Genomic DNA, 71,100 nt, shown 5'->3' with positions numbered 1-71,100 from the left:
GTGGCTCGGATGTGGCTCACCCCTAGGTTCAATCTCCAGTACTAAATAAATATATAGATAGATAAATAAATAAATGTTAAGAACTACAAAAGGGGGCTGGGGCTGTAGTCAGAGGCAGAGCATTTGCCTATGTGAGGCACTGTGAGGCACTGGGTTCGATCCTTAGCACCACATAAAAAAATAAATAAATAAAATAAAGCCATTCTATTCATACATAACTACAAAAAAAATTAGAATAAAAAAGAACCCCAAAGGCAGCTGGGCAAAGGAGTGCACACCTATAATCCCAGCAACTTGGGAGGCTGAGGTGGGAGGATTGCAAGTTCAAAGCCAACCTCAACAAGTTAGCAAGGCCCTTAGCAACTTAGTGAGAGCCTGTCTCAAAATATAAAGGGCTGGGGATGTGGCTCAGTGTTTAAACACTCCTGGGTTCAATCCCTGGTACTAAAACAAAGAACCTAAAAGGCATGATTTTGATCTTCATTTCAAATTCTAGGGCTATTGGCCCTGGTCTGAACTTATCAGTAGTTCTATCATAGTCCAACCTTTCCACATTGCCAGCCTTCCCACAGCTAATGACATTTCCTATTATCACAGTTTTCATGCATCTAATGTAATAAAAGACATCTGACTCTCATTATTGCTAGAACCAACCTGGGCCTGTGAGTAAGGAGACTGTTTCCTCTGCAGGTGTTCTCTTGACCTTGTGCCAACACTCATTCTCTGCCTTACAAAACTCACTTCTCATGGGACCTTTCACTTGTGCTGATCCATGTCTTCGCCAGCATCAGGTCCAGTTTTTTTTTGTTTTGTTTTTTTTTTTAAGTTGTGGGCGAACAATACCTTTATTTTGTTTGTTTGTTTTTCGGTGGTCCTGAGGATTGTTCAATCCTCAGGCTCTGCCACTGAGCCACCCCAGCCCACATCCAGTTTCTTTAGTCTGTCACTTATTCAAGGAATATGCACTGAGTGCCCCCCAGGTGTGTGGCACTGTGCTAGGAAGGGGCTCAGGCAGCAAATCTGATGTGTGTTGTCTATGCCCTCCCTTTCCTCCTAGTGGGTCTGATGGACATCAGTGAGTTAGTCAAATAATTCTTTGTGATTATAGTTAAGTGCTAAAGGCCGATTTATCAGGGCCTGAATCCATACAACTGGGAATCTAACCTTGTATTAGGGTCAAGGAGAGCTTTCTTAGGAAAGAAACATTTAACCTTACACTTGAGGTGTAAGTTGGAGTTAACTAGGCAAAGAGGAGGGAGAACAGTAAAGCAGACAGTGGGACCAGCCAACCCACAGGTGAGTGAGAAGGCAAGAGAGCTGTCATACACAGTGATGGAGAAAGAGACTTCAGGAAGAGGCCAGCCACAGAGGCTAGGTCCAGAGCCTTAAGGATTTTTTTTAGTTGTCGATGGAACCTTAAGGACTTTATAGGTCATGCTACACTATTGGTCTTCACCCCAAGATTAACAAGATCTGTCAAAAGGTTTGAATAAGTGTATGTGACATGATTGGATTTCCATTTAAATAGATCACTAGAGAAAGAGGAATGGATTTCAGTGGCAGAGTGTGTTTAGCATGTACAGGGCTCTGGATTCAGTCCCTGGGACCACACACACATATACAAATGGCTTTGGCGAAAGCATGACAAATGGACCACAGTAGAAATGAATAGTATACTTCAGCTTTTGCTGGAATAACACTGGATTACAAACTACCTCAAAACTTGGTGGTTGCTTTTTACTTAACAGAGAACTGCCTAGCTTCAGGCTGCAGGTTGGCCATGACTCTGTTGTACTGGACTGGATCAGCAGGGTTTAGTTGGAACTAAGTTTGCTCCACCTGTCTCCTCTCCTTGGACCAGAGGTTGCCCAGGCCTGTTCTGCATGAGGAATGGCAAAGAGCAAGAGCACCAAGCCCAACTGAAAAGCATTTGGAAGGCCCCTCCAGGAGTCACGCCCACAAGTAGTCCATTGGCCTAATCGGCCAAAACCCTGGTCAAGAAAGCAAACTCCACCCCAGGGAGAAAAGTGTGAAGAAATATTTTCTGAGTAATAGTCCAATATATTCAAATAGCTATGATCAAGTCATTTTCCATTCTAATGGAAACTAAGTAAATGGTTGACTGTTACTTTTCTCATCCTAAGATACTGTGGTTTAGCACCAAAACAATCTGCTTAAATTTCCTAAAGCCTTTAATGTTTTTGGTACAACACTGGTATATCATCAGCTTAGAATTAAATTGATAACTTAAGAAACAGCCAAAGATCACTAAGCTCAGGTTTTTTGTTGAACCTGCAGATGATGAAGTATGTGTTATGATTTCTAGATGACTAGAAGCACTTGCTGTAACAATAATGATATTACAAGTTTTCAGAAACAGACTATTCCCCTTTTGCACTTCCATGTAAACATTCCGTGAGTCTCCTTCTGTTGGGCTGGCTCTTCCCTGCCTGGAGTGTTCAGCTCACTCTTCTGCCAGTTATGCCAAGGCTCCCAATTCTGGAATGGGCTCCCAAGGCAGAAGAAGAAGGGCATAGTACATGTCCCTTGGTGACGGATGGCTCTGGTTTGCTGCTATATACGCTCATCAATTTTTAGATGTCATTAAAGGACAAAAGAAAAATGCCTGCCTTTTCCCAAAGTCCTGGTTTCTCATTTATATTCCTGGCCTTGGCTTTACCTTGGGTCTGTCCTTTGCTTCCATTCTTGTAGTTAGACATGCATTCCCAGTAAGAGTCCTGGTCTTTTCTAAGAAGCTAATCTTGCCAGGGGTATCCATATTTTTACGGGGTAAGGCTGAGGAGGGAGTTCATGTAACTTGGGAGCCTCTCTGGGGAGTAAAAGTGAATTATTTTTAGTTGAATTGAAGTGGAGGCAATTCACTTAAAGAATCCAAAGGCTTTAGCAATATCTTAAATTGACTTTAATGAGTAGTTAGACCGAAATAGCTACAGGCTCCAGGGGGTAGAGCAAACCTATTGAGGGCCTCTCCTGGGAGATAAAAAGGGCTCACACAGCTTGCACATGAAGTGGAGCAGCTTCCTCATGCCCCTAGCACAGCACTCAGTGTGGGAGCATTTCTGCTCATCTGACTAATTGGTGGCTAAATAGAGATAGAATAGAAAGGGACACTTATTTCACTAATAAGCAGAAAAGCTTTCTTAGGAAAGAGGACAGGCTCACAGAGGAGACAGGGAGTCCTCAAGCAAGCATACAGGTGACACATAGGACTTTTTAACTTTGAGCAGGCAGTTTCCATTTGATTTCTTTTCAGAATAGGAGACACATACAAGCAGCAAACTAAAGGGGTTGCAGGGTCTGGTAAACATAAAAGGACTAGTTTTAATTTGCTTTACATTTCTGTTGCCAGTGACACCCTGCTGAGACAGTCTAGTGTTAACACACGAGTTCCCACACACCCAATATCGTTCTTTCCTCAGGAAGTCTTGGGCTATTATACGATCTCTTTAGACCATTTTATATCATTGAAAAGAAATAATTTCTTCAAAAAAAGTAACTCATCTCACCTCACCTCCAGGAAAGAAAAAGGCAGGTGCAACAGAATGGTGGGTTTTTAACTATATTAGGTGTTCCTAAGTTACTTTTTATGATTCATCATTTCCCGTTACTTCAAATATCTTGATTATGAACATATGAACTTCCTTAAGTCAATCCAAATGCATTGCTTCCTCTTTTATTCTTTCATTCACTGAGTACTTTTTTCCTTTTTGGTAACCATACTGGGCATTGAACCCAGGGACCCTCTACCACTGAGCTAAATCCCCAGCCCTTTTTATTTTTCATTTTGAGACAGAGTCTCACAAAGTTGCCCAGGCTGGCTTCAAAATTGTGATCCTCCTGCCTCAGCCTCCCAAATAGCTGCAATTGAAAGGTTAATAAAACAGGTACTTGTCATTCTGTTTTTCTGTATGCTCAACAAAACACTGTTAAAATCTTAAGAAACTGTCTGCTAATCTTGTTCCCAGAATGTGCTGTCCCCAACTGCCGAACTGTTTGCTAATCTTGTTCCCAGAATGTGCTGTCCCCAACTGTCAAACTGCAAAATGTAACTTCTCTCCCTGCCCTCTCCAAGAAAAGTATATAAGCTCTGCATAAGCTGTTCTCAGGGCTCTTTGTTCTCTCTTTTTTTCTTTGCTCTGTTCAAGTGAGCTCTGAGCCCCAGCATGCTGGTCAATAAACCCTTTGCCGTTGCATGAGATAGTCTCTTGGTGGTCTCTTCCTCCGACACTCGCCTGACCTTTACATTTTGGAGGTTCCACCGAGATCCGGCAGCGGCAGATGAGGGATCCCCAACGGGCTCCTCTCGGGGTAACTAAGGTGCCTTATCTTCTTCCTCCTCTTTTTTCCCTCCTCCTTTTTCTCCTGCTTGTTTTTCCTTTGCGATTGCTCAAAGTTTGGTTTCTAATCTCTAAAAAAGAGCGTGAACTCTCAATGCTTTTCTGGTTTTTCGGTTTGGGTTAACAGGATGGCTGCCAAAAAAAAAAACATGAGCTCCCCCTGGTGATAATAGACAGAGGTATCCAAAAACCACGGGTCACGTCCTTCAAGGGACGCCTTGAAGGACTCTAAGAGGGACGGAAACGCCCTCATCTGGTAGAGAAACAAAAACGCCCTCAGAGGGACGAAAGCACCCTCATCTGATAGAGGGACAAAAGTACCCTCATCTGGTATATTCTGCTGCCAACCCATCTAGTCTTGCCGGCAATTCTTTCTCTCAGGTTGAATTCACTATCTGTTTTTAATCTTTGCCTCTAAATTTATGTTACACATTTACTTATGTGTCTATGTTTATGTCACTCGTTTGTATTGTCCCTGTCTTTGTTCAAATAACTTTCATTATGGGACAGAGCCATTTCACGCCTCTGTCCCTAACTCTTAATCATTGGACTGAAATCCACTTAAGGGCTCAAAATCTTTCTTTTTCAGTAAAACGCCGGACCTGGCAGACTCTCTGTGCCTCAAAATAACCCACCTTTGGAATCAAATAGCCCCCAGAAGGATCTTTCTACTCCCCACTAATTTGAAGAATCAAAAATATTGTCTTTGTCTTTCAGCTAGGGCCACATAGCCATCCAGATCAACAGCCGTATATCTTAACAGAACCTCTGTGAATCTCCTCCTCCATAGGTAAAACCTTTCCTTGTTCCTGTCCCCGCTCCTACTCCTTCCCCCACGATTCTATCTCTCAAACCCTCTGCTCCTCCTCCTCCACCCTCTATTCTCCCTAAGTCTCAAAATTTGACTCTACTGAACTCTCCTCTCCCCCTCCTTATCCCCTGCCTTTGTTCCCCAACCCCCAACACCCTCTAAGTGATTCCCCTGCTGCTGACTCGGCCTCTCCACCTACTTGGGATAACTGCCAACAACTCCTAAGGACTCTCTTCATGACAGAAAAAAAAAAAAATCCTCCTAGAAGCTAAAAAAAAATATCCTCGGACCAGATAAGCAACCAACATAACTTCCCAACATAATCAAAGCCGACTTCCCCTTAAACCGACGCAACTGGAACCCCAACACCTTTAAAAATAAGGAACATCTGTCCACTTATCGCCAGGCTCTAATAGCGGGTCTCTGAGCAACCGCTAAACAGCCAACTAATTTAGCCAAGATAAGAAAGATTATTCAAAGGTCTGATAAATCTCCCTCTATATTTCTAAAAAAAATTATAAAAATATATAAAAGATATACTCCTTTCGATCCTCAGGCAGAGGATCAAAAAACATCTGTCACAATGGCCTTTATTAGGCAAGCTGCCCTAGATATTAAAAGAAAGTTACAACGCTTAGATGAACTACAAGATATAACTTTGAGAGATTTAGTCAGAGAAGCCGAGAAGGTATACTATAAGAGAGAAACTGAGGAAAAGAAGGAACAAAGGAGGGAGAAAGAAAGGGAGCAAAGGGAGGATGAGAGAAACAAAAGACAAACTGAGGCATTAACTAAAGTTCTGGTCACAACAACAAATAAGCCAAAAGTTAAAAAACAGGGAGACAGAAAGGGATACCTGGGCCCACATCAAAAACCACCTCTGGCCTCAGTTCAATATGCCTACTGTAGAGAAAAAGGACACTGGGCCAAAGAATGCCCTAGAAAGAAACAGCCATGCCAGCCAACCATTCTAACTCCGGAGGATGACTAGGAAAGTCGGTGAGGGGACCCCAGTAAACTTTAAAATAGATACAGGGGCAATATACTCAGCCCTTAAGGCCCCATTGGGCCCTCTATCAACTAAAAGGTCTCTAATTCAAGGGGCTAACAGCAATAAATATCGGGCTTAGACAACTAAGAGGACCATGGACCTGGGAAAAGGAAAAGTCCATCGCTCCTTCCTAATGATCCCAGAATGCCCAGCCCCATTGATGGGCAGAGATCTACTCACCAAACTCCGGGCCAAAATAACTTTTTAACCCTAAAGGCCCCCAAATGAAATTTCTAAATCCTTCAGTAAAAACTCCTATAATCATAACTTTAACTATATCAATAAAAGATAAACATCAACTCTTCACAGCCCCCAAGACTAATCAAACAGGCAAGCTATCCCAAAAATGGTTAACAAATTGCCCAAATGCCTAGGCAGAAACTGCCAAATTAAGCCTAACCGTAAAACAACCTCCAATAATGATAAAATTAAAAACCTCAGCCTCTCCAATTAATATTAAGCAATATCCTCTAAACAAAAAAACTAAAGATAAAATAAGGCCCCATATTCAAAAATATCTGGCCTTAAAGATCCTAAGGCCCTGTCAATCGGCCTAGAACACTCCCCTGCTACCAATAAAAAAGCCAGAAACCAGGGACTATCGCCCCATACAAGACCTAAGAGAGATCAACAACAGAGTGCAGGACATTCACCCCACAGTACCTAATCCGTACAATTTACTCAACACTCTGAACCCTAAACAAAAATGATATACTGTTCTAAACTTAAAAGATACTTTCTTTTGCTTGCCTCTACATAAAAATAGTTACTGTTTGCTTTTAAATAAGTAAACCCAAAAACCAAAACAACTGGTCAACTAACTTAGACCAAACTCCCACAGGGGTTCAAAAACTCCCCCACTCTCTTTGATGAAGCCCTCCACAGAGATCTCAACAACTTCAGAACTATGCACCCCAAAGTCACCCTACTTCAATATGTGGATAACCTACTACTGGCAGCAGACACCAAGAAAAACTGTGAATCTAAGACCCAAACACTATTATCCGAGCTTGCTCAACTCAGATATAAAGCTTCTGTCAAAAAGGCCCAAATTTACCAGCAAGAAGTAATCTTCCTAGGCTATTCCCTTAGGGGCAGTAAACGATGGCTCAGTGAGCCCAAAAAACAAACCGTTGTGCAGATATCACCCCCATCTAATAGGAGACATCTCAGAGAGTTTCTTGGGACTGCTGGCTTTTGCAGATTATAGATACCTGGGTTTACATCCTTAGCTGCTCCTTTATACCCATTGTTGAAGAAAAATGCCCAATTCCAATGGAACCCTGAGCACCAACAAACTTTTAATAACATCAAAAAAACACTACTATCTGCTCCAGCCTTAGCACTCCCAGATGTAAAAAAACCCTTTACTCTCTACATTGAGGAAAGGAAAGGAATAGCACAGGGAGTGCTCACTCAGATCTAGGACGCTGGAAAAGGCCTATAACCCACTTATCTAAAAAACTGGACCCAATGACTAACGAATGGTCCCATTACCTAAAAACTATAACAAAAACGGCCCTACTAATCAAGGATGCTGATAAGTTAACGTTAAAACAAAAACTAACCATTATAGCCCCTCATACCCTAGAGAACATCATCCGCCAGCCACCAGACAGATGGCTATAAAATTCTAAGATAACACACTATCAAAGTCTGCTGCTCAACAAAGACAGAATAACGCTGAGACCCCCGACCCCACTTAACCCGGCTACACTACTACCTAAACAATCATCAGGACCCATCACTCGTGACTGTCAACATATACTGGCAGAAGAAACCAGTATACAACAGGATTTAAAGGATCAGCCACTGCCCCACCCTGAAATCATATGGTTCACTAATGGCAGCAACTTCCTCCAGAGATTTTCAGGATGGATTGAATCCATTTTCAGGATGGATTGAAGCCTTCCCCACCAAAAAAAAAAAAAAAAAAACGACACAAATAATGGTCAAAAAGATCCTAAAAGATATTTTTCCAAGATATGGCCTGCCTAAGGTAATAGGGTCTGATAATAGACCTACGTTCATGGCCCAAATAAGTCAGGGGTTAGCCAGGACCCTGGGGATTAATTGAAAGTTACATTGTGCTTATAGACCCCAGAACTCAAGACAGGTAAAAAAAATAAATAAAAAATAAATAAATAAAACCATTAAAAAAACCTTAACAAAATTAAGCTTAGAGACCGACATAAAAGACTGGACTATGCTCCTGCCTTATGCACTGTTTCATACAAAAAATACTCCCTCTATTTCTTTATGTAACCTCACCCCCTATAAAATTCTCTATGATGCCCTTCCTCCAGTAAGGGACCTAACCCCAACTCTAAGACCTAACGATTCCTTTCACACCCCCTTGCTTGACAGACTTAAAACTCTTAAAAAAACTCAGCGATACCTATGAAAACAACTAGCCACTGCCTACCAACCTGGGGACAAAGAAACTCCACACCAATATCAAATAAAAAACTTTGTCTATGTAAGACGACATTAGGTGTCATCCCTAAAACCCCACATTTAAAGTCCCTCACAGGCTTTTTAGAATTCTCACTCCCATCTTCCCCTCTGCTCTACCTATTCTACTACCCAAGTTTTTGTTACTAAAAGAATCCCAAAACCCTTTCCCATTATTCTTTCACATCCCTCCTTCCTCATTCTCAGATCCACGGAGCTACTCTCAACCCCACCTTCCCCGTCTTCCCCCTCTATATCAAGCCCACAAAAAAGTCTTAACTGACCTTTTCCAAAAGTTTTCACCATGGCCAACTTTAGGACTTTCAGCAAAAGTCCCTACAAAAAAATTCAATATAGATAAATTTCCTCTTTTGATATTACCCTGTTCTACTTGGGCACTAACTAAAAAAAAAATCAACACTCCTAAGCTAGACACCCCCTTACTAGTTTTTCACAAAATATATAAACAAGTCCTCTGATCTTAAACTGGGGCTTCACAGAAATGACTATATTTCTAAAATAAAAAAGTTACCAACTGAACTCCATAGTAACAACTGGCAGGGAAGAAAAAGCTCTCCCCCTCCCAGATGTCCTTAAAAAGTTGCCCAGAACAACAACAACAAAAAAAAACAGAAACAAAAACTACTTTCTATAAACTTCTGCAGACTGTAAACTTCTGAGCCCCTTCCCTTATATGTTGGGTACAAAATTCTAAAACTACCTAAACTTGGGGTTCAAAAAATTAATTAATTACAACAAAAACAATGCCCTCTAAATCCGGTTGCAACCAAATAGGACTGTTTCCCTATCTTAGGTGCTATCTTAGGTACCTTGCCTTGTCCGTCCCTACAACAATATAATTCTATATACTTAAACATTGTTTATATTTTCATAAAATGATCAACAGATGTAATTAATTATATAATGGTACAGATGTTTCCCAGAATGCTCTATCATGATGCAGGTTCATTTGAAGATCAAATAGGGGGGACATACAACTCGGTTCCGCCGGGAACTTATATCCCTCACTTTAACCATCCTATTAGGAATGGGAGTTACTTCAAGGGTGGGCACAAAAACCACTGTCCTGATCCATAAAACACAACAAATGACCCAATTAAAAACAATAATAAACCAAAACTTAAAGATATTTAAAACCTCCATCACAGCTTTGCAGGAATCTTTAACCTCTCTCTCTAAAGTTGTTTTACGGAACAGGCAAAAGTTAAACCTCCTCTTCATGAGGGAGGAGGGCCTTTGTGCTGCATTGAGGGAAAAGTGTTGTTTTTATGCCAACCATACTGGAGTGGTAAAAAAAAAATCTATGAGTAAACTAAGAAGACGCCTTGAAGAGCGTCAGCGGGAGAGAGAGGCCCAAAAAGGGTGGTATGAGTCTTGGTTCACACAGTCCCCCTGGTTAACTACGCTTTTATCAGCCCTGGCGGGTCCTTTAATAATTCTTATATTGTTACTAACTCTAGGACCCTGTTTACTTAACCGTCTAGTTTCCTTTCTCCAAGCCCAAATTGGACAAATCAAACTTATGGTAATCAGACAACAATATACTCCACTAGCAGACACAGAATGTGACACCCCCCAATGATCACTTTTATGATTAAAAGTAGCCAGAAAGAAAAAGTGAAAAATGAAAGGTTAATAAAACAGGTACTTATCACTCTGTTTTTCTATATACTCAACAAAACACTGTTAAAATCTTAAGAAACTGTCTGCTAATCTTGTTCCCAGAATGTGCTGTCCCCAACTGCCGAAATGTTTGCTAATCTTGTTCCCAGAATGTGCTGTCCCCAACTGTCAAACTGCAAAATGTAACTTCTCTCCCTGCCCTCTCCAAGAAAAGTATATAAGCTCTGCATAAGCTGTTCTCAGGGCTCTTTGCTCTCTCTCTCTTTGCTCTGTTCAAGTGAGCTCTGAGCCCCAGCATGTTGGTCAATAAACCCTTTGCCGTTGCATGAGATAGTCTCTTGGTGGTCTCTTCCTCCGACGCTCGCCTGACCTTTACACGATAACATGCCAGGCTTAAAATACATATTTAAATATTTTTAAAGATAGTATTTATTTTGCTTTCTCACAATTCTTCTCATTGCAGTTTTAAAGCAATTTACACATTTAATAACCATTCCTCACAAAATATCTACATGAATGTAGATATTTGAATGTTGACAAAGTAAGACAAAAACTAGGTATGAAAGAATATCGAAATCAGGAATAGAAATGGACTCTTCTAGAATGTAGCTGCGAATGTAGCTCAGTGGTAGAGCATTTACCTAATGTGTATGGCCCTGAGTTTAACCCCTCAGCACCCAAACATGCCTATGATCTCAGTGATTTAGGAAGTTGAGGCAGGATTCCAAGTTTGAGGCCAGCCTGGGCAATTTAATAAGACCCTGTCTCAAAATAAAGAAGTCTAGATATATAGCTCAGTGGTAAAGCACCCCTGGATTCAATCTTCAGTATGTGAAAAATAAAAAAATAAATAAATAAAATAATTAAAAGATTATTTAGATCAAATTATATGGATCAGGATTATGATCAAGTATAGTATTCTTTATAATATTTGTTTATTTTACAATATTTAGATGAACATTTTAAATGTTTCTAAGGATCCAGCTAAGAAACAACATTTTTAGATTTATATTCAATCTAGCTTTTATCAGTATAAACAAAATTTTACGGTTATATACCTGTAATTTATGGATGTATTAATGATACAAGTCTTATTAATGATATGAGTCTTATTTGTGGAAAAAAAAAAAAAAAAGGACCATGTCCAACATCCATTTTGGAAAAGTTAACAAAAAAGAACCAGGTAACCTGTGTCTGGCATATATATACCAGCATTCAGTAAATTGCTGATGAAAGATCCAATGACATCACAATCAGAGATTTCCCCAACTCCTATACAGTCACTGCTGCTATTTTTCTACAGTGAGCTGGGGATGTACCTCAGTGATACATCATGTGCCTATCTTGCTCAAGGCCCTGGGTTCAATGCCCAGCATGGCAGAATATTTTCTCAAACTATGTTTTCTTCTATTCAATTTTAACACCTATTCCCTTACAAGGGAGAAGCACAGTTTGTGTTTTCAAACTTGAAGGGCCTAGAGGATACAGTTTGTCCAGTGCTTTTCTTTATGTGTACTAGGGATTCAACACAGGGCCTCAAATGTGCTAGGCAAGTGCTTTACCAATGAGCTACATCCCTTGCCCTCTGATTATAACAGAATTAACCTGGCACAATGCACCTTCCACTCTGGCACAAATAACATGGTGGGAGGTCAGAAACACTTTGCTGGAACAAAGGGTGCCACTGGCCTGGTCAGATTCCCTAAAATGAGTCCTGCATAGACATAGTCCACATTTTTCTTTCTGAGAATGGTATATCTATCTGTACTTCTTTATATGGAATCTTGCTCTTGGTAGTTTCTGGCCCAGGAACAAACCACTGAAGCTTCTAGAAGACAGTTTGAAAAGAAATGCTGCAAGGCTGAGAAGCTAAGAGAGTTGACCTATGGACACCAAAAGTACAAATGCTCTTTTCATGAGTAACTATAAACAGAATGTTTAAATAAATAAGTTCTAAGCTATATAAAACAAACCAAGTATAATTTGCCAAGACTTAAAATAAACCTGATGTAAAATTTGAGATGTTATCAAAATTATTATTTTGTTGTTGTCATTTTTGGTACTGGGAATTTAATCCAGGGGCACTTTACCATTGAGCTACATCCCCAGCCCTTTTAATTTATTTCTTTTTTTAATATTTATTTTTTAGTTGTAGAAGACGCAATACCTTTATTTTATTTATTTTATGTGGTGCTGAGGATCGAACCCAGGGCCTTGCATGTGCTAGGCAAGTGCTCTACTTTTGAGCCACAACCCCAGCCCTGGACACAGTGTCTTTATTTTACATTTATGTGGTGCTAAGGATTGAACCCAGTGCCTTGTGCATGCTAGGCGAGCACTCTACCACTGAGCCTCCCAAATTGCTGGGGCTGGCCTATAACTTATGATCTTCCTGCCAGAGCCTCCCAAGTTGCTGAGATAACAGGTGTACACCACCACAGCCCATTTTTTTTTTTTTAAACATGAAACAGAAAAGCACCACAATTTCTAATATCAAGGCCCAACCATAGCTATAACAATCACAATCTAATCTGGGCCAAACATTTACTTCTACCTATATTTCCTCTTCAGTTCTTGTTGAAAGTAAATGCCTCAGTATTTATTGATGATGTTGGGGATTTTATTTATTCATTCATTCATGGTGCTGGGAATTTAATCCAGGGGTACTCTACCACTGGGTTACAATTCTCTTTATTTTATGAGACAGGGTCTTTCCCAGGGTGGCCTTGAACTTGTGATTTTGCTGCCTATTCCCTTACACATTTTAGAGTAAATAGACAATTAAGATAATGTGTGCTTTTAGCAGGGCTTGGTGGTGCACACCTCCCAGCAGCTCGGGAGGCTGAGACAGGAGGATGGTGAGTTCAAAGCCAGCCTCAGCAATGGTGAGGTGCTAACCAACTCAGTGAGACCCTGTCTTAAATAAAATACAAAAGAGGGGAAGTGGCTCAGTAGTTGAATGCCCCTGAGTTCAATCCCCAGTCCCCCCACCACCACCCAAAAAATTAATCTGTGCACTTAAATCATTAAAATTTAGATGCCTTAGTGATACTACAACTTCCAAAGAGATCTAAAAGGTAGCAAAAGGTGAAATTATGATTGTAGCACAGCTTCATCAGGTTTTTTATGAAAGTGCTCCAAAAACTCATGGTTATGGGGCAGAAGATCCGTGGTTGACACAATCTTAGAAGTAATGTAATCTGGTTTTTCAATATTATATTCACTCAAAAAAAAAAAAAAAAAAGATAGCACTTCATGCCTCTTTTAGAGTATTTTTTTTTTTCTCCTATGCTGTGGACTGAATCCAGGGCCTTGTACATGCTAGGCAAGTGCCATACCACTTAAGCCACATTCCCCAGCCCTGGTCATTTTTAGTTGTAGTCAAATAACGAGACTGTAAGTAGTTCTTTTCTCACAGGCAAACCATTAGAACACTTCCAAAAGATAGCTTCAAACCTCTACTTTGCTGCATTTCTTTGGAACAGCATGGGCTTTCCATCGTGAACTCTGAAAATGTTGCTGACCCCTTGTGTTCAAGGCCCTGACTGCAATGGTCTTTCTACTTTGCTGTGTGAGAAGGGAGGAAAACTTTAGAAGGCCACATTCTAGGGGGTTATCTAAAAGAGACATATTTTTAACTTGCTTTTTGTGACTTGGTGAAATATTAAATACTAGTTTCTCCATTTTCTAAAATCTTTTTACTTCCAGGGCTAGACAGAATGGAAAATTACATCTTGCAGCTTGTTCACTGGGGTCTGTGGGAATGCTGACAGTTTTAATTTACATACTAATGTTGGAAAACATTCCGAAAGGCAAAGCACTCTTTGGTTTTAGGAATGAACAGAGTAAGGAAAAAAAAAAAAAAAAAACATGGACAGAAAAGTAGTTGAAAGGTTCTAAGCGAAATAGTTTGGATTTATTTGTTCTGTAATAAATTCAAGTTATCCATCCTTCACTGTAGTGAGATGCCATTTCAATGGTAGAGCTGCAGTCTTTTCTTTTGCTAAAGATGACCTTTCTTTGGCTGAATGTCTTCAACAGAAGGTCTAACAATCCATTTGTCCCAACTCCAACTCTTTCCTGGGAACAACTCCTTCATCCCTCAGTTTCTTCCTGAAAAACCATCCACCTAGAATACCTATTCACCACTCAAGAGGATAAAATAAAACACTCATTTGGTTGGTGGCTTGCTCATTGGAACTTATTTCTGCTTCAGCTGTAGTTCTTTGAGAAATACAGGAATTTTTGCTAAAATATTAGCCCAACCAAAGAATGTTGAAAAATTAGCTGCCTTAGTGATACTACAACTTCCAAAGAGATCTAAAAAGTAGCAAAATGTGAATAGGAAACATAGTTTACAAGTCATTTAATAATTGTAAATACAGATTTTCAACTTAATATTTGATATTCTGAATATCAAAATTGTGAAACAAAATCTGGTTTTTTTTTTGTTTTGTTTTTTTAAAAGAGAGAGTGGGAGAGAGAGAGAGAGAGAATTTTTTAATATTTATTTTTTAGTTCTCGGCGGACACAACATCTTTGTTTGTATGTGGTGCTGAGGATCGAACTCGGGCCGCACGCACACCAGGTGAGCGCGCTACCGCTTGAGCCACATCCCCAGCCCCTGTCATATGGCTCTTGGAAGAGCTTTTTTTTTTTTTAATTTTTATATTTTTGGTGCTGGGGATCAAACCCAGGGCCTTGTACATGCAAGGCAAGCACTCTACCAACTGAGCTATATCCCCAGCCCCTCTTGGAAGAGCTTTTAAATGGTAGATTAACTCCAGAACTTTTTTTTTTCTTATTAAGAGAGGGGAATGCACAGTAATCCTATGAGGTAGGTCTTATCCCATTGAACAGAAAAGAAAGTGAGACTCAAAAAATGAAGTAACCAACAGAAGGTTATACAGCCATGATTGTGTCAGTGTCTTGCTGACATTGAAAACCTGGCCTCCTGTAAAGGAAGATGATTTTAAATTGAATTCACTAATGTGATTAATGACAAACTATTTCACTGATGTTGGTTATAAAGGTTTAAGGGGAACTAAGATTAAGGACCCCAGATTCACGAGAGTTTCTCTCAAATGCAAAATATTCCTTATTTTCCTAGTTTATTAGGGGGAAGGTACAGGGAAGAATCTTGCTACCACTTAAAAAACAATCAACATAGTAATTCCATTCCTAGGTCTATACCCAAAGGAACTGAAAACAGGTATTCAAACAAATAACTGTACACAGATGTTCATAGCAGCACTATTCACAACAGCTAAAAAAGTGAAAACAACCCAACCCAGGTATTCATAGATACATAAATAAACAAAATGTGGTACTCAGCCACAAAAAGAAATAAAATACATGCTCCATGTGGATTAATCTTGAAAATACACTAAGTAAAAGAAGCCAGACACACCAAAAGGTCACTTATATGATTCTATTTACGTGGAATACGCAGTTTGAGATAAAACCCTAGAGCAGAGAGCAGGCTAATGGTTGCTGCAGGGCCGGGAGGAGATGGGATGGAGGACATCTGCTTGCTATGTTGAAGGTCTCCTTTGGGGGTGATAAAAATGCTTCCGAACTAGAGAATGGTGGTGGCCGTACAAGACTGCAAACATGTCAATTGCCACTGAACTGGACATTATCAAATGATGGAGTTGTGGCACATGCCTGTAATCCCAGCAACTCAGGAGGCTGAGGCAGGAGAATCACATGTTCAAAGACAGCTTCAGCAACTTGGTGAGGCAAGCAATTTAGCAAGACCCTGTCATCTCAAAATAAAAAAATAAAAAGAGCTCGGGATGTTACTCAGTGATAAGTGCCCCTGGGTTCAATCCTTAGTACAAAAAAAAAAAAAAGGTGCCTTTTATGTTATACAAATTTCACCTCCATTTAAAAAGCACAGAAAAAAGAAATGATAATCAAAAAGTTCTAGATGAATAGCCAGAAATTTTTCTTAATTTGTCACAATTTCATTGAATTTTTGATGGTCATAAACTAGTATATATATATAAAAAAAAAACAACACATTAGCCAGGCATGGTGATACATGCCTATAGTTCCAGCTACTCAGGAGGCTGATGCAGGATCACTGAAGCACAGGAGTTCAAGATTACAGAGACCCTGTCTCAAAAACAACAAAAATCATTAAAAGTTTCAAATAAGGCATCAATGTAGCTGAGGTCCTTTAATATGTTCAGTTGGCAAAGCACCTAGTAGAGTTTACAGTATACAAGAAGTGTTAAAAATGCTTTTAATTTGTATAAAGTGCAAAGAAACACTACTGAGTAACATATGAAAACATATAAAATGGCCAAAGCTAACGTACATGCACAGGGACACAGCTATATATTTGCTACTGCCTAGACTCAAGACACCCAGGAGAGAAGCTTGCTTTTCCTCCTAACTTATTTTGTGTCTCTCCAAAAACTGAAGAGTTGATAGTAGCTTACTGTTGCCACCCTCTGAGTTTGGCAAGAGGTTATACACAGGGAGAGTTTATAGCTGCCATTTCCTATTGCTTCCCTAGTGACACAGCACGGGAGGTTAAGTTACTTCAGGAGCCTCTCAACAGGGCTCCCATTGTTCTGAGTTTGAAATTCAGGGATACAATGGGCCCCATTCATGCTGAGCTGAGCTCTCAGGCTGGGGAACTGCAAGGCTGGGGATCGGGATCCTTAATGCCCAGCTAACTTTGGGTTGGGACATAGAGTTTTCATAGACACTGACTTGCATCAACCCAAGTCAATTATTTTTTAATTAAAAAACAGTACAGAATAAAGAAATAAAACTCATGGGTGATAAACTGGGAGTCAGGACACTTAAGTCTTATCCCCAGTCTTTAATGTGACTTTCAACAAATCACTTGGCTCTTACTGTTTCAATTTCCTAGTTTCTAAAATGAAAATGGATTTCTAAGATCACTTAGACTCTGAATTCTATGAATATATATGAAGTCTAGTGATGTTGCAATGTTCATTCTAAAGATAAGTTATGAACAGAAAAGAATCATTAGCTCATATCTTCCCACTCACTATAAGCACTTAAAAATAAGGACCCTTAAAAAAAATAAGAAATTCATTTTCTGTTCTTTCTTAAACAGACAAATCATAATGAATAAAGTTCAGTGGGTCCCAATGTCCCAACAAGTTCAGGGTCATTCAAGCAGGGAGCCCTATACAAAGTAGAATGATGAAGAGTATAAACAGAAGCCATAGTATGTTTCCATGTCACCAGTTCTTGGGATATTAATGCATTTTGAGACTCTCTTTTTTTGCAATGACTCAAAATCCTCAGAAGAAAAAACACTATTTACAGTAAGAATGTGATCAATGTCAGAAGCTTCCAAACTGTCATTTTTTTGCTTTTTCAACCTCAAAACTTGCTAGGGCAAGAACTTTGTCTCCAGAGCCTAAAGACAAAGACACATAATAAAAAGATTATTTCAAATTCATTTACAATTTCAGATAAAAAGCAAAAAATTATCACACAGATATTGAAAGAAAAAAATAGAATTAGCTTTCATTATCAATTCATTAACCCCTATACTGCCATTCCTATTTCCTTCTCTGCATAAACAATCCAGCCACAAAGAATGGATTCTTGGCTATAAATCCTTATAAGCTTCTAGATATGAAACAGAATATGTAACATTTTAGCATACTTTTAGTTACATCTAGCTCATGATTATTTTAAAACATTAGACTACAAAGCTGTATGTAAGGGTGCACACCTATAGAGCACCCAGGAGGCTGAGACAGGAGGATTGCTTGAACCCAAGAATTTAAGACCAGCCTGGGTAACACAGCAAGACCTAATTTCCAAAAAACTAAAACAAAAAAAATCTTATTTTTAAAAATTAGAGTTTATTTCCCAGTAAAACACTGGGAAATAAAACCAATACAAAGGATTTGTAAAGAAGACAACTCTGGTGTCACTCTAAACTCAAGAAAAGGTCATGTTGTCTCAACTCTGCTCTCTGTCAGTCTGGAATAGTATATGTGTCCAGTTTTCAGGAATATGAGAACAAGGGCCTGGGGGTGTAGCTCAGGGGTAGAGTGTATGCTTAGCATGCAAGAGGACGTGGGTTCAGTCCCTGAGAAAGGAAGGGAAACAAAAGCACTCACCAAGGTCAGTGGAGACTTTCTCAAACTGGCTGAGTATGGCCCCTGCATTTGCTGATAAGAAGGCCTCATCATCTGTAGTCAGCTAAACAAAATGAAACAAAGCCCAGTGGAGTAGGAGCAAATGTTATGAGCAGGTTCTAAGAACCACAGTTAAGAATGTCTAAGGTCCACAAACTAGATCACAGGCCAAGAATTTCTGTAATAAATACTTAACATTTCTCTTTATACCTAATAAATAAAATGAAATACTGGTACCTTCTCTCCAAGTTTTCTGAGAGCTGTTAGTATCTCTACTTTCTGTTGAGTGTACAGGTCTCTCTCCAGCTTTCCTACCATCAGATCTCTATCCATCTATAATGAGTGAATGCAAGGCAAATAAGTGAAAAACATTCTGCGCACAAAATCTAGCTTTTCAGGTGTACTTCTTTAAAAAAAAAAACAAAAAAACACAACTCTTTAGTTCATTAATATTATAAAGAACTATAGAAACAATCCAAGGCAAACATGATGAAATGCTTTTATGGAGTTTTAATAAGCTTTAACAGTAATCATAACTACTGTCTTAGTTATCAATCCTATTGAAGGTTAGCAGTAAGTCAACAGCTTCCTTTGGAGAAGAGCTATCCTTTAAGAAATTCCTTATGTTACACATAACCTCACTATCAAATACACTAATAGCATGTACCACATATACACTGATACTTTTCTAAGTGCTTTTATTTTTTTAATTTTTTTACTTAAATTTTATTTTTACAGTGCTGAGGATAAATCTGTATTTTGATCTGGATCATGGTTCCATGGTAGAGCGATTGCCTAGCATGTATGAGACACTGGGTTCAATTCTTAGTACAAATTTTTCAATTCTTAAATAAATTTTTAATTTGTTTTAGTTGTCGATGGACCTTTATTTTATTTATATGTAATACCAAAGGTTCTACTATTGAACTACTGGCCTGACCCCCTCCCCCTTTTTTTCCTTTTTTTTTTTTTTTTGGATATAATGTCTCACTAAATTGCCCAGGCTGGCCTCAAACTTGAGATCCTCCTGTCTCAGCCTCCCTAGTAGCTGGGATTATAGCATGTATCACACTATTGGCTGTTCCCTGTCCTATTTTTGAAAAATTTATTTACGTATTTATTTAGGTACTAGGGATAGAATTCAAGGACTTACACATGCTAGGCAAGCACTCTACCATTGAGCTACACTCCCAATCCTTATGTTTTTGGTTTTTTTTTTTTTGAAACAGGATCTCTTATGTTGTTCAGGCTGTCCACAAATTCCTGAGCTCAAGTGACCCTCTTGCTTCAGCCTCCTAAATAGCATGGCTTATAGATATATGCCATTGTGTCAGGATTCTAAATGCTGTCACATATAGTATTTCATTAAATCCATAACAATCACAAGAGGTAGGCACTATCTTCACTTTTTTACAGACAGGGAAACTAAAGTACTAAATGAAATAATCTGGCATAGGTCACATACCCTAGTATGTGAGGCAGGGATTTAAATTCAGCCAAACTGATCCAAATCCTGTTTTATCACTGCTAAAGAATTACCCATATTTGCAAATAATTTGTTAGCCCTTTATATCCAAGTCCATAAACAGACATCTGGATGTTATCAGGTTTTCAAAGATGCCTGAAATTCTTAGATAGCACAGCACTGAATGTGCATGGAAGCAATGCTGTTAATGAATTCTCAGTGGGATTTCAAGTTAGAAAACCAGAAGCAAACGGTAAAACATTAAAGGAGGAGTAAGAAGTCGGAGGAATTTAAACTGCTATAAACTTGAAAAATCTGCATTATCAACCATAATTGTTCAAGGTACTAATTTTGTCAAAAAATTGTCAATGATGGCTCTAAAATCAACTGTAGACTATTACAATGAGCAAATTCTCAGACTAGGAAAAAAGTAGTGATGGGATCAATTTAAAGAAACTTTACCTCTGCTAATCTTGTCCGAAGCTGACCTGGTTGTTTCTTTGCAAACAATCTGATGACCTCTGGAGTTTTAAAGGCCTGGCTGATAGCTGCCTGAATAGCCTAAAAACACAGGAAGGCAAAAAACAAGAAAAATATTACAATGAATCAGATTTGCAATATTTTTTTTTTTTTTTGTATACTGGGGCTTGAACCCAAGGGCACTTAACCACTGAGCCACATTCCTCACTCATTTTTTAATTTTGAGACAGAGTCTTGCTAAGTTACTTAGGCCTTCCTAAATTGCTGAGGCTGGCCTTGAACTTAGGCTCCTCCTGCCTCAGCCTCCTAACCAACTAAGCATGCAGGAGTGAGCCACCATGCCCAGCCTAACTGATAGATTTTTATTAATATGTCTTTGTTCATCAAACACTATTACAAAATCAGTTTTCATTTGCTATTTCTATGCATGTCAGTGGTGCCAGATACATAGCTAGGTGAAGATCTGAAAGGATATGCTGTTTTATGCATTAAGTAGAAAATCATGGAGAAGTTACCCATCCAAAAAGTATACATTTTCTATCTGAAATATATTTATTTACCAGGAAAAAACAAACAAGCGTAAGTTATGCTCACCAGCTGCATTCCACTCAGTTCATCTACCAGAGTCATATTTCCAGACATGATCTTCTTCAGTGAATCATTGAATTCACTTAGTTGCTCCAGAGTTTCCTTTTTGGTTTCTTCATATTCATCTGTATCAAGTTCTTCTCTGAAGTACAGTGAAAATCATAATGCAGAAAAATAACAAAGTTCCAAGTGAAAAAAGCAATCTTAGTACTTGTATACTAGAGGAAAGCTAAAGGGAATATCAAAATGCTAATGATTGGGGCTGGGGTTGTGGCTCGGTGGTAGAGTGCTAACCTTGTGTGTACAGAACGCTGGGTTTGATCCTCAGCACCACATAAAAATAAAATAAAGGTATTGTGTCCAACTACAACTAAAAAAACAAAAAAAAATTAAAAAACACTGATGATTACTGATATGAATGTGTCTAGACAGCTGTAAGGGTAATTTCTTACAATCTGATTATTTTGATAATGATTTTTTTTTCTTTTTCTTTTTGGTGTTGGAGTTAGAACCCAGGGCCAACAGCATGCATTCTACCACTGAGCTACACCCCCAACCCCTAAACATTTTTCATTTACCAAAATAGGACACACTTAACAAACTACACACCACCTTCCCTGTAGGCAATCAATGGTATCACTTGAACAAAGTCAAGCCTTAGTTTATCTATAATGCTTTGGGTAATTATAGTACCTACCTAATAAGGTTGCTATGAGGTATTAAATGAGATAAGCAAAGTGCTGGCATATATAGTAACAGGTACCAGATAGTTTTGTTTTGTGGTACTGGAAATTAAACCAGGGGGTGCTCTACCACTCAACTATAGCCCCAGCCCCAGTCCCAGCCTTGCCACTTTTAAAAAATTTTCATGCAGGGTCTCACTAAGTTGCTGACATTGACCTCAAACTTGTGATCCACCTACCTCAGCCTGTGGGGTTGCTGGGATTACAGGCATGTGTCTCGGCACCTAACAAGTAGCTGTTGCTATCATCATCATTAATGGTAGTAAACATTTTGTGTATACTACACAATAATAGCAATGCAGTACTTGTCATCTTAGTAAGAAGTTATTTTAATTCACCAAGCAAGTCATTTATTATGGTTTTTTTTAAACAAGCAAAGTACAGATTTATTTTAAATTTGTTTTAGTTGCCGATGGACCTTTGTTTTATTTTTATATGTAGTACTAAGATTTGAACCCAGTGTCTCACACATGCTAGGCAAGCACTCTACCATGGAGTCATGACCCAAATCAAAGTACAGATTTATTGAAGGTGAAGGTGAGAGTACAGTGGAGTGGGTGTCAAGTGAGAAAGAGACCCAAGGCCCCAGTATCCGGAAATCAGTGTCATGTGCTGAGCTGTGATGCCTTCTCTTTCCTATATGGCTTATTAAATGTTTACTACAAGTAATAACAGCTCCTACTTATTAAACTTCCACATATTGAGCACCTACTCTGGGCTGAGCATTGTGTGGCCCCCCTTCATTTGTAATACCAACAACAACCTTGTAAGGCTGTCAAGAACTTTCTGGTTTTTTAGGGGGCTGGGGTTGTGGCTCAGAGGTAGAGCACTCTCCTAGAATGGGTGAGGCCCAGTTTCATATTTAGCATCTCATAAAAATAAATAAAATAAAGTTATTGTGTCCAACAACAATTAAAACATAAATATTAAAAAAAAAAAAAAGCTTTCTGTTTTTTATTAGTTTGCTTTTGGTACTGGGGACTGAATTCAGGGTCTTGAGAATGCTAAGCACCCACCCTACCACAGAGACATGCCCCCAGCCTAGTCTTGGTCCTTTGAGCAGTTAAGGCTGAAACCACCCACCAGGCAGGTCTATTTTAAATACTAAAGACAAGGTAAGTGTTACTATTTCCACTTCAAGGAGGTTAAATATTTTGCCCAAGTTCACATGCACTTAGTAATTACTTGAAAGACACCCACATCCTAGGCTTTATGACTCCAAGGCCTGCACTAAGTTTACTGCTACAACAAAGCACTGTGAAAAACACTACCGGGGAAACCAAAATCACACATGGGCCTGCATCCATGGAGCTTGTAATCTAACTGCAGAGAAAGGTCATTTTATAACATAACAACATACAATTATACTATTACCTGCATTCTTCCAGATCTTGTAATTGCTGCATTAGTCTATCCAACTGCTCTTCTAAATTCTGTTTTAATTTGCTTGTCTCCATCTTTCCTCTGGAAGCCATTTTATCCTCTATGTAGAAGAGTAAATCCACATCACAGTATATTTGGTTATTCGAAGAGATTCAACATACCAATGCAATTTGTTTACTTACTTATGGTACTTGGGATTGAACCCAGGGTTGCTTTCCCATTGAGCTATATCCTCCAGCCCTTTTTACTTTCTTATTTTAAGGCAGGGTCTTGTTAAGTTGCCCAGGCTGGCCTTAAACTAGTGATCCTCCTGTTTCAGCCTACAGTAGCTGGGATTACAGTCGTGCAGCAGAGCAGTTGTGATTTAAAATTAATTAATGCTACCTGAGGGATGGGGCTGTAGTGCAGTGAGAGTGCCTGCTTCAGTATTTGTGATGCCCTGGGTTTGATCCCCAGCACCCCCACCCACCTCTGAATCCTACTGAAATTTTGACAAATTACATTAAAATAAAAGATGAATATGGAAAAAAAACTGCATTCTTTTTTTGGGGGGTGGTGCTACTGGGGATTGAACTCAGAGGCACTCAACCATTGAGCCATATTCCTAGACCTATTTTATATTTTATTTAGAGACATGGTCTCACTGAGTTGCTTAGCACCTCACTGTTGCTGAGGCTAGCTTTGAATTTCTTGATCCTCTTGCACCTGGCAAAACCTGCATTCTTGAATTTGTGGTTTCCTGAATTTTTTTGTTTGTTCCTTTCTTTTTTTGTTGCTGGAGATTGAACTTAGCACCTTGTACATGTTAAGCAAGAACTCTATCACTGAGCTATGCCTTTGGCCCTTTGCTTTTTTCCTTTTTTGGGGGGGTGGGGGAAACTTTGAGTTTTTCTATCCAGAAACATATTGCTTCATTTACCTAGTTTTTCTTTCTTTTTTTTTTTTTCTTTTTAGTTATACATGGACACAATAGCTTTATTTATTATTTAAAATGTGGTGCTGAGGATCAAACCCATAGCCTCACACATGCTAGGCAAGCGCTCTACCACTGAGCCCCAGCCCCAGCCCCTAGTTTCTTTTTTTTTTTTAATCATAGTTTTTTTAAAAAGGTGTTGTTTTATTAAAATAGGCTTTGAGCATTGGCTATTCTTAGATATTTTGTATTTTTTGGTAACATTAGAAAGAATTTTTTTTTTTTTTGTAAATACTTTTTGTTGTTGCTGGTGATTCAACCCAAGGCCTCACACATGCTAAGCATGCATTCTACCACTGAATTATACTTCCAACTCCATATCTGATTGTTGATAATGTAGAGGAAAGCTATCAATTTTGGTGTGTTGATATTGTATCCAATAGCTATAGCATTTAAGTTTCCATTTATAAAATTAAACTTAATTCCTTTCAGGGAAAGTAATTATTTTGCTTAATATTAAGTGTAAGGACTCATCAAAAACTTAAATCCAAAATGCGGCATGGTGGTATATGCCTATAATTAACAGGGGTGCTGAGGTAAGAGGATCACGAGTTCAAGGCCAGCCTGAGCAATTCAGCGAGACCCTCAAAAACTTAGAAAGACCCTGTTTCAAAATAAAAAGAGCTGACTTTACCTATCAAGTGCTTGAGTAGTATTCATCCTCCAATTTACTCCCTTTCTCTCTCTTTTTTTTTTTAATATTTATTTATTTTTTTAGTTATCAGCAGATACAACATCTTTGTTGGTATGTGGTGCTGAGGATCGAACCCGGTCCGCACGCATGCCAGACGAGCGCACTACCGCTGGAGCCACATCCCCAGCCCTACTCCCTTTCTCTAATCTCCTAATTTTCATAAATTGCTTACAACAGGTCCAGTTTTCTGATTGAGAAATTTATTTTTAGGTGCTTGTTTCTTTTTTTTTTTTTTAAATATTTTTTAGTTGTGGTTGACACAATACCTTTATTTACTTATTTATTTTTTATTTGGTGCTGAGGACCGAACAACAGCACTCTATAGCTGAACTACAACCACAGCTCCATTAGGTGCTTATTTCTATAGCTCAATTACATTGATTTTTATTTGCATTCAGTTGCTTTTCCATTTTTAAATTATTTTAATTGATGACTTTTGTTCATTATATTTTTACAGAATGGCAAGTGGTATTATTTGTGGTGTCAATATGAAATTTAAAAAAATAAATTTAAATTGAAAGTCAAAAAAAAAAAAAATTAAAAGGGCTGGCAGGCAAGTTGGCATAGGCCTGTAATCTTAGCAACGTGGGAGCTTGAGGTAGGAGGATTGCAAGTAAGAGAGCAGCCTAAGTGATTTAGTAAGGCCCCAAGCAACTTAGAAGACCCTGTCTCAAAATAATAAGTTTAAGAAAAGGTTTGGGGATGTGGCTCAATCCCAGGTACCCAAAAATAAATAAATAAATAAATACATAGGGCTAAGGCTATACAGTTCAGTGGCAAAACAACCTGAGTTCAATCAACAATACCAAAACAAAATAAACAAAAAACTTAAATCCTTAATTTATTATAGCATTTAAAATGTTCCTATAACTTGGCATGTGAATATCTAGTGGAAAGGATTTTTAATCTCATATTCAAAATATAATGTAATCAATGACAATCTAGTCTCACTTCCCATTTATTTAGTGGTATGTGCTGGGGACTGGAGCCAGAGACTCATGAATGCAAAGCACACATCCTACAATTCATGATCACTTCACCCTTCTCTTCTGAATCTCCACCTTTTTCTAAGTATTAAGTCTAGCTCATAAATTTTTCAAGGTCACCTACTGGATTTCCTCACCTTTCTGGATTTCCTTCCACTCATTAGGCTGTGGATTATTTGAGCATTGGGATTATATCTTTCCTTTCCAGTATAATCCTGGATAAATAATTAGTAAGCAAATAATGAAAAATGATTGCTTCTTCCTCTGTATTCCACATTATACTGTCTATTAGCACTTATTTTTGCTATAAAATATGATTTTATTATAGCACAATGTTTATTTGTCTAGCTTCCTCTTCTGACTAAATTCCAGAGAGCAGAAAATGAGTCAGATTTCTCTCTTAACCTTCTCAGCACCTAATACAGAACAGACATTTAATGATTGAGTCAAGTATAAAAGGGCTCAATTTTTATTGGTGTATTTACTTATTGTGGAGATGGGGGTTGAACCCAGGGCCTGGCAAACACTATGCAAACACACTACCACTTAACTACCTACCTCCCCAGCCCTTATAATTTTATTTATTTGTTTATTTATTAATTCATTCATTCTGGGGCTTGAATACAGTGGTGCTTTACCACCGAGCTGTATCTCCAGTTCTTATTTTTTTTTGGTATTGGGGGTTGAACTCAGATGTGCTTTACCACTGAGTTACATTCCCAGATCTTTTTATTTTGTTTTACTTAAAAAATTTTTTTTGAAACAGTATCTTGCTAAGTTGTTGATGGTCTCACTACTTTTTCGCGGCTGGCCATAATCTTGTGATCCTCCTGCCCAGCCTCCCGAGTCGCTCAGAGGCATGTGCCACAACACCCAGCTCTCAACGTATTTTAATGATACCAAGCTGTTCTTACTAATTTCGGGAAAATAGGGGCACTTGAAAAGCCTCGTCTTTATGGGAGATTTATCCCATAAAGATTTAACCCGCTGGCACCATCTAGTACCGAATGAAGGTGGTGCACTTTTACTGACACTACAGAAGGGGCTCTCAAGTACTGTCCTTCATGCTCACCTGGCTGTTAAGGCTGAGCACCTCACCGTTCTGACGGTCTCAAATTGTATAAACCTCCAATTCTTGAAGTTCCAAATGTCATCAACTTGAAGAAATCGAAACTTCATCAGGACAATAGGTTCAGAGTTCAAACCACCTGGGGGTGGAGCTAGCTAGAGAAAAGTACAGTTAACCAGCGGTTTATTGCTGTGCACGAACGCGGCCTAAAGCGGTCCAGACGCTCCCACTGAGGCAGCTGGGGCAGCCGGGGCACCCGACACGCCCCGCGGGAAACTGTCAAACGCCGAAGCCCCGACAAGCAGAGGGCGCTGAGCTCGCCTCCTGTGGCTGGGCGGGAGCAGCGCGTGTCGCACCCCCACCAGCCCGGCCTGGCCGACGGTCCGACCACCGCCGACCCCAGCTCCCCGCGGGCACTTAAAGCTCCGGCGTTTAGGTCCCGCGGGCCGGGATGACCAGGCCCCGGGTGCCCCAGAGGCGGCCACGAACCCTCCGCCCCCGAAACTCTCCTCGACCCTCCCCAATCAGAAGCGAACAATCTCCTCAGCACCCCTTCCCCCACCCCGGCGCCCTTTCGGCCTCCCGCGAACGTACAGATCCGGGAGTTTGGAACCAGGGGCCCCGCCTACCTGAGGGCCCGGCCGGGCGGACCGCACGAGAAGAGCACTTCCTCCAGACGCACGCACTTCCGGCTTCCTGGAACCAATGAGAGTGCGGCCGCGGTGTTCTCCTGTGTGGCGTCCGGGCAGCGATCCTCTCCGGGAAGACTGGGTCCGTTATGGCCGTGAGAGAGTGGTAAGCCCCCCACCCTCAGCCCCTGGGCTCCGCGGGAGAGGCAGCCCGGGACTCCTTCTTGTCCGGGCAGTGGGGAATGCAATCATGTTCACACCTTGACCATTGTCTTCTTCTGTGGAACCCAAACTTGGTAAATTTGCCTCTGACCTTCACCTTGGGACGGAAATCTCCCCTTCCAGAAGCGAGGCGTGGGCAGGCACCTGGGCTTGGCGGGGGCGGAGGAGGCGGCCCTCCACCGAGGAGATTGCCCTTCCTTCCAGTCTGTGAAAAAGCCGGGTCCACTTTCCTGAAGGCAGTTTGAGACGCAGGGCTCTAGCTGTTGGGCAGCACTTTAAAAATTACCCAGAAATGGGTGTCCAGGGGAATTCCCAGAGTAGGGGGACTCTGGACTCAGGACACGGGTCCTGGACGTTCCTGGAGGAAGAGCTTCAGCGCTGTCAGGAAAGACAGAGATTGATTTAGGAAACCAAGGAGTACAAACTCAAGGGAGAATGCGGGCCATCTGGAAAGTGGGACTCGTTTGGAGGTTCCCAACTCTTGAAGGAAACTTGGTGAGCCATGGGTATGGGAAGGTGTGTAAAGATGACATCAATCCCAGGATCTCAAGATGGTTTATGACACTCTAGTCATTCTCAGGATGCTCTGGCTTAGGTGGTCTCTCCATTATCTTAACTGATAGATAAAGGTTGGAATATCCCCTAAATTACAGATTTCTTAAAATATTCTTAACCTGAAAACTTCTTTTAATATATTTATTGGTGGGCTAATTAGCAGTGCACACGATTATTTTCATAAGTGGGTGAACTAGCAGTAATCTTAAGATTTACAGATTTCCCCGAAATTTGGGAGTAACAGATCTGGGAGAGAGACTGTCTTGGGGAATGACATACCTGGAAAAGTATGCAATATTTCTGAATTAAAATTTTATTTCCATGTCCTTCATGTCTCCTTCCTACCATTTTTTCCTTTTTCTCTCGGACTTCTATCATACTGTAATCCATAGGGCATTACAGCAAAACTGTCTCCAAGGTACAGTTATTAAATTTTGTATGTCAGCCTCTAAGGGCAAACTTCCAACTTTGAATATCGTAGAACTCTGCGAAATGAAATGTTTCTGTAGGATTTGTCTGATCATAGAGTTCCTTATTACAATCAGTTTTTCCTCAGTTACAATTTGGATATGAAACCATTTTTCTGGACCATATTTTAGCCTACCTTGCAAAACACTTCATATTCAAAGGAAACACCTGTTAAGTTAAAGTGATTATCTTTAATTTTTGGTATGTTAATGTATGCAGAGATGTCAACATTTTGGGTAAAAATCAACTCTCAGTGACAAATAGTGCCAAACAAAACAAAACTGGAAAATATGCTTCCTTGTTTTACACATTTGAAAAATTTGCTGAGTAAACCTTTGCTCACAGTGTACTTCTCTTAATTTTATTTACTTGTTTATTTGTTATTTATTTCTTGAAGTACTAGGATTTGAGCCCAGGGGTTCTTTACCACTGAGCTACATCCCCAGCCCTTGTTATTTTAAGATAGGGTCACTAAGTTGCTAAGGCTGCCCTTGAACTTTGTGATCCTCCTGCCTCAGCCTCCGGAGAGGCAGAGATTACAAAACTGCACCACAGTGCCTGGCTACTTCCCTTAATTTTAATAATGATGGTAAAGTATTCTATTCAGGTATTCATGCTAGTTTGAGTGTGTGCAATCTTGGAAGGTATGCAGGAAAGGTCTTTTTTTTTTTTTTTTTTTTTTTTCTTACTATGTAGGCATTGTAATTGCTTTCTCAGTGACTTAATCTGATTTAGCATTTCTGTGCTGAGGGTGTTCTTACATGCCTTGGGTTCTTGTTTAGAGTTAATGAATAATGAAAACATTCCTAGTGCATGAGTAATAAATTGGTTTGGGTTCCGGTTAGAGAAAGAGGAATATTAGGTAGATAGTCACAGTAGACAGAACTGAGCAAAGTATCCTCATCTGAGAATCATAAGTGGGAAATCAGATAGAGGTTATGTGGAAGCTGAAGAAGTTTAGGACACTTCATCTTGGACTTGGGATGGGATCCCAGAGAACAAGTAGGGAAAATGCTAGAGCAAATGATATTCTAGCGAGTAACAAGAGGTACCATGAATCAAGGGCCTCCAGACACCTGGTCCGCATTTAAATATATACCAGCAGATAGTTTATGCCATTGTAAGTTTTTCATAATAGATAAGAACATGAATTTTTAGAATGAAGCATGTTATTCTAGCTGTGAGATATCCTGAGAAAGTTAATTGCCTGTCTGGGCTTTAGTTTCCTCATCTTTTTTTTTTTTAAAGGCAAGAATGTAGGGTGATAATAATAGTATTGCCTCACTGTGTTGTCCTAAGAATTGTGTGAGAGTGCATCGTGTGGCTTGGCTCATAAGAAGAACCCAGTGAATATTGCTTTTTGTTGTTATTACCGTCATCATCATCATCATCATCATTGTGAAATAAATAAATTGGATTTATATATAAAAGGAACATGCCCATCCAAAGAGACCAAATAGATGATTCCTATCAAAAGCACTGAAGACAAAAATGAGGATTCCATCAACAGGACCCAGATGCTTTCTTCTCTGTTGTGAATTTCCCATCCCCAGCTCATCTTAACGAACCACTGATATGCCTCTCTCATAGGTTAAATTATCTAACACTTCATACAACTAGAAAACTACAGTGTGTGCTTTTTGGTGCTTTTCACTGAAATGTGAAATTTGTCCATGTTATTTGTATCAAGTTAAAATGTTTTATAACTTATTCCTATAAATAGATAACATTTTCTTATTCATTCATCTCTTGATTGACATTTGAGTTTTTGAATGGTTTCCCAGTTTGTTGTTATTATGTATAGTGACACAGTTCTCATGGAATTCTAGTTAGTTCTCACAGAGGTATTATTGAAGAGTAAAACTGGCCTATCTGCACTTTGGCTTCCTGTCACTGTCTGATCTCTGTCCCTCACATGAGCTGCTGCTGTGATACCAACTGCCAAAAAGCCCTCACCAGAGGATGAATTTTGGACTATCAACCTCCAAAACTGTGAGCCTCTTGTCCTTACATATTACCCAGCCTCAGGTATTTTGTAATAGCATTGGAAAACAGACCACTTCAATACTTCAAATTCAACCTCTATAAAACAGTGTCATTATCTTTTTTTTTTTTTTTTCCTTTTGTACCTGGGATTGGAGCACCTAACCACTGAGTTACATCTTCAGCCCTTTTTTGTTTTGAAACAGGGTCTTGCTAAGTTACTGAGGCTGGCCTCAGCCTCTTGTTAGACCAGGATGCAAAGAAAAGACCACTGACTCCAATTAAAATCAAATTAAAGCAAGCTTATTATTTCAACCAGCTGGACTGCCTCTCCCAACAATAATCGCGGGAACAGGACAACACTGCAGCTTTCTTGCAGCCCAGCTTTATAGCCCAGAAAGTTACACAAAAGGGAGGCAGGTTACAGATAACAAAACTCTGAGGAGCATAACACAAAGGCTAGTTTACATTTTTGCTGGCCCCGACATCAGAATTTATGAAGGTCATTATAGCCTCAGAGAGGGTCGTTATCTGGCCAGGGAAGGCCAAGATTTATGAGGCATCACTAAAGTTTCAGAGAGAGCTGCTATCTGGTCAGAGAGCCAGGCACGGGTGAGTTCAAGGCACGGGCAGGCATTCCAAGCTAGTTCAGAATTTACAGTAAAGCCGAATTAGCTTTTCATGGCTTTGTGGCGAGATGGCTCCCAATTTTAAGAGGCAATGAGGCTGGGATTACAGGCATGCAGCACCAAGCCTGGCTACTGCGGTAGTTGCTATCTTTATCCCTTCTAACCTGTGTTCTCTCTCGTCCTCCCTGTCTAGAGGCATGCAACTGATCAGTCACTCAAGTAAGAAATATTATTCTTTTCCTATTTCTTCCTTCCTTCAGTCAATTAGCTGGACTAGTTGCAAACTCTTGACACCATCCTGTTTTTACCTTTCATTGTCTCTAATCTAGACCATACAACTACAATACTACAGTGTGTACTTTTTGGTGTTCTGGTGCTTAGCTATATTCCAGTTTCTGAGCACCTTCCACATCCCAGACTTAATGCTAAAAATTAGGAACTAAAAACCTAAATAATACACATTAAAAATGAAATTTCCTTGAAATAATTATTTAATCATCAACAGAAAAAATTTATAAACAAAACAGCTTTGTTTTTAAAATTGTTCCAGAGCAGTGTTTTAAAACTTAACTATCTATACAGTTAGTTGAGGATTTTTTTTTTTCTTTTTTGAAACCAGGGATTGAACCCAAGGGCACTTAATAACTCAGCCATATATATATATATATATAAAATTTAGAAACAGGGTCTTCCTCTAAGTTGCCAGGACTGGTTTTGAACTAAAGATCGTCCGGCCTTAGCCTCCCAAGGCACTGGGATTACAGGCATGCACCACCATGCCTGGCTCAGGTGGGGATCTTAAGTAAATAAATAAATGGGTTTAGTAAGTGTAAGGAAGAGCCCAAAATTCAGCCTTTTTTCTTATCTTCAGGTGTGTGTGTATGTGTGTGTGTGTGTACACGTGCGCATTAAGAATTGAACCCAGGGCCCTAAGCAAGCTAGGCAAGCTCTCTACAACTGAGCTTTACCCCCAGCCTGCATCTTCATTTCCTTCTTTCCTTTTTTTTTTTTTTTTTTTTTTTTTGGTGTTGAGGATTGAACCCAGGGCCTGTGCACACTAGGCCAGCACTCTACTACCAAGCTGCACTCCCTGCCCTGGGCTGATCTTCCCCCTAAACCTATCGTGGCTATCTTTTTTTTCCCCTTAGTTTAGGCAGTGCTGTTCTTTTAGTTGCTTCTGCCAAAAGTTTTTATAATCACACTTGTTGCTTCTTTCACAGTTCACATTCCATCTATTAGCAAATCACACTGGTGACATATTTTCTTTTGGACAGTATCAGACATAGAACCCAGGATTGTTCTACCACTGAGCTCCACACCCAACCATTTTTATTTTGAGAAGGGTCTCACTAGATTGCTGAGGCTGACCTCAAACTGGCAATCCTTCTGAGATGGCCTCTTGAGTTCCTGGGATTATAGGCCACCATGCCCAGTAAAGAATACTATCTTGAAATACTATCTTGAGTACTTTCTTGAAATACTATCAAGAATACTATCTTGACATTCAATATTTTAATATTTTGGTTAATGAGGTCTAGAAAAGTAAAAGCTGTTTTGTTATAAATTGTTTCTGTTGATGATTAAATAATACAACTATTTAAAGGAAATTTCATTTTTAATGTGTATTATTCAGGTGGTTAGTACCTAATTTTTAGCACTAAGTCTGGGATTGGAAGGTGTTCAGAAACTGATATAGCCAAGGGCCTATAATCCCAGAAACTTGGGAGGCTGACACAGAAGGAATGTAAGTCTGAGTCCAACCTGGGCAATTTAGTAAGACTCTTATCTCGAAATAAAAAAGAAAAAGGGCTGGAGATGTGGGTCAGTGGCAGAGCACTCCTATGTTCCATCCCCAATACCGTGGGGTGGGGGAGAAAACTGCAGGGTAGATAGATGGTTGTGCTTCTGTTGGTAACCTCCCCCTTTATCTATACCTGGACAGAGAAACAGATGAATGATAGTCTTTTCCATCTGTCAAGGTGCTATGCCTATCATAATGTGTTGGAAGATGTTTATACTGAATTTCTCCTGCCAGTAAATATTGTTCTTTTCCTCAAGAAGTGGAACTAGGGCTGGGGTTGTGGCTCAGAGGTAGAGCGCTCGCCTAGCATGCTTGGCACTGGGTTCAATCCTCAGCACCACATGAAAATAAAATAAAGATGTCATGTCTGCCTATAACTAAAAAAATGAATATTTTAAAAAAGTAGGAGCTGGGGTTGTGGCTCAGTGGTAGAGCACTAGCCTAGCACATGCGAGGCCCTGGGTTCGATTCTCGGCACCACATACAAATAAATAAAGATATTATGTCCATCTACAACTAAAAAATAAATATTAAAAAAAAATGGAACTAAGCTAGCCTCAGCAACTTAGCAAAGCCCTGTTTCAAATCAAAAAACATAAAGGGCTGGGGCCCCTTAATCACCCCGGGTTCTAACGTGAGAGCATTTGTGTAACTAGCCTCTGCTTAAAATACCTCAGAATCTGTATACACATAGAAGTAAGTAACAAGACATGATGTGGATCAATTAGCTATTTTCTCTAGAAAACAACTGACCATCAATGCAAAAGATTGTTGTAATCCAGAAGGAAGAGATTATTATTTTTACTCCAAAATATCTCAGTCATTTTGGGGCGGGCAGGGTGGCGCTACTAGGGATTGAATCCAGGCATGTTTTACCACTGAGCTTTATCTCCAGCCCTTTTTGGGGAGGGTATCAGAGGTTGAATTCAGGGGCACTGAGCCACATCCCCAGCCCTATTTCGTACTTTTTATTTAGAGACAGGGTCTCACTGAGCTGCTTAGCACCTTGCTGTTGCTAAGGCTGGCTTTGAACTCATGATCCTTCTTCCTCAGCCTCCTGAGCCACTGGGATTGCAGGCATGTGCCACCAGGCCCAGCTCACACTACATTTTTTTTTTAATATTTATTTTTTAGTTGTACACAATACCTTTATTTTGTTTATTTTTATGTGGTGCTGAGGATCGAACCATCGGCCTCACATGTGCTAGGAGAGCGCTCTACCACTAAGCCACAACCCCAGCCTTTTGCACTACATTTTTCAAGAAACAAGTTAGCCTCATTCAAATATGCAGTCTGAATCATTGTGTTCTTTCAAAACTAAACGTTTGTTGATTATTAAGATTTGTATTTTCCTTTCGTTTTCTGGGGGTTTTTTATTGTTTTTTTTTTTTGGGGGGGGGGTATCAGGGATTGAACTCAGGGGCACTCAACCGATGAGCCAAATCCCCAGCCCTATTTTGTATTTTATTTAGAGACAGGGTCTCTCTGAGTTGTTTAGCACCTCACTTTTGCTGAGGCTGGCTTTGAACTCTCAATCCTGATCCTGCCTCAACCTCCAGAACCACTGGGATTACAGGCATGGGCCACCACGTCCTTGCTTATCTGCATTTATTTCTATAACATTCATCCAGCAGATACTACTAACTTTATTGGACAAAATAATAATAAGGGGCTGGGGTTGTGGCTCAGTGGTAGAGCACTCGCCTAACATGCGCAAGGCCCTGGGTTCGATCCTCAGTACCACATAAAAATAAATAAATAAGAAGGTATTGTGTACAACTAAAACTAAAAAATACATATTAAAAAATAATAATAATAAGGTTTAGAAAGTCAAAATAATAAGTTTATTTAATGGCAATCCTGTGATTTCAGTAGACCTATTCCTATTTATACCTGAAAGTGCTCATTAATACTTAAAAACAATTTTCTTCCAAGTGACTGGTCTTGGCGTGCCTCCTGTAGTTGACCATAGCGTTCAGCATATCATTTCCTCAAGAAGCAGCAAAGCAGGAGATGATCACCTGCTTGCTGACATGTGGCAGTGCTGGTGGGACAGACTTGGCCTTCCTGGGATGTATATCTGAGGTTAGAGACCAGCAGGACTTGAAGGTCAAATTCATACTGTCGCTTTAGCCTCTGGCCTTGGGCAGGTCACCCTGGACAGCTGGATGAGCCCCATGCTTGAGAGAAGAACTGGAAGGTAGAGAATGGACTCTAGTTAAAGTAGAGTGGAAATAAGGGGAGAGGATGGTTTTATATCCCCTCCTAAATTCCCTTTTCCTTTGCTTCTCATGCTTTTTGGCTCTTCAAGTGCCTGCCATGAGAGGAGCCCGGGCTTCCCCTGCAATAAAATGCTCCTTCTCAGTGAGTAGGTACTTTCCTGGAAGGACTGGTGAGCATCCGACAGGTACGACCACATGGGGCACAGGTTTGCTTACCTGTAGACACCAGGCTGCCCACTGACAGCAGCACTGACAAGTAGTAAAGTTCAGGGGTTGTTTTTTCCTGTATTTGAGAACAGAAGAGCACTGTGAGGAATATTTTGTCTTTTAATCAGAACACTATTAAAAATAAGACACTGGGGTGTAGCTCAGTGATAGAGCACCGTGGGTTTGATCCCCGGTACCATCAAAAAGAAAAAAAGAAAGAACATTTTTAAAAAATTGCTTGTAGAATTTTTCTTTTTCTTTTTTTGGTGGTGGTGGTGGGTGCTGGGGATGGAACCCAGGGCCTTGTGCATGCTAAGCCTGCTCTGTACCACTGAGCTACACCCTCAGCCTTTTATAAAATGTTTTTAACCTTCCCAGAAAAATGTTTTAACTGTGACATGTCTAATTAGGAATTCCATTTCTACATATCTTTATTTTTGTTGTAAATAGAAAATAAATATTGAAGACTAATGGCACATTGTTTATAGCCAAACTTTCAGATTAAGATGAGCCTTTAGAAAGTCAGTATTTAAAAACATACACAGTCTGATGCCAAAATTGTTAACACCATGGTACAGACTCCTTCACTGAAGGATCCTGCACCAAATACACAAAGCATCCTCTTCAGTGCTCGTGGGACTGGTTCCATCTGCAGAAGCAGCACAGTAAGACCTAAAAGGGAGGGGACAGCATTGGCTTACCAGGTTAATCACCTCAGAATCATATTCTTGAGTGCACATGTAAATATAATTTGCAGTTGACGTTTTATTGTTGTTTTTGTGGTACTAGGGATGAAACCCAGGGTCTCATGAAAGCGCTTGGCAAGTGTTTTTCCAAAGAGCCACCTCCCCAACCCAAATCTAAATTGCTTCCCTACTATGCTCTTATGGAACAGAAATGTATAAAATCTAGCTAGACTAAGGTTTTCCTTTGATATGTGCAATGCCAATAATAATAACTGACTTTGGTTTCTTTATTTTATTTTATTTTTAAGTGATTCTTCTCAATTAAACTTTACATCAAAACTATGGTGCAACTATTTCTATCACCAATTTATAAATAATCAAAGGGAGTCTCAAAGAGATTTAAGTAACTCATCATTGATTATAGAGTGAATATTTGAACTGACCTCTAAAACCCTTCCCCATTATACTGTACTGCCTCTTGTGGAGTTGTAAAAACTCTCTTCTAGGCCTACAACAATAAATACTTTATTTTTAAAAATTTCAACATAGAATTTCAGTGCTGGGGATGGAACTCAGGGCTCTGCATATGCTGAGCACGCATGCCACCAATGAGATACACCCTCAGCTCCTCCGCCGTTCATTACCCTTATATGTTTCCACAAAGGAAAGTATAGTGAAATCTATGGATTACAATATTCCTAAAACCTCACATTTCAGAGATAAGCTCTTTACGTTTTTGTTTTGTTATGCTGGGAATAAAACCCAGGACCTTGAGTAGGCTAGGCAAGAGCTCTACCACTGAGTTATAGCCTCAGCCATTCAGTGATGCTTTTTTGCTTCAAGTTGTCAATGACCCTATTTCCCTAACCAGTATAATCTCTTTCTTTCTTTCTTTCTTTCTTTTTTTTTTTTTTTTTTTTTTTTTTTTTTTTTTTTGTGTGTGTGTGTGTGTGTGTTTCTAGGGGTTGAACCCTGGGTCTTACGCATTCCCACAAGCACTCTACTCCTGATGTACTTCCCCAGCTGTATTTATCTGTTTGTTTTTGAGACAGTGTCACAATAAATTGCCCATGCTGGCCTCAAACTCACCATCCTCCTGCCTCAGCCTCCCAGTCACTGGGATTATAGGCATGCCACTACCACACATCCAGTCCCTCTATCGTGTCTTGCTTAATAACCATTTATTTAGTGAATAACTAAATCTGGTACTTTAGTACTATAACCTTAAAGAATTTTACAACTTAAAGCATTTGTATTAGACTAAATACAAACTTATTAGGTTTCATAGTCAAAAATTTTGTACAGCTGCAAGAGGTTCAAGGGAATGTTTAAAATTTTCTGGTCACCTGAACTTTAAATGTGAATTATTTTCTTAATATCCAGTCTGTGAGCCTGAAAAGCAGAAAACCCTATTTTAGCCATTTTTTTTTTTTTTTTTTTTTTTTGTGTGTGTGTGTGTGTGTTTTAAGAGAGAGAGAGAGAATTTCAATATTCATTTTTCAGGTTTTTTTTGGCAGACACAACATCTTTGTTTGTATGTGGTGCTGAGGATCGAACCTGGGCCACACACATGTCAGGCGAGCGCGCTACCGCTTGAGCCACATCCCCAGCCCTTATCTTAGCCATTTGTGTTCTAGCAGTGTCTAGCGAATAGGAGAAATCTAGTGAGTGGTGGGCAGCTGACTGCACACTTACCAATTGTGAAGAAAGTAAAGATGATGTTACCCACCAGGTTGGTCAAGAGAGGTTGACTGCAGTATCGAGATGATCTGGGCCTAGAATTCAATAATGTGGTTGACATGGAATTCATGACGTATTATAAGAAATCCTCTAAGCACTACACAGAAGGCACCAACCCTTTATTTTTATTCCTCTCTTTTTCTTTTTTTTTTTTTTTCTTTTTTGGTACTGGGGATTGAACTCAGGGACACTCAACCACTGAGCCACATCTCCAGGCCTATTTTGTTTTTTATTTAGAAGCAGAGTCACACTGAATTGCTCACTTTTTTGCTGAGGCTGGCTTTGAACCTGTGATCCTCCTGTCTCGGCCTCCCAAGCCGTAATCCTTGATTCCTAATCTTAATTCTGGTGCTAAGTTTCATCTTGGCTCTAGGAAACTCACTTCTCTTTTTAGAACTTGGTTAATAGTGACAGTTACCAATAGTCTAAATCAGTGAACAAATGTTTACCACTTTTCTAATTCATTCTAATTTGATATTTGTGGAAATTCCAACCTTGTAAAGAAACATACCTTCTTGCACATGAATCCTCTGTCCTGAGACTTGGTTGATTTGAGTTAGGCTACTTACAACCAGCTCTGAAGCTTTCCCTCCTCAACTGAATTCTCAGTTTTCATATTTTTTATAATTTCACATTTTTAGGATTGCAGTTTTTTATTTTAAACGTATCAAGTTGTATTTGCCTCATTTGCTCAGTGATGAAATTATTAACTGGCTGTTTGTCTTTTTTCTTGGTGGGGAGTGCTGGGGATTGAGCCTGAGGTGCTTTACCACTGAATTACATCTCCAGCACTTTTTATTTTATTTATTTTATTTATTTATTTTTTTTTTTTGAGACAGAGTTTCACTAAAATTCTCAGGCTGGCCTCAAACTTGCAGGCCTCCTGACTCAGCCTCCCACATTGCTGGGATTATAGGCGCGTACCACCACACCCAGCCTGATTTGGTTGTTTCTGCCAAGTGTGATTTTCACCATAGAATCTGAAATAACATATCAAATCTTAATCTGGTTGAGTGTACCCATGTAGTCCTCAGCCCTGCAGACATTAGCTGATGCCAGACTGTTGGGACTGGTCTCTAGGGAATTCATAAATAACACTGGCATCCTCATTCTCTCCCATTTAATGGCTTCTTATACTAGAAGAAGTAAGGGTTGATCAACTAGTCTGCTCAAATCCCAGCTATCCTTGTTGTGTGGAGATTTTTAACTTTTCAAAGAGGTGAATGGTGACTGCCGTGGATAATAGAGGCAGAGACAATGGGGCAGGCTGCAGTTAAACATGTTGCAGGAATCAGAGACAACACCCAGACCGCCTCCCCAGGTAAGCACTGTGTGCTGAGCTGCAGGTGGAACTTACCTTAGCAGAACGTAGAACTGGAGAACCAGAGAGGTGATGCCAAACAAGAACACTGTCACCTTGCTGCAGGGTACACAGTGGGTAACATTTTTACCTTGTCTGGTAATAAAATGACTTCAAGCAAATGCAGGTTCTATTTCATAATAATCAAACCATAGAGATGAAGTTTGAAATGTAGCAAGGATGAATTGAGGTCCATTCCATTAGAATAACATTATATCTAATAATTCTCCAATAAGAATATGAATAATAGTTATTATAACCCTTAAATAGTATTATTAATACAAAAGAAAATTCATAATATAAAAATATTCATAATAGGTGGATAAATGTATCAAATATTTTTATGTATTGTTATTTAATATGCACAAAATTAACTCAAAAATTCTATGAGTTAAGAACTATAAGTCTTGGGCTGGGGGTGTGGCTTAAGTGGTAGCACAGGGTGCTGAGTTCCATCCTTAGCATCACATAAAAAATAAAATAAAGATATTGTTGTGGGCTGGGGATGTGGCTCAAGTGGTAACACACTCGCCTGGCATGCATGTGGCTCGGGTTCCATCCTCAGCACCACATGCAAACACAAAAGATGTTTTGTCTGCCGAAAAAAACTAAAAAAAAAAAATTAAATAAATAAAGATGTTGTGTCCACTGAAAACTGAAAAATAAATATTAAAAAAATCTCTCTCTCGGGGCTGGGATGTGGCTCAAGCGGTAGTGCGCTCGCCTGGCATGCGTGCGGCCCGGGTTCCATCCTCAGCACCACATACAAAGATGTTGTGTCCGCCAAAAAAAAAAAAAAACTAAAAAAAACTAAATAAATATTAAAAATTCTCTGTCTCTCTCTCTCTCTCTCTCTAAAAAAAAATTCTTTTTCTCTCTTTCTTCTCTCTCTCTCTTAAAAAAAAAAGAACTATAGGTCTTGCCGAGTGTGGTGGTACACACCTATAATCCCAGGGACTAGGGAGGCTGAGACAGGAGTTCAAAGCCAGCCTCAGCAAGAGCGAGGCACTAAGCAACTCAGTGAGACCCTGTCTCTAAATAAAATACAAGATAGGGCTGGGATGTGGCTCAGTGGCTGAACACCCCTGAGTTCAATCCTCGGTACTAAAAAAAAAAAAGAAAACTATAGGTCTCCATCCTTTTCTTTCTTATTAGTTCCCAGGCTGATTTCCAACTCTAGGGCTCAGGAGATCCTCCCAATTCAGCCTCCCAGATAGCCAGGACTACAGATGTATGCTGCTGTACCCAGCTTGGGTCCCCATTTTATAAATGAGGAAACCAAGATGGAAAGTTTTGAGTGACTTGTCCAGTGACAGACAGCAAGTAGTAGTGATACAAATAGAATCTGAACCTAGGTCTGGGACTGTCAGCCACACCTCTGCCAGCTCTGCCTTGTGCCAGATGATTTGCATTATCGGGCAATAATAAACCTAATTAGCCCACCTGCCACAGCCACACATCGAAGTGACTGTCACTGCTCAAAACGTTTCTGAAATTCTTTTCACTTTATATGTATGGATTCTGTGGTGTACATATAAGTAAATCTTCCTTCTTAAGAAATAGTCCAGGGCTGGGGAGGTGGCTCAAGCGGTAGCGTGCTCGCCTGGCATGCGTGCGGCCCGTGTTCGATCCTCAGCACCACATACAAAGATGTTGTGTCCGCCAAAAACTAAAAAATAAATATTAAAATTCTCTCTCTCTCTTTAAAAAAAAGAAATAGTCCAGGGGCTAGGGTTGTGACTCAGTGATAGAGCACTTGCCTGGCTCATGCAAGCCTCTGGGTTCGATCCTCAGCACCACATAAAAATAAATAAACAAAATAAAGGTATTGTGTCCAACTACAATTAAAAGATAAATATTTTTAAAAAAGAAATATTCCATCTCTTTTCTTCACCATAAACTGTATTCTTTTTGCTTCTTTACTAATTGGGTTTAACACTGAATGACTTCAGGGTGTTTATAGAAAGAAAGCAAATCTATCTTTCAAGTGAATTAACTCAAAAGAATGTACAATTTACCCAGCTCCTTGGGAGACTGAGGCAGGAGGATTACAAGTTTGAAGCCCGCTTTGGCAATTTAGCAAGACCCTGTCTCAAAATAAAAGTGGCTGGGGTGTAGCTCAGTGGTAAAGCTTTGCCTAGCATGTGCACAGCCCTGGGTTAATTCCCCAATACTACAAAGAAAAAAAAAAAAAGAATATAAAACTTCAAAATATACCTCCACGGGGCTGGGGTTGTGGCTCAGCGGTAGAGCACTCGCCTCGCATGTGCAAGACCCTGGGTTCAATCCTCAGCACCACATAAAAATAAATAAGTGAAATAAAGGTATTAAAAAATATATATATATATATACTTCCACTATTATGTAAAATTGTAGTGAACCAATAAAAATGACCTTATAAAAAACAAAATATACCTCCAAGATATTTAAAGCAACCATAGCTTTGTTTTTTGTTTTGTTTGGTTTTTTTGGTACCAGGGATTGAACTCAGGGGCACTTAACCACTGAGCCATCACATTCCCAATCCCTTTTTGTATTTTATTTAGAGATAGGGCCTCACTGAGTTGCTTAGGGCCTCAATAAGTTGCTGAGGTTGGCTTTGAATTCACAATCCTCCTGCCTTAGCCTCCTGAGCCACTAGGATTACAGGTGTGCACCACCACACCTGGCTAACCATAGCATTGTTGGAATAAGAATATAGATATATGCTTAAATTTTTGGTGTGTTTTGTTTTTTGGTGGTGCTGGGGATAGAACCCAGGGCCTTGGGCATGCAAGACAAGCACTCTACCTACTGAGCTATGTCCCCAGCCCCTTAAATTTACTATTTTGAAAGAAATACTATTCTTTTATGGTTGTAAATCTTGAGAGATGATCAAGTCAATCATACTATTCAACAATTGGCTAACATGAGTTTAATTATACTGAGCATCTGAAAATGTGACAAAGGAAAGCCATAGGGTTACCAATTTATTTATTTATTTATTTATTTATTTATTTTTTGGACTGGGGATTAAACCTGGGGCACTTTAACACTGAACCACATCCCAATCCCTTTTATTTTGATATAGGATCTCACTAAATTACTTAGGGCCTTGCTAAATTGCTGAGGCTAGGAACTTGTGATCCTCCTGCCTCAGCCTCCAGAGGAACTGGGATTACAGGCTGCACAACCAAGACCAGCGCTGTTTTCTTTGAAAGAGTTGATGTTTTAAAAACTGTTTATAAAATGTTTTAATGTTCACACCTCAATGTTTTTAAAACTTGAAAAGATCAATGATTTAAAAATTAAAAGTAAGTTTTAGTTAAACTTCAAGATTGCCTCAGAAGAAATGAACTCTACTCTGTTTCAGTGGGAAGGGAGGGACACTTACAGTCTGAGCTGATGCGATCTGGGCAGCCAGCAGTGCGAGTAGTAGGCTGTGTGGGCCAAACAGAAGTGAATCATGGTGACCCTGGCCCTGGAGCACCTGGAGCAAGGAAGGATGATCAAGAACAATTCCCACCAGGCTTTCAAACTACTTCTGTTCGTCACCTGACATTGCAGGACAGACTGCTCTGGCAGGAGCACACTCTGACTTAACTCTTCTGTGACTTTGAAGGTCTAGAGTCCAGTCTGAGCTCAGGCTGGCTGGGTTCACAGTGAACTAATGAAACTGCTGGGTATTCAAAACCAATCAAGAGTGTGTTGACAAGGGACAAGACAGCTTCCTTTATGCTGAAAGATCATCTTCCCGCTGCCCCTCCCCATCCCCCAGGCAGAATCTGAAACCTGAACTCCTCCCTCAGGACACAGAGGGGCTCAGGGCTTTGTTCATCTCTGGCTCTGAAGTCAGTTTCAGGACCACAGGCAGCTCCCCTGAGCCCCCACATCATGCTCTCAGCCTTACCGTCTTCCCACTTACTCTCCCTTGGGGAGCAGGCCTGAAACCTGACATGGGCAGGTCCAGGACTACACCAGGTATCAGCTGTCCTGGAGAGCAGGCGCAGTGGCTTCCCTGCAGGGCCCAGGGTACTGTGGGAAGGATGCCTTCACCACCACTATAATGCAGAAGGTAGTTTGTATGGGAATTGGATGGGGATGGGGATAGGGATAGGGATGACAGGGTTGGGTATAGCCCCAAGTGAACCCTGGTATTATCCTTTGGTATGGTCACTGAAGGGGGAGCATTTAAATTCTTCTTACCTATTAGCTCATTTTTTTCCCATACTGGGAATTGAACATAGGGGTGTGCTCTACCAGTCAGCCACCCTCAGGTCTTCTTTTGCTAAGGCTGGCTGGGGTCATGGCTCAGTGGTAGAGCGCTTACCTAGCATGTTTGAGGCACTGGGTTCGATTGTCAGCATCACATATAAATAAATAAAGATCCCTCAACAATAAGTTTTGTTGTTTTGGTTCTGGGAATTGAACCCAGGACCTTGTGCAAGCAAGGCAAGCATTCTACCAACTGAGCTATGTCCCCAGCCCTAATAAAATGTTTTATAAAAATTGCTGAGGTTGGGCTGGGGATGTGGCTCAAGTGGTAGTGCGCTCACCTGGCATGCACGCTGTGCTGGGTTCGATCCCCAGCACCACATACAAATAAAGATGTTGTGTCCGCCGAAAACTAAAAAATAAATATTACAAAATTCTCTCTCTCTCTCTCTCTCTGTCTCAAAAAAAAAAAAAAAATTGCTGAGGTTGGCCTGGAACTTGCAGTCCTCCTGCTTCAGCCTCCCAAGTTACTGGGATTATGGGCATGCACCACCAAGCCCAGTTTATGTTTTGAGATAGGGTCTTGCTAAAATGCAGAGACTGGCCTTGAATTTGTGATCCTCGTGTCTTAGCCTCCCAAGTTCTTGGGATTATAGGCATGTACACCACTGCGCCCAGCTGAACTCATTCCTTAATGCCATGCTGACCATTCTGACTGTTCTTTCCTTTATTTCCTATGCACAATTAGCACTGTCCCTGTGATCCCTATCATTAAGCCTTTTTTTTTTTTTTTTGAGATGGTGGTCTCATCATGTTGCACAGGCTGGCATTGAACTGCTGGGCACTGGAGATGGCCTCAGATCTCTTTCTTAATTCTTACCCCATAGATTTACTTAAATGAAGCTGTGCTTACTTTGTAGCCGATCTTTCTCTCTTGTTTTGCTCTTCTAATCAGTCCTGCCTCATCACCATCATCAGTATTATTCTTTCCTCAAAGTCTTCAGCTTGCATCCATTTTAACAAGGTGGTACAGGCAATATGCTGAGCACTTGGCCATGTATTATCCTGAGAAATAATCTTCAGGGTTGGGGCAGAGCTCAGCGGTAGAACTTAGCATGCTGAGGCCCTGGGTTCCACCCCCAGCACCACAAAATAAAAACTTACTCAAAATAACTGAAGTTGCTTCTGTCTCTATCTTCGTTTTACAGTTGAGAAAACTGAAAGAGGTAATTGAATCAAGGTCACACAAATAAGAGGTCTATTTATTTCTTTAAGTACTAGCGATTGAACTCAAGGGATCTTTACCATAGAGCTACATCCCAGCCTTTGTATTTTTTGAGACAGGGTCTCAGTAAGTCTCTCAAGTTCTTGCTAAATTGCTGAAGCTGACCCTGAACTTGGTATTCCTCCTGCCTCAGCCTCCCAAAATCTCTGGGATTACAGGTGTGCATCACCACACCAGCTGCTTTTGGGTTCTTGAGATGAGAGGCCGCCACTTTCCCTGTCTCAAGCCTGAGGCAGCCATTGTAAAACTTTTCAGCTTCTATGATCCTCTGAGAAAATCTGATCAATCTCTCCTCCTAATTATATATGTTCTTTGGTTCTGTTTCTCTGGAGATTCCTGCCAATACAGGAAATCTGGGAGAGAGTAGCAAGGGATTATGAGAACTAATCCTCACAGATCTTAGGAGGATGTCATTAGGAACTCTGTAATTTTGATAACTTGAGAAATAGCATCAGAAGCTCACAATGTAGAATTATGGTAGAATCTAGCAGGAGAAATAACTGAAAAGGTGAGGCACCTGGGGGAGGGGATTGAATGGTGGTTGGTTTTCATCGTGGGCCTTTTCCATGTTATGGTTTCTATAGGTGGACAAGTTTGGTAAAATTGTATTACAGTTTTGTTTTTTGTTTTTCCAGTGTTGGGGATCAAACTCAGGGCCTCATGCATGCTAGGCAAGCACTCCACCACTGAGCTACTTCCTCACCACCTCAACTTTTATTTTATTTTATTTTTGGCAGTTCTGGAGATCAAAGCCAGGCCTGCATATGCTAGGAAAGTGCTCCACCAGGAAATGCACTCCATCCCCAATACTTTAAATCAGATATCTAGCATGACTTCATTAGGGTTTAAGAAGGATTGAATAGAATGATGTAACAAAGATATATGTAGATTATAAATCTCACTCCATGCAAAATGATAATGTTGGGCTGGGGCTATAGCTCAGTGATAGAGTGCCTGCCTCACACGTGTGGCGCTGGGTTCCATCCTCAGCACCAAATAAATAAATAAAAATATCACGTCCATCTACAACTAAAAAGAAAATTTTTAAAAAATGATAATGTCATGATCATGTTGACAAAGAGATGAAAATACTGTTTTTAAAGTCAGGTGTTAGGATTTATATTTGTTAGATGACAATATCCTCTCAGTTAACGATAACCACAATAACACAATCACAAAACTTGAGTGGCATCCATCAAAAATATTGATTTTTGCTTGTGAGTGGGGTCAGCTCGTGGTTACTGACCTGAGCCGGGTTTGGCTGATTCCACCTGGACTTGCTGCCTGTCTGCTAAAATTGGTTGGGTTTGGCTGGCCTAGGACGGCTGCAGTCACATACTGCATGTTTGGCTGTCCATCTGCTGGGACACCAGCACTCTTCCTCGAGTTCCACCACACTCCAGCAGGCTCGCTTGGGCTACTTTTCATGGCTGGGTGGCAGTTCTGAAAACAGAAGGGTTCGATGCCTCTACTATGGTTTGAATGTGGTACTCAGTCTCCCAAAAGTTCATGTGCTGGAAGCTTGGTCTCCAATGTGGCAATGTGAAGGTGGTGGAACCTTTAAAATGTGGGCCCTAGTGGAAGGTAATTAGGTCATGGTGGTCCCTGAGGTGACTTCTCAAGAGAACAGATTGTTATAAAGTAAAGTCAACACTATACAACACTTTATATGTTCTTAGTTCCTTCTGCATGTGCCTGGTTCCCTTTCTGCTTCTCTGCCACCTTGTGATACAACCTGGGACCCTCAGTAGGAAGTCAGCATCATGTTCTTGGAACTCCTGAATTTCTTTTCTTTATAAAGCACCCGCTTCTACTGTTTCATTATAGCAACAGGAAATGGACTAAGACAGCCTGTGAGGCTTAGGCTCAGAGCTGGCACCCTATCACTACTGCCCACATTCTTTTGGGCAAAACAAATCACAAAGAATAGAGAAGGAGATTCCCTCCCTTTATGATAGGAGCTACATATTTATGTTAAAAAGGAGGAGTGGGGAAATAATGCCAATTGTGCAATTCATTTAGCATAATCATTGTAGCCAAATATTGTTGTCCATCTGTTTGAAATGATCACATGGATTTATTGATTTATTTATTAATGATCACATAACTGGATTTATTTTCTTTTTCCTTTGTAGACAACAAGGAAGATGTCAGAGTTTTCCATTTAGAGCACCGACTTCAAGTTCTTACCATGGACAAATCAGAGAAAACTGAAGTGGTTCTTGTTGCTTGTGGATCATTTAATCCAATCACCAACATGCACCTCAGATTATTTGAGCTGGCCAAGGATTACCTGAATGGAACAGGTAGGAACAGTAACCAAAAGCAATATAAGTGTTGGCTTGGTGACACATGCCTATAATCCTAGCAGCGTAGGAGGCTAAGGCAGAGGATCAAAGTTTGCCAGTCTCAGCAACTTAGCAAGGCCCTGGGGAGACTCTGTCTCAAAACAAAAAATAAAAAGTGCTGGGGATATGGCTCAGTGGTTAAGCACCCCTGGGCTCAATCCTCAGTACAAAAATAGAAAAGCAATTTAAGGCTAAAGAACCACTTGATTGGGTCTCTGTCAGTGTGAACAATTAATCAACAAGGTACAAACATGCTCCCTACTCACTTGCACAGAGACTTAGCCAAAAAAGGGTGAGGAGCTGAATGTAGTGGTGTGTGCATATAGTCCCAGCATTAGTTCACAACCAGCCTGAGCGCACAGCAAGACTGCCTCAAAACAAACACAAAAGCAGGTAAGGTATGTCCATGGAATCTACGCATCTGGCTACTAGCCTATAGAATAAAAATTCAGTTTTATGTATTTAGAGCTCAGTAGAAGCAACAATGATCCTCAGAATGCAAGTTTCATCCAGGTATGATGGTACCCACCTGTGGACCCAGCTGTTTAGTAGGTTGAGGCAAGATAGATCACTTGAGCCTGGAAATTCAAGACCAGCCTGGGCCACAAATAGCAAGACCTCATCTCAAAACAAACAATAACAACAACAAAAAAAACCCCTAGGACTGGGGTTGTGGCTCAGTGGTAGAGTACTTGCCTAGCACGGTGAGGCACTGAGTTTGATTCTCAACACCACATATAATTAATTAATTAAAGGTCCATCGACAACTAAAAAAAAATATTAAAAAAAAAAAAACAACCACTTGAGCTTTTTTGTTCCCTTATGAAAAAAAGAAACAAAACCTTGCTTTCATTACGGTTATATAATTCCATTTTATCCAGGGATTCATTTTATAACAGGTTTACATCATGCACATAAAAACTGTATCTTTTCCTCAGGGAAACAGAAGGTTTGAGTCGTATAAGGTGAGGACTAGGTAAGAATTTGCTGTCTGGAGGTGAAACCCCACCTAATTGGACTCTTTGTTCTGTTCTGCTCTGTTTTGTTTTGTGGTGCTAGGGATGGAACCCAGGGCCTCATACATGCTAGGCAGATGCTCTACTACTGAGCTATACCCCAGCCATCAAGCTGAGCTGTGGTTTCATTCTGCTGCTTCTCTATAGTTCCAAATGCTTTTTCTTTTTTTTTTTTTAATTAATTTTTATTGTTGGCTGTTCAAAACATTACATAGTTCTTGATATATCATATTTCACACTTTGATTCAAGTGGGATATGATCTCCCATTTTTACCCCATATACAGATTGCAGAATCACATCAGTTACACATCCATTGATTTACATATTGCCATACTAGTGTCTGTTGTATTCTGCTGCCTTTCCTATCCTCTACTATCCCCCCTCCCCCCCTCCCCTCTTCTCTCTCTACCCCCTCTACTGTAATTCATTTCTCCCCCTTATATTTTTTTTTCCCTTTCCCCTCACTTCCTCTTATATGTAATTTTGTATATCCCTGAGGGTCTCCTTCCATTTCCATGCAATTTCCCTTCTCTCTCCCTTTCCCTCCCACCTCTCATCCCTGTTTAATGTTAATCTTCTTCTCATGCTCTTCGTCCCTACTCTGTTCTTAGTTACTCTCCTTATATCAAAGAAGACATTTGGCATTTGTTTTTAAGGGATTGGCTAGCTTCACTTAGCATAATCTGCTCTAATGCCATCCATTTCCCTGCAAATTCTATGATTTTGTCATTTTTTAATGCAGAGTAATACTCCATTGTGTATAAATGCCACATTTTTTTTATCCATTCATCTATTGAAGGGCATCTAGGTTGGTTCCACAGTCTTGCTATTGTGAATTGTGCTGCTCTTTTTTTTTTAATATTTTATATGTATGGACCTTTATTTTATTCATTTATTTATATGTGGTGCCAAGGATCGAACCCAGTGCCTCACACATGCTAGGCAAGCACTCTACCACTGAGCCACAGACTCAGCTCCCAAATGTTTTTTCTAAAATAAAAATTTAATCGTATCATGCCCATGTTGAAGCTCTAATTTACATAAAGGCTTCAGGATCAGCCTAACGTGTTCATAAACAACACACAAATAAAGGGTGGCCATCAAGTATGAATATTATTTTACGTATATTATAATGCAGAATCAAGAAATCACTTGTGCTGGGCATGGTGGCATGTACCTGTAATCCCCGTGACTTGGGAAGCTAAAGGAGGAGGATCACAAGTTCAAAGCCAGCCTCATTAATTTAGTGAGGCCCTAAGCAACTTAGGGAGACCCTGTCTCAAAATAAAAAAATAAAAAGGACTGAGGATCCACCTCCTTGGTAAAGTGTCCCTGGGTTCAATCCCTAGTACAAGAGGAAAAAGAGAGAGAAATCATTTGTTATGATTATTCACTTATGTTTCCATACTTTATGGTCACCATGTTTATGCTCTAAGAGATAAATTATGTTATAAAAGAGCATGTATATGAAATAAAATGCTCACCTCTCATGTCTCTGGAGGTAACCACTGTTAATAGTTTAAAAATACATTCTTTCAGCCAAATGTGGTGGTGCATACCTGTAATCCCAGTGACGCAGGAGGATCACAAGTTGGAGCCAGCCTCAGCAACTAAGCAAGACCCTGAGTAATTTAGGGAGACCTTGCCTCAAAATGAAAAATAAAAAGAGCTGTGGGGTATAGCTCAGTGGTAAAGTGCCCCTGGATTCAGTCCCTAATACCAAAAATAAAATTCACCCTTCAATCATTTTTCTGTAGTTTTACATGCAAATATTCGTATATACACACATTTTATTGTGTTGCATAAATCAAGCAATTTTCTGTTAGATGCACATGGGTGGATGGATGTTTAACCTTAATTAATTCCAATAATCTCAGAACCAAAATTAAAAATTACATATATTTTGCCCCTCACACTGAAAAAAGTTTTTAAACTCAATAATGTCCAGTATTAGAGATTGGGGAGAAACGGTCTGCATACACTCTAGGAGGACAATGCAAATCCATTAAAGCTTTTTGCAAGGTAATTTGGCAATACCAATCAAATTGTAAACTGTACAGGCCAGGCGCTGTGGCACATACCTATAATCTCAGCAGCTTGGGAGGCTGAGGCAGGAAGATTACGAGTTCAAAGCCAGCCTCAGCAAAAGTGAGGCAGTAAGCAACTCAGCGAGACCCTGTCTCTAAAACACAAAGTAGGGCTGGGGATGGTCTCAGTGGTTGAGTGCCCCTGAGTTCAACACCCCCATACCATCATCAAGATGAAAAAATCAAGGAGTATCCGTTCTGGTGATGGTTGCTTGTGCTTAATGCTGTGGAACTATGCATTTAAAGTTGTTAAATGGTAAGTTTTATGTATGTATATTTTACCATAGTTTCAATCAATTAACAAATCTAAATCACTGTTGTTTTTTTTTTTTTAAAAAAAGAAAGAGAATCTGTGATTGCAAAAGTAATATTGATCTGGGTGCAGTGACACATGCCTATAACCCCAGCTACTGGAGAGACTGAGATAGGAAGATTGCAAGTTTGAGGCCTCAGCAACTTAGTGAGACCCTGTCTCAAAATAAGGAAGGGTCTGGGGATGTGACTCAGTGATAGAACACTCCTGGGTTCAATCCTCAGTACTAAAACCAAAATCAAAAAGGGAGCTGGGATGTAGCTCAGTGGTAGAGTGCTTGCCTAGCATGTGGAAGGTCCTGGGTTCAATCAATCCAGTTCCACAAAATAAATAAATACATAAAAATCATAATATTTTCTGTGCATGAAATTTCTTATTCCTAATTTCCAAACTAACTCTTTATCCAGGAAAATATAGAGTTATCAAAGGCATAATTTCTCCTGTTGGTGATGCATATAAGAAGAAAGGGCTCATCCCTGCCCACCACCGAATCATCATGGCAGAACTTGCCACCAAAACTTCCAACTGGGTGGAGGTGGACACGTGGGAAAGTCTTCAGAAGGAGTGGACAGAGACTGTTAAGGTGCTGAGGTAGTAATACTAAAATTAACCTTATCATTTCTGTGCCTTCTTTTTGCCATGTTTCAATACTGTCTTACATCTGAATGTACAGATTTGCAAAGCTGTTGCCAGAGCTGGAAAGACATGGCTGCGCCATTTCCATGGAAGGGCACCACAGGCTATAGAACACAGCACAGAGGTTGGGTGTTCCTTAGCCTTTGTGTCTGTCGTCGTGGTTTAAGATGTCCCCGTGTTTGGTACCCTGCAATATTTGTCAGGAAATTGAGGCAGTCTGCCTGGCCTGTCTGAGCCTCAGGTCAGAAAGGCAGAGTTGCAGAAGGATATTGCTGTCATCTGTCTTCAGGATGAGAGAGAAACAGGGCTTCAGGATGAGGAGCTATAGGTGATGCTTGCTCAGGGACATGGGAATACCACAGACCTCTGTGCTAATACTTTTAAAACTTCCACTTAAGGGTTCAGAAGCCAGAGTAAGTAATATCTAATTATTTCTTTGATTATCTTGAAGGCAAATTTAAAAAGCTTTCTGAAAAAACTTTCTGTTCTTAGAGTTCTGAGCCTTCTGGTTATTGATAGTATTGGTGGGGAGGTGGGTCAGAGTAAGAAATAGAGGCCACTCTGATTACTAAAGTGAAGGGGAGTTTAGGTGCTCAGGCACAAGTGTTTAGAAGAGCTGGAAGAGTGGATGCCACCGTATGTTTCAAGGTCCTGCCCCCTCAGTTGCTGTGGGAGATCAGGAAATCAATTCTGCTCCTGCTGCCACTTCTGCGGCCGTTAAGCTGCCTCAAGCTCCAGGCGCTGGGGACTGGACAGTGGAGTGTGGAGTCCACAGCCATGCACACACTGCAAGAGGCTACTTGTCAGGCTGCTCAGCCCCAGAGTAATAATAATCCCTGCCTCCCAGGTCTCTCTCGAGAGTCTCATCATGAAACCCAGTCACATCAGAAGCTGCTGTGAGGCCCTCTGGGCAGTGTGCTTAGGGCAGAGCTGAGCCCTGAGCTGGCAGATGGTGTCCAGCAGGAACTTACCAGGAGGACTCACTTTTCAAGCTTGGCAGGGAAAAGTCTCCTCTGCTTGTTGGCAAAAAATTCTGTAATCAGAGACCAGGCTCTGAACCTAGTCCTACCCATCCCTCTCTGGCTCTGTGGTAACCTTTTACATATTCAGTTCAGCTGTTCAGGAGGAAAGGGATTTAAGAGCACAACGGCCCCTCAGTGAGTCCCACAATGTGGCTCCTGGACCTGAGGTAATGGTACAGCGTGGTAAGGTGGTGGCACCCTCTTCCCACCCCGAATGGGATGTGCACACATCTGCCTGTGTGTCTTCCTGTGGGGCCTCTGGCCCTTGCCCCTCCAGGTCCTTATCCCTGGCGTTGTGGTTCTAGGTCAGTCGTTGGTGGTCAGAAGTGTGGGTCTGAACCAGACTACTGGGTTCAAGTGCTGTCTCTGCTATGTACAAGCCCAAAGACTGTGGGCAAAACTAGTGAGCTCCCCTCTTAATGGGGATGACAAATGATTCTGATAAAAAGGGGAGAGTCATCCCACTTCTTTGTGACAATCAAAACATTCATTCAATCAAATTGTTGTCAAGCCGGTGCAGTGGCTCATGCCTTTAATCCCAGAGGCTCAGGAAACTGAGGCAGGAGGATCATGAATTCAAAGCCAGTCTCAGCAAAAGGGAGGTGCTAAACAACTCAGTGAGACCCTATCTCTAAATAAAATACTAAATATAAGGTTGGAATTGTGGCTCAGTGGTTGAGTGCCCTTGAGTTCAATCCCTGGTACCCCCAAAAAAGTTATCAAATACCTCCTATGTTCCAGGGATTCTGCCACAAAGAGAGTTGCATCCCTAAGCCTCCATCTTCCCATTCATTGTGGGGATGATGATATTTATGATATGGGAATGGAGAAGATTTAATCAGACAATTCACACAGAGGTTCTACTGTGATGCGTGGCATAATAAATAATTCATGTTGACTCCTGCTGCTGTGGCACAGACACAAAAAATGATGATAAACACCATTTGTGTTTTCCTAGGATTGACCTTGTACTGGCCATCCTAACTGGTGGGGTACTGAGAGTACCAGTGATGAAACATTTTGAATATCACCCCATTTTACCATTAGGTCAGAGACTTAAGCATCTTCAAAGGGACAGTATTTCAGTGGAGCATCATAAGAAAGCAGGAAATACTATTTTATGATGTTTTATAGACACCATCAAGAGAAGCTAGAGGCTGGCAACTGTGACCACAGGCAGAACTCACCTGTGGTTGAAAGGTCTGGACGGAAGAGGAAGTGCTTGGAACAAAGACAGGATTCTAGTCAGAAGAAATCCCTAGAGCCCAAAACAAAAGGTTCGTAAGTTCCACCAGCACTCCAAAGAGACCAAGACTAGAATAATTCAGATTCCAGGGCTGAGCAGCCGCCCTTGGGATTTCACATCTGGTGCCCAGAAGGTGACCCTGTTGGCTTCATGAAGGAAGAGAGAGTGAAAGGTGCTCTGTGCTTACTTCTCCTGCAGTGCACTTTAGCTTTTGAGGTGTCCGGGATCATTTTTGGAAATCTGAATCTTATAAAAATTGAACTCTCTTTCCTGAAAAACACATACGTACAGTCATTGTAACCGTGGGGGGTTATTGGAGAAGCCAACTCTGAAACTCTGCTTCATTCTTCCTCCCAGGTGTGCCAGAGGTGAAATTGCTGTGTGGGGCAGATTTACTAGAGTCCTTCGGTGTGCCCAATTTGTGGAAGAGTGAGGACATCACCCGAATCGTGGCAGACTATGGGCTGGTATGTGTCACTCGGGATGGAAGTGATGCTCAAAAATTCATCTATGAGTCCGATGTGCTGTGGAAACACCAGAGCAACATTCACCTGGTGAACGAGTGGATCAACAACGACATCTCGTCCACAAAGATCCGGAGAGCCCTCCGAAGGGGCCAGAGCATTCGCTACTTGGTACCAGATCTGGTTCAAGAATACATTGAAAAGCATGATTTGTACAGTTCTGAGAGCGAAGACAGGAATGTTGGGGTTATCCTGGCTCCCTTGCAGAGAAACACTGCAGAGGCGAAGTCATAGAAATGCTTCAGCTTGACAGTTTGGATCACTCTTCTGGAGATTTTAAACAATCTGGTGTTGTAACTCAGGAAAGAAATCTTTATCCTGTGTCATAAACAAAATTTTAAAAATCTGATAAAAGTCACTTGGAAATTAAAATTAGATTTATTTTTTCTTTTTATCAGAGTGGCTAAGATGAATGTTTTTAATAAGGCCTTAAAAAAAAAAAAAGAATGTACAAATCCCTTTATTTTTAAGAGACTAGTAGTTCACTAAAACCTGAAGAAATATTAATGAAACTAACTCCAAATAAGTACCACACAAGAGAAAATAAAGTGTGAAAAGCAATTGTCCACTCCAGATTCTGATTCTAGCCGGGTACTGCTTAAGAGGCTGAGGCAGGAGGATCACTTGAGCCCAGAGTTCAAGACCAACCTGGCAACACAGCCAGATCCTGACTCAAAACAAAAGAGAATCAACCCCCACCAAGCCTAACTTTAGTTATGAAAGGAACTGACATTTTATATATGCCTATTGTAGGGCTCTCCACCAGGATGGACAAGGGAAGGAATTCTTCATCTTATTTATTTATTTATTAATTTTTTTTTTTAAGTACTGGGAATTTAACCCAGGAGCCCTCTACCACTGAGCTACACTGCCAGTCCTTTTTGTTTTATTTTTATTTATTTTTTTTTTAATTTTTTTTTTTTTTAGTTGTAGATTGTCACAATGTCTTTGTTTTTATGTGGTGCATAAAAATATTTTTATGGATAAGGATCGAACCCAGGGCCTCATGCGTTTGAGGCAAGTGCTCTACCTTTGAGCTACAACCCCAGCCCATTTTTTTGTTTTATTTTTGATAAGAGGGTCTCTAAATTGCTGAAGCTGGCCTTGAATTTGTGATCTTCCTGCCTCGGCCTCTTGAGTTGCTGAGATTACAGGCATATGCTACTGTGCCAAGCCCCAGAGAGAGCTTCTTATGGTTTGTTAAAATTGTTCTACAATAGAAACAGGATCATGGTTAAATTCCCAACAAAAATAGAATAATTTACTTTTTTGTAATTTATATTTATTACCTATACCACTCCAGATGAAGGTTTATAATTCTTCTTCAGAAAAAAAAAATACTTATAATTGTGCAATTGTTTAGTCAGATATGAAGCTACAGTTGGAAAAAGGAAAATGTTAAATAAAGTTGACAAATGTTTACCACACCCAACTTAATCTTTTGCAGGAGTGGGGGTTTATTTACTTACTTTTGTGTGATGCTGAGGATCCAACCTAACGCCTCGCACATGCTAGGCAAATGCTTGAACCCTGAGCCACAATTTCAGCCCTATTTTGTATTTTATTTAGAGACAGGGTCTCACTGAGTTGCTTAGCACCTCGCTTTTGCTGAGGCTGGCTGGCTTTGAATTCATGATCCTCCTGCCTCAGCCTCCTGAGCTGCTGGGATTATAGGCCTGCGCCACCTCGCCTGGCCAAACTTATCCTTCCTAAAGCTGTCAGGCCAACTCGCAAAGACAGGAGAGGCACAAAGCCTGGCACCCATGGGATTCAGCCAGAGTCCACTGAGTGAATAAAGGGTCAGAATCTCAGATCATAGAGATGAGGGTCATTTCCTCCACCCACTTGACTTTCGGAGCTTAAAGTTTGAAGTAGACCTGAAAAATAACCATCTACAGGCAGATGAAACTATCAAACTTGCTTTAAGTTCCAGAAAAGCTCACTTCAGGGCTGGAGATATGGCTCAGTTGCTAGAATGCTTGCTTTGTATGCACAAGGCCCTGGGTTCGATACCCAGAACCACAAAAAAAAAAAAAAAAGCTCACATCATTTATCAGAAGCTTCTTCCCACTTCCAAGTGCCCACACAGGTGCCCACACTCTGTTTATCTATATTGACATCAGGACCCCCTGGGAATGCAGGCAGAGGATATTCCCAGGACATGTATTGTCTAGGAAAGAATTTTATCGTTACACTATTTATGGAATAGCAGCTTTGTACACAGATCCTGCTGCCAGGATATTTGTCGCAGAATAGCATAGTTTTGGGTGTCCTCCAGAACAGAACATTCTCTTTGGATAATGAAGATTAGAACAATTAATTTCACAGGGGAACAGGTATTCTCCACTGTGGGGATTTCCTTTAAGTGAGAGAAAAATATGCTATTGTTTATTCCCTATAACATTTTTTTTCATAATATGCTTTTGGAAGGTGAATTGAGAATATAGGAAATGGGTGATGTTGGTGATTTCTTTGATGTTGGTGGTTTTTATGGGTCGAATTCTGCTCCTTGCATGGTATAATTTGAGTGCAGCAACCAAACTTAGCAGTGAAAAGTCCTTTACTGGCATCTCTTCAGAAAAAATATAGCGCATGAAGAACATCTTTGTTGTTTATCTGTGTGTACAGAAAATCTATTTGGTATGAGTGGTCTCTTTGGTGGTGCAGGTACAGGGATTGAGCCGGAGGATCCATCAGGTTTATCTCCTTGTACCAAAGGATGCTTTCTTTCCGTGCCATCCTGACGATCTGACCTAAGTAAAGGGAGCTGCTGTCTTTTCCCAAACTCTCTGATTCTCTTCTCTAGGAGCCCACTAGTTGCTATGTTATGAAATGGGCTCCTTTAACATTTATTTCAGGGTACTATAGGAAGTTCATGACTCTGCCACTCTCAAGATTGTTTCCAAAGGCTTCCATCTAAATCACCCACCATGGTATCCACTCAACTGTGAGAAGGCATAAACAGTGCCCATCTCTGAAATCTGCACCTTGTTTGCCAGTGGTGCTGTTTGAATTTTATAATGCCAACACTTATTGAGCCCTTACTGTGCGTTGGGCATGTGCTACTGAGTTCCTTACATCAAAAAGAATCTGATCATTCCTATAATCCCAGCAGCTCAAAAGGCTGAGACAGGAAGATCATGAGTTCAAAACCAGCCTCAGCAACTTAGTGAGGCCCTAAGCAACTTTCGAGACACTGTCTTGAAATTAAAAAAATAAAAAGGGATGGGAATATGGCTCAGTGGTTAAGAACACTGAGTTTAAAAAAACACCATGTCTTGGCCAAATCACTAGCATCAAACAAAAGGAAAGAAAGTACTCAATTTTGGCCAAATAAATTTCTTCATTCTTTCCAGAGATAAATAACCTTTGGTACTGACTAGGAGGAAGATCTATAGGCAAGTCCAGCCTCTGACCACATCAACTGAAATTCAGTCCATCCCTACAGGATGACCCCTGCTCAAACTGGCCCAAAGCCATACCAATTAGCACAAAGGCTACAATAATTAGTAGTATTTCCATGGCTTTCATTTTCAGGTCAAGTTTGAGAACAATAAGATTTTAAGGAAAGGAAGTATGATTTTTCCATGTCCTGTTCCCATGCTCTGGAAATCTGGTCAGAGTTCATGGTTCCGTCTCCTTTAAATGGCAAGGTATATATAAGCCTGTCAGATTCCACCAAGTAAATCAGTGTCTCATGAGAATTGGCAGCTCATTCTGGGCAAGGTGCTATTACTTGGGCTTCTCAAGAAAAATGGCATTTCTCCCTTGGGAAAGGTCAAAACCATTCATTCATTCAGTCTTAAGACATTTATTAGGCACTTGCCAAGCACTGTGGTAGGCCTGGGAATACTGTAGGGGTGAGTGACAGGAACACGGTCTCTGCCTTGCATGAAAAAGGCAGTCAATAAATAAGGAGAAAAAAGATGTTTGTAGAATGTGGCAGTTATGAAGGGCACAAGCCGAGCTGTGAAGTGGAGCATGTGGATGTCAGCATTGTACTGAAGGCTGTTCTGAGAAGGGGACTCAGGTTTTTTGTTTTGTTTTGTGGTGCTGTGGGTGGAACCCAGGGCTTCACACATGCTGGGCAAGTGCTTTGCCACTTTTTAAAGTTCTAAGCCAATGGAGAAATAAGATTTTTTTTTAAATCATCAAGTAAAAAATTAAATGGCACCTTATTACTAATAGTCTAGGTTAGAAGTTGTAATTTAGTGTAGGGTCATTGTTGGTATGGTGTCCAAGATGGCTATAACAATCTCTCCCATCCTAAATGCTCTTCTCACAATGTGACATTGACACTCCTCCCGTGGAGGGATGAGGTGCATGTTCCTTCCCTTTGTTTTCTCAATCTGGGAACATAGCCTCACATGTTCTGGGCAAGCACTGTACTACTATGCTATACCCCCAGTACAGCTCCCTCTCTGTGAGTTCCAGAAAGCCTGGGACTCTGGTAGAAATGATTTAATATGACATCTGAGACCAGTACAGTTGCTTCCTGATTCTCTTGGACTCTCTCTGAGAATCCAGTCTCTGGTGCTGTGAAGGAGCCCAAGCACCCCCCTAGAGAGTCCCACATAAAGAGGGACCTGGCCCCTGCCTCCCAGGCCCAGATGAGCTCCCTACTAGCACACAACTAACATCAGTTTGCTGGTCATGAGCCTAAGCCATTCTGAAGAGCCTTCAAGTCAACTTACTCCAGCTAATGCCACACTGAATTAAGATGAACTGTCCCTAGGGAGTCCTGTCCAAATTGCACATTAGTGAGCAAATTAATGAATTTATTTATTTAGTTAGTTAGTTTTTGGCGGACATAACATCTTTGTTTGTATGTGGTGCTGAGGATTGAACCCAGGCTGCACGCATGTCAGGCGAGCGCGCTACTACTTGAGCCACATCCCCAGCCCCGAATTTTTAAATTTTTGTTTCAGGGATTGACCCCAGAGCTTCATACATGCTAAGCAGACAGATATTCTATCACTGAGCTGTACCCCAGCCAATTTCTATTATTTTCAGGCTAACAGGGTTTTTTTGTTTGTTTGTTTTTTAATGGGGGGTAATAATTTAAACACTATTCCAGTCTGGATTTTTACCTAAGGGAAAATTTGGATCTGTAAAATAAACACACTTCCAGTTTCACTTTGGGGTTAAAATTTTTGATAGATTAACTCTGCCTAGTGGATTAAAGTGGCTCAGTGGCTACAGCCCCAAGGACAAGCATTCATTCCAGTTTGCAAGTTCTGTACTTTCAGCAAGAAAAGTTCCATGTCCTAAGCCCTCCTTTAGTTCCAAGGAAACCAGGACAGGTAGTCATCCTAGTTGCCCTCATCCAAGTAGCTCATCCTACCTTCATGAGGAGGAAGCTGATGGTGGACAGAAGCTGCAGGCGTCTAGAGACAATTCTCCCTGTTGGAGAGTGGGATTGGAAAGACTGTTTCCTGAACAGTACTCTGGAACTACAAGCCAAAGGACTTAACCATACAAAAATCAACCAATCCCACCCTAGGAAGAAGAATACCAAATACCAAGCTCTGGAAGAAGGAAAACTGGAATGACTGGAGCTACTGAGTTTGGACAGATAGAAGGTAATGCAGTTGGTGAAGTAGCCAGAGGCTGATCAAGAAGGGCTCTGTAGAGTGCTCGCCTAGCAAGTGTGAGGCCCTGGTTTAATTCTCAGCACCACATAAAAATAAATAAATAAATAAAAGATAATGTGTCCAACTACAACTAAAAAAATAAATATAAAATATACATATATACATTTGTGTGTATATATGTATATACACACACATATGTATATATGACCTCTGACACATATGTATGTATGACCTCTTCTGTCCCTTCCCTCACCACTCCCCACAGCTTTTGCACCCCCTCCTTCCCATACACACACACCATTTTTATTTTTGGGGCCTTACCCCATATTCCTTATTGCTGCCAAAACCACAGGCTGGGGCTGGGGCTGGATGGAAAGATACCTCCCCCTACCCATACCCCTCCTATGTGGTTGGAAAATTTTTTTTCTCATTTTGTGTTTTGTTTCTAAATGAAAAAGATTCTACTAAAAAAAAAAAAAAGAAAGAAAGAAAGAAGTTCACCCTGTGGAGAATGGTTGGAAGGACTCCCAGGAAAAGCAGCAAATCCAGACACACACTTTTGTAGTGGTCTAGGCAGCTCAGGTTAAGATGGCAAAACAGCAGGACTTGATGACTGATTGGATTTGGGTGCCTAGGGAAGGGAGAATTCAACAATACCTTCCTGGTTCTTGGCTTGAGCAACCAGGTGACTAATGGCAGAGTTTATGGAGATGAGAAGAAATGGAGAAACTTTTGTTTGTTCTTAAAATTTCTTTCTTTTGGGGCTGGGGATGTGGCTCAAGCGGTAGCGCGCTCGCCTGGCGTGCGTGCGGCCCGGGTTCAATCCTCAGCACCACATACAAAACAAAGATGTTGTGTCCACCGATAACTAAAAAATAAATGTTAAAATTCTCTCTCTCTCCCCCCCTCTCTCACTCTCTCTTTAAAAAAAAAAAAAAAATTCTTTCTTTGGGGCTGGAGTGGTGGCTTAGTGGTAGAGTGCTCGCCTAGCACGCATGAGGCACTGGGTTCGATCCTAGGCAACACATAAAAACAAACTAATGTATCCATCTAAAAAACCAAAGATACATAAATAAATATTTTTTTAATTTTTTTCTTTCTAGGATGTGTTAAGTTTCAGATATCTTTAAGACATTTATAAGTGGAGACAGAATTAGAAGGTGACAGGTGGCACATGAGCTCAGGGGTCTCTTCCACCAACTGTATGATCTTCAGCAAATTACTTCTCTGTGTCTCAGTTTTGTTTTTTTTTTTTAATCAAATAATCAAAATTTTTTTAATACTTTATTTTTTAGTTTTCGGCAGACACAACATCTTTGTTTGTATGTGGTGCTGAGGATCGAACCCGGGCCGCACGCATGCCAGGCGATCGCGCTACCGCTTGAGCCACATCCCCAGCCCCTGTGTCTCAGTTTTATCTCTGTCAAAAAGAGATAATAAAGTAACTATTGGAGAAGTACAATTTTGTGACAAATGATAGTACACAAAGTTAGCTGTCAATATATTTGAGACGTGGGGCTGGGGAAATAGCTCAGTTGCCTCACATGCATAGAGTCCTGAGTTCAATCCCCAGCACCACACAAAAAAATATGTATATATTTGAGACTGGAGCTCGTGGGGAAGGTCAGAAATGCACATATAAGCCAGGTGAGGTGGCTCAGGCCTGTAATCCCAGCAGCTGGGGAGGTCTAGGCAGGAGGATTGCGAGTTCAAAGCCAGCCTCAGCAAAAAAGTGAGGTGCTAAGCAATTCAGTGCAACCCTGTCTCTAAATAAAAGACAAAATAGGGCTGGGGATGTGACTCAATGGTGGAGTGCCCTTGAGTTCAATTCCTGGTACCAAAAAAAAAAAAAAGACAAGAAAGAAATGCTGCACATATAAGGGCTAGGATCATAGCTCAGTTGTAGAGCACTTGCCTAGCATGGTAAGGCACTGAGTTCCATCCTCAACACCATATAAAAATTAATTAAATGAAGATATTGTGTCCAACTTAAAAAAAAAAAGAAGAAAATATTTTTAAAAAAGAGAGATGCACATATAAACCTTGGAATATATGGGTGGTGTCGGGGGCTAATGTCGCAGGTGAGCCCATACTCCCACTCCTTCTCCCTTCTCTACTGTAGTGGCTAAGTACTGGAGACTGATTCCCACAGGCTCTCTTGAGGTTAGAAGAGGCCTGGGGCGGTTTTAAGATGTAAACGAAACTCTGCTGAGGAGGTTTCTGCCGCGCGGGTAATGGCCAGTGGTGCTTCAGGTCTGGCCCACCTTCGGTACGGATGTCCTGGCTGGAAACCCAGCAGCCAACTCAGGACAGAGAGGTAACAGGCATTAAGGGCCTCGGCAATCAGAGCTTTGTGGAGCAGCGAGGCCATCCCCAGCAAGCGCTCATTTCAGGACTGGTTGGAAAGAAAAATAAGCCCCTGTTTATTGAGATCCCTGTTCACAGAGTTGGGTTTATGGATATACTGGTATTTGCAGTTGATACAGTATTTAATGTCATGAGTTTGAAGACCATTCTTGGTCATTAACATGTAGGCAGAGGGACAAAAAAAGGGGGGCGGTAGGGAACATGGTCTGGGTTTCGCCTGTGTTTAGAGGTAAGGGAGAGCAGCCCCAAGGGAGCCCGAGTTGCCAAGGGCGGGGGCAGTGGCTAGCGCGCCGGCTAAAGAAGCGGGAAGCCAGAGGGGCCCTCCTGGGAGCTCGGCGCGGCGGGCGGTCCAGCTCCTCCCAGGCTGCTGTCCTCTCGGCCCCGCCCCCGCCCCATTTGAAAAGTACTGGCGGTGCAGCCCGCCGCCCGCAGGTGTTGGCCGCTGACCCCCGACCATGCCAGCTGACCTGAGTGGCACCTGGAACCTGCTCAGCAGCGACAACTTCGAGGGCTACATGCTGGCCCTAGGTAGGACGGGAGGGGCCCGCGCCACGAAGGGGACGCCGGAGGGGGCTCTGACCACCGGTCTTGAGCTCAGGCCGAAGGCGGCCGGGCCTGTCCTGTCTGTCGCCCGAGCTTCCATTCCCTCGTCCGTCCATCCCCGCGTCCTTATGTCGGTCCATCCGTCCGTTCCCCTGGCCCCCCTGTCCCGCTACCCGTCCCCCGCCTGTTCTCTCGGGGCCCTAGTCCGCCGGCCCCAGGGTCCCTCTGAGCCTCGTGTGGGTCTCTCTCCTCCCTGCGGACGCCTCTCGGAACACCGGGGGCTGGACGAGGGCCTGGAGGGAAAGGCGAGGTCCCGGCACGTAGCCCCAGCCCCGCCACCTCGCCCCCAGCCGTGTTCAGCGCCGGGATGGCACCGAGGGCGCGGCGGTCCGGCAGGTGCCGGGGGCCCGCAGGTCCGGGCCGCGTGGGAACTCCGACAGCTTCCGACTTCCCCTCCCTCGAGGGCTCCCGCTGGGAAAGTAACCCGGGGTGCTGGGAGGCCACTTGCCGCCCACCGTGATGTCCAGGGGCGCGACTCCCGCCCCCAGGACAGAATCGGTTGGCGCTGTGTGCAGGGCGGGTTCCAGGCGCTGGGACCGTTTCCGCGGTGGCAACTGCAGATCAGCTTCAAGGGGACCACCTGGTGTGCAGGTGCGGCGAGAGGGATGAGCCGCTGGAAAGGGAACTCGGTCTCCCGCAAGGGTGTGGAGAGGGCCGGGTGGGGCCTCTGATCGGTGACCTCGCTTCCCCAAGGGCCATGTGAATTTGTTTCCTACCATCTTGGTAGAGCGCCGCCTTTGGGCACTGATTCTGTCTGTCCTGTCCTTAGTGTCATTTTTCAAACTTGGCGGATTTCAGCACCTACTATGTGCCAAGCCTTTCGCCTACATGACACCTTTCCGTGCCATCCACCCCAACCCCATACTGGGGTTGAACCTAGGGCCTCCAGCGTGATACGCAAGCGCTCTACCACCTAGTTACATCTCCAGAGGTCTGTGGCGCTTTTTTTTTTTTTTTTTAGATGTTTTTTTGGGGGGGGAGGGTGTACAGGGGATTAAATTTAGTGGCGCTCTTTTTATTATTATTTTTTTTTAATTTTGAGACAGGGTCTCCTTAAATTGCTAAGGGTCTCCCTTAGTTGCTGAGGCTGGCTTTGAACTTGCCATCCTCCTGCCTCAGCCGCCTGAGTAGCTCGGGTTACAGATTCGTGCCCAGCCAGATCTGATAGTCTTAAATATGTCTAAAGTACAACCACAGATCTCTTAGCATTTTATACAAAGCTGAAATCCAGCGTTAAAACCTATTGCCAATTCCCAGTAAGCTGAGAAGGAAATGATTAGGCACACCCTGTTATTTGTTTGGCAAACACTCTACCTTCCATGTGTACAGAATGGACTCTACAGTTCACTTGTTTTCCCCTGGGTGAATAAGTGGTCCAGGCCAGATGAGACTGTGGTCTTCTTATTATGTAAAGTAGGGCTGCTTCATCCTAGATGACTACATTCATGAGCATAAGAAGCACACTGCTCTTTGATTTATCAAGTTGTCAATGAGAAAACTAGTAGAATGTAAATACTGCAAAATGTCCCTGCTTGTGTATATTCTAATGCCAACATAAGCAGAAATATTCAGACTTCATGAAAACATCAGCTTCTGAAGATGTCAAACTAATGTACTTGTACTGACTCTCCCATTGAAGACAGCTGAATTAAGCTAGATCAAATATAGAATATATACTTCTTAGGGAACATCAAATATTACCAAAATAATAATCACCAGGCTGAAGTCTGGGAGAGAATTGGACTACAGGAGGTGAACCCATCACTTAGGGTGGCTCTTAACTTCAGGGTGTTTGCAAGACTAAGCCAGAATTTGGGGAGCTTCATGGGATAGGGGACAAAAGCTGGAGTCTTGAGTGAGCCAAGGGTAGAGACCCTGTAATTGCTCTACTTTGGGTGGGACTTGGAAAAGCTGCACCAGAGGAGTAAAAAAGCATCTGGAAGTAAATGCTTCTTGAACAGACTGGAGCTTAGTTTTGTGTCATCTTGGTGGTCCAGAATAGTCTCAAGATCTGAGCTTGTGTTAAGGTGCTTCCAGATAATTAGGGTTCTTAGATAGCTGTAAAACAAGACATACTAACAAACAAACAAAAAAATTCTCTTTAAAGTAGTTAAAGATTCTGCAAGATCTTAAATTGTTTCCATATTAAATAGCTACTCAAATACAGTGTCCATTGAACAAAGTTAATCAAACACATTGGAAGATAAGATCCCAATAGAAACAACAAACAAGTCAGGCATGCACCTGTAATCTCAGCTACTTGGGAGGCTGAGGCAGAAGGATCACAAGTTCAAGGCCAGCCTCAGCAACTTAGTGAAACCCTGTCTCAAAATAAACAAAAAAGGACTGGGGGTGTGGCTCGTTGGTATAGCATCCTGAGTTCCATCCTCAGTACCACAAAAATAAATAAATATAGCAAGACTCCCATCTCAAAAAATCAAAATAATATGAGTTGTTTTGTGTTTCACTTATACAGTAGTGTTGATGAAAAGTCAGTAATAGATATTTTAAATTTGGCATTTGGCTTGTCATATTAATAATAGGATAAGTATTTTAAGGTACACTCTCAATGCCTTAACATGATTGAAAACCAATAAACCTGGATCATTCACATCTCAAGCTAAAAGCCGGAGTTCTAGGTAAAAACAAAATAGTAAACAAAAATCCCCCCCCAAAAAAAAAACAAAAAGCAAAGCATTTTCTTAAGGACATTTAATTATATTCTCATCGTGGGCAGAAATGAATGAGGCTAATAAGTTGCCAAGGGAGCCTTGCTCAGTCTTGGCCACATTTTCTAGATGTGAAATGGAAGTGGGAGGCACTTGGCCCCCGGGGAGCCCGCTAGCCTCTTTGCAGGGCAGTCCATTCCCGACAGAAACAAATCTTTTAGGTGAACACATGGAAGTGAGATCCACTCTAGGATCAAACTGCCTGCAACAAGGCATTTAAGTCTCTGAAATAAAAATTCCAGGGACTTTGTTTTACATAATAGGGTTTATCCACCCCACCCCCCAGCCCGACAGGGGAGAACCACATGACTTTAGCTCAGGGCTATGTTCCTGCTGAGGACCAGGCATCTAAATTGTGGCTTCCTGCCACTTAGATCATGTCACCTACTCTAACACTCCTAGGCTCCCATCTCACTGGGTCTAACTGTGGGTCAAATTCTCATTAAGTTTTGTAGGTTGACCTTGAATTTGGGATCCTCCTGCCTCAGCTGCCTGAGTCACCGGGATCACATGTGTATGAAACTGCTCCTGGCAAGCTTATTAAAGACTTCTCAGTATGCAAATTACATTCATGAGCACAAAAGGTTTATTTTTTTGTTTTGTTTGTTCATCTGTTTGGTGTGAGGATGAACCTTGGACATTGTGCATGTGCTCTACCTCTGAGTCCCTGTCTCAAGGGGCAAAAGGTGCGACATCTGCAGTTGAAGGGGAGAAACAAAGAATGTTCCCGCGCTTGCGCTTCTGCCTTTGTCAATGCTTATTCACTCAAATCACTCAATACAATTTCTTTTTTTTTTTTTTTAGCTTTTTTTTATATTGGTTGTTCATAACATTACAAAGCTCTTGACATCTTTTTTTTTTTTTAGCTTTTTTTATTATTTTTTTTTCACTCAATACAATTTCACTCTATAAGTTCTTAATCAAAGAAATGACAATCCTTAATGCTAGGCACTGCATTAATTTGAGATTAATTGTAAGCACTGCGAACACACTTAATTATGACAGGCTCAAGACAGAGATTCCCTCTGCATGTTAAGTTCCAGTGTCAGATCAAAACTCTCAAGCCTGGGCTGGGGTTGTGGCTCAGTGGTAGAGGGCTCACCTAGCAGCATGCATGAGACACTGGGTTTGATCCTCAGCACCACATAAAAATAAAATAAAGATATTGTGTCCACCTAAAACTAAAAAAAAAAAAAATATATTAAAAAAAAAAAAGTCTCAAGCCTTAGGCTCTAAGTCCAGCAGATGCACATTCACTCAGACCTTGGTGATCAGGTCAGGAACCAAGGCAGGCTTCTCCTGGGTGACACTGATGGCTGACACTCAGGCCTAAGGCAGTCATAGGTAGAAGTTGTGACTCTCACCAGGGTCAAGGTGTGGCTGTAGAGTTTTAGAGTGGTGAGGACCACGCAGAGGTTTAGACAGATGAGAAGAGTTGGGATGTCAGTACAGGTCCTCATCAGGTTTTCCAGCTTGTATGTATCGGTTACAGCTGGCTGAATGTCTGTTCATTTGCTCTATTATTTATACTAAATTTTGAGGTCTTTGACCACCTTTCAATCCTTATCAGCTACCACTGGATTTCTCAGTGACATCATTTACCCTGGGTTAAACTTCTGGTCTGGTGGTCCCCACCCTGATCTTTTCACCTTTCCCTCTTCTGGGTCCAGGACAGCCTGCCAGAGGCTTCACTCTGAGTTTATCAGGGTGGGGAGAAGTGACTTGTTTGTGTCTGTGGGCCACACTGGAGGGCTTTCTTAGGCGTGCCTGATGAGACTGCAGGTTTCAAACTGGAATTTTTAAAATGGAGTTGCTTAGGCTCAGGCCTAAGGCCATCCTTACAATCCCTGACATGTTCTGTGCTGGGGATTGAACTTGAAGATGCTAGGCAAGGGATCAACCACCAAGCCACACCCCAGTCCTCGAACCGTTTTAATTTGAAGTATAAATACATGGAGCAGAAGACACCAAAGTTGAGGGGTGCAGTGGCGCACGCCTGTAATCCCAGCGGTTCAGGAGGTTTGAGACAGGAGGATCGTGAGTTCAAAGCCAGCCTCAGCAAAAGTGAGATGCTAAGCAACTCAGTGAGATGCTGTCTCTAAATAAAATACAAAATAGGGCTGGGGATGTGGCTCAGTGGTGGAGTGCCCCTGAGTTCAATCCCCAGTACCCACCCCTCCCTCCTCCCCCAAAAAGAAGACACCAGAGTTGTTGAGATTAAGGCTGGGTTGAGCCCTGTCCCCTTGTCAGTTTATGGGAAGATTCACAGAACTGTTTCTGCCACACCCAGCTTCAGATGTATTACCTAAGTCCCAGCCCAACTAATGACCCTCCTGAAAGCCCTTCAAACCATTTTTATGAGTCTCTTGGAGGAGATTCGTGGGGTAGCTTTTTCTATAGATCCAGTTTTGGCAGCAGAAGATATTGAAGTTGTAAAGACACTGGAGCAATCATATTCAACAATTTGGGGGACCACTACCAAATTCTTAGCTTTTGTATCTCAAGTGAATGTTCAGACTTTGTTTTTTTTTAATGTATATATTTTTCAGGTATTGACTTTGCCACTCGTAAGATAGCCAAATTGCTAAAGCCACAGAAAGTGATCGAACAAAATGGGGATTCCTTTGCCATCCACACATACAGTAGCCTAAGGAACTACCTCGTTAAATTCAAAGTTGGAGAAGAATTTGATGAAGATAACAAAGGACTGGATAACAGAAAATGCAAGGTTAGTGGCTGGGAGCAGTGGTAGAGGGCCTGGGTTTGATCTCCAGCAGCACACCCCCAAAAAACAAACGAGGTAAAAATTAAAGTGATAACATAGACTCTTGATTTTGCAAGGTTAACTTGGCACATGAGTCTACTTAGTAATATTTGAGGATCCTGCTGGAACAAACCAACATTTTCTTTCCTTCCTCACATAGAGCTTGGTTACCTGGGATCATGACAGACTCACTTGTGTACAGAATGGGGAGAAGAAGAACAGAGGTTGGACCCATTGGATCGAAGGAGACAAGCTCCACCTGGTACCTGACATATTTTGCCCTTAGTTTTAATGAAGTGACGCAATATTAAAAGAAATGTTAAGCAGGAAGCCTTGACCAGTAATCCTACTCTCCCAACTCAACTGTTTTTTGAATTTTCCAATTACCTTCCTTCTCTATCAGAATATTCTGCCTTTTTATTTAATAAAATAATAACCTTTTCCAGGTCTTTAAATCGTTTTCCTATTGAATGGACCACATATTTATTGACTACATCTAGTGGTCATAGGCAAGATCATTTTGTCCTTTTAAATCAAACACTCCACAGAATATGAATTCAAAATATTAAGCTTTCTCAGTTGAACTCAAAATATTAAACTTACTAAGTTTCAAGCTCCACATTGAAGTGATCAGTTTTGGTGACTTTACTATTATTAATATTTATAAAGACTTTCTAGGCAACTTTCAAGGAACTCTCAAATAGCTTTATAAATGTTAATTAGACTTTCTAAGGTCCCTTAAAGTTGCTGAATTATTGAGTACCCTTTAACCAACAGGCAGGGAGATTTAGACAGATTAAAATGATTTGTCCAAAGTCTCTCAACAACAAGAGGGGGCAGTAACAGTAGAAGTCCACAGGTCCTGCATTTTGGGCACAAATAACCAAACTGATAGGCATGTGTGCTATTTAAAGATCATCTTGAGGTACCCCTGAAGAGGGGAGGGAAGCCCCTCACCCATGCACACTCTATGCATCTCTCCTGTGTCCTTTATCATGAACACATAATCACAAGTGCTCTTTGGGGTTCTGTGAGCCATTCTGCTGACTTATGGAGCCAGAGGAGGTGGATCATGGGAATCCCCAACTTAAAGCTGGTTAATCAGAAGCACAGGTGGCCCTGGTAAGATAGGACTGAGCCCTTAACCTTGGGGTCTGTGCTGACTGTGGGAGTTAGCATCAGAACTGAACTGGACTGTTGAACACCCAAGTGATGTCAGAGAGTTGTAGAAGTAGGGTTGGAAGACACCACACATTTGGTGTCAGGAGGAAAGAACCCTGCTTATTTGATGTCAGAGTGTTGAGTGTCAAAACAGACTATATGCCAACTACTTCTCTTCTTCCTTTCCTCCCTGTCTCAGGAAATGTTCTGTGAAGGTCAAGTGTGTAAACAGACTTTCCAGAGAGCCTGACAGTACCCAGCAGCAGGGCCCACCTTCAGCTGCAGCTCAATGGCAAGTGACATTGCAGAATGAACCTTGTTCACCGGCCCTGGCTTGGTGATGGGGACTTGTGGCTGGAGAGACATCATGCAGCCTATACACCAGAAGCCATTTGGATTGTGGGAAAGCTGCACAGCTTCAATAAACCTCTCCAAGCGACTCTGATATTTTTCTTTTAAAGTTAGCATGGCCTGTTGTTTAAAGAATCACTTGAAAGCTGTCTTGGTGCACAAGGTACACACCAGTGGTACATACTGTGTGTTATGACTTCAATCTCTGGGTTTAGAGGCACAGTATTCAGTTCATAACTGAAGATGTGGAGGAGTAAGTCAGTCATAGGACTGAGTATAGATTTAGGGACACAATTGGGCGGAACAGGGCAATAGGGTGCAAGTCCCTGAAGTCTAAGCCTTCAAAAGATTTTTTTTTTTTTTTTCAGCTACTGGGGATTGAACCCAGGGTGCTCTACTATTGAGCTAGATCCACAGCCCTTTTTATTTATTTTGAGACAGGGTCTCCCCAGGTTGTGAGGGGGTTGGCCTCAAACTTCTGATCCTCCTGCTTCAGCCTCCCAAGAGGCTGAGATTACAGGTGTGGTGCACCACTGTGCCTGGCCTAAACCTTGCAATTTGTCCCTGGAAATATCCAAATAGGATTTTTATTTTTATACAAAGGATTACACCAGCTGTGCTTAACCACTGAGCCACATCCCCAGCCCTTTTTACTTTTTATTTTGAGACAGGGTCTCATTAAATTGCTTAGTGCCTCGCTAAATTACTGAGGCTGGCTTTGAACTTGTCATCCTCCTGTCTCAGATTTCCGAGACTCTGGGATTACAGGCTTGCGTCAAAACGTTTCTTTATTAGAAAAAAAAAAAAAAAAATTACGCATTCCAGCAGCCCACACAACAAAAGGGAAGCTTAGTATATTTTAGCCTTCATCCTTCTCCCCCTGCACATAGCTCTTGCTTTCAGGCATTTTTAATTCATTTTTATTCTTTAATTAAATTAAATTTCCTTTATGTTTTTGCGATGCTGGAGATCGAATCAAGCATTGTTTAAATTAAAAAAAAAAGATTTTTAAGTGCTGGAAATGAAGCAGAAAAACGTGGCTTCATAATTGCAACAGCCTCTTCCTCTGCTCCAAGGTCAAGGCTAGCGCGCAGCTCCCCAGCCGCTTGGGCTCGGGTTCTGCAGGGCGGAGGGAGCCCTTGCGGCTGCGCGGTGTCGGGGTGCGGAGGGGGTCGCATTCTACGCAGCGGGATCGCGGGTCGCCTTCAGTCCCTAAATTAGAGATGGGCCAGCCGCGCGCCCTCGCGGCCCGGCAGAGGGAATGATAATAACAGAGCAATAACCGGAGAAAAATGTATGGAGTTAGAAAGGAGAATTCTACCTGCCTGGGGACCCGGCTTCTGGAAGAGACCCGGGAGAAGTCCGCGCCCCAGACTGGGAAGGGGCTGCTAAGCGGGGGTCGGGGGCACCCAGAGCCATTGTAGGTGCAGGGCCCTCGGGGAAGGGAGGGCTTTTTTTTTTTTTTTTTTTTTTTGTACCAAGGATTAAACCCCCGGGGCCCCCAGCCATTGGGCTGC

General features: G+C 41.3%; 3 protein-coding genes across 5 annotated transcripts; 2 read left to right on the top strand and 1 right to left on the bottom strand.

Annotated features, from left to right (window-relative positions):
* Positions 1–13,932: 13,932 nt before the first annotated feature.
* Positions 13,933–27,537, bottom strand: Lzic (leucine zipper and CTNNBIP1 domain containing). 2 transcript variants are annotated; one of them, XM_076861341.2, is made up of 8 exons: positions 27,470–27,537; positions 26,844–26,995; positions 23,110–23,218; positions 20,999–21,134; positions 20,387–20,485; positions 18,697–18,792; positions 18,442–18,523; positions 13,933–14,456 (listed from the first exon to the last, which is right to left on the bottom strand). In XM_076861341.2, the coding sequence occupies exons 3-8, from the start codon at positions 23,208–23,210 to the stop codon at positions 14,365–14,367; spliced, it is 606 nt and encodes a 201-aa protein (XP_076717456.2). In that variant the 5' UTR covers positions 23,211–23,218; positions 26,844–26,995; positions 27,470–27,537; the 3' UTR covers positions 13,933–14,364. The 2 variants fall into 2 exon arrangements, with proteins under 2 accessions (XP_076717456.2, XP_076717457.1); XM_076861342.2 differs by lacking the exon at positions 13,933–14,456 and adding an exon at positions 14,791–17,726.
* Positions 27,538–27,549: 12 nt separating this feature from the next.
* Positions 27,550–54,386, top strand: Nmnat1 (nicotinamide nucleotide adenylyltransferase 1). 2 transcript variants are annotated; one of them, XM_076861338.2, is made up of 5 exons: positions 27,550–27,635; positions 46,957–47,127; positions 50,994–51,177; positions 53,379–53,521; positions 53,848–54,386. In XM_076861338.2, the coding sequence occupies exons 2-5, from the start codon at positions 47,013–47,015 to the stop codon at positions 54,246–54,248; spliced, it is 843 nt and encodes a 280-aa protein (XP_076717453.2). In that variant the 5' UTR covers positions 27,550–27,635; positions 46,957–47,012; the 3' UTR covers positions 54,249–54,386. The 2 variants fall into 2 exon arrangements, with proteins under 2 accessions (XP_076717453.2, XP_076717454.2); XM_076861339.2 differs by lacking the exon at positions 27,550–27,635 and adding an exon at positions 27,656–27,765.
* Positions 54,387–62,372: 7,986 nt separating this feature from the next.
* Positions 62,373–69,671, top strand: Rbp7 (retinol binding protein 7). Its single transcript, XM_076861337.2, has 4 exons — positions 62,373–62,503; positions 67,857–68,035; positions 68,232–68,333; positions 69,432–69,671. Exons 1-4 carry the CDS (start codon positions 62,431–62,433, stop codon positions 69,480–69,482), a joined length of 405 nt encoding a protein of 134 aa, XP_076717452.1. The 5' UTR covers positions 62,373–62,430; the 3' UTR covers positions 69,483–69,671.
* The last annotated feature ends 1,429 nt before the right edge of the window (positions 69,672–71,100 follow it).

The sequence above is a fragment of the Callospermophilus lateralis genome, chromosome 7 (genome assembly GCF_048772815.1).
Source record: "Callospermophilus lateralis isolate mCalLat2 chromosome 7, mCalLat2.hap1, whole genome shotgun sequence".
Lineage (NCBI taxonomy): Eukaryota > Metazoa > Chordata > Mammalia > Rodentia > Sciuridae > Callospermophilus > Callospermophilus lateralis.
The sequence above is the reverse complement of the archived record's forward strand: the minus strand, read 5'-3'. Positions and strand labels throughout refer to the sequence as shown.

Excerpts from the sequence above, each read along its gene's own strand:
- Lzic (XM_076861341.2), bottom strand. The coding sequence starts at position 23,210 with ATGGCTTCCAGAGGAAAGATGGAGACAAGCAAATTAAAACAGAATTTA. Across the intron at positions 20,486-20,998 it reads AACTGAGTGGAATGCAGCTG|GCTATTCAGGCAGCTATCAG; the intron begins GTGAGCATAACT and ends CTGTGTTTTTAG. Across the intron at positions 14,457-18,441 it reads GAAAGTCTCCACTGACCTTG|GTATTCTAGGTGGATGGTTT; the intron begins GTGAGTGCTTTT and ends AGTGGTGAATAG.
- Nmnat1 (XM_076861338.2), top strand. The coding sequence starts at position 47,013 with ATGGACAAATCAGAGAAAACTGAAGTGGTTCTTGTTGCTTGTGGATCA. Across the intron at positions 51,178-53,378 it reads GAGACTGTTAAGGTGCTGAG|ACACCATCAAGAGAAGCTAG; the intron begins GTAGTAATACTA and ends GATGTTTTATAG. Across the intron at positions 53,522-53,847 it reads CCTAGAGCCCAAAACAAAAG|GTGTGCCAGAGGTGAAATTG; the intron begins GTTCGTAAGTTC and ends TCTTCCTCCCAG.
- Rbp7 (XM_076861337.2), top strand. The coding sequence starts at position 62,431 with ATGCCAGCTGACCTGAGTGGCACCTGGAACCTGCTCAGCAGCGACAAC. Across the intron at positions 68,036-68,231 it reads TGGATAACAGAAAATGCAAG|AGCTTGGTTACCTGGGATCA; the intron begins GTTAGTGGCTGG and ends TTCCTCACATAG. Across the intron at positions 68,334-69,431 it reads AAGGAGACAAGCTCCACCTG|GAAATGTTCTGTGAAGGTCA; the intron begins GTACCTGACATA and ends TCCCTGTCTCAG.